Genomic DNA, 72,089 nt, shown 5'->3' with positions numbered 1-72,089 from the left:
GGTAATTATCAGTAGCGTGGGGTCCATAATACACGCTAGTGGTAAACTTCTATATATAAGCCTTTTCCTAGTAGTGTCCCGTGGCGACGCCTCCCGTTTCGGTGACCGCGGTGGAGTGGCGCACCAGTTCACGTCCACGGCGGTGGCCATCTCCGGTGTAGTGCAGGACCAGCCCCACCCCTGGCCCACCAGACCCGGATGGAACGCGGCCACCGGCTCCTCTATAGCCTCCTCCGCGGCCACCATCTCCAGCTCGGGGATGGCTACCTTGCCGGCGGCAGAGCGGGCCATCATCTCCTCCAGGCCCTCCCATTGCTGCTCATGGTGCGTGTACATGGAGTCCTCCATGAATACGCACCATGAGACGGGCCTCCTCCTCCTTTGTCATGTGAGGAGGTGGTGGTGGAGATGGCGAAGGAGACGACGATGGTGTGGGCGTGAGGCCGCGCACCAGCCTACGCCTGCGCTCCTGGGGAGCAGACGCTGCGCGCTCCCGACGTGGCCATCGCGGCCCAGACGTTGTGCCGGTGAAGAAGGAGGCACGCCACACGTCTTGCTCGTCCCTGAGCCAGGTATCCCAGAGGGAGGAGTCCGGGGCATACCTGTCATCATACTATAGGTCGTCGGGGAGGAGGAGGCGGCGGCTCTTGATCTCCTCACGGCGTGCACGGCCGCTCACCGGGACCGGTGGGATCGGCACACGGTCGGCAGACAGGTGCCAGTTGTTGGGGAGGTGGACGTCGCTCCTGGGGAGCGGCGTCCTCATCTCCCAATAACGGCGGCACTCCAACATGCGGATGTAGTGCCGGCCGCGCTCGCCGGTGGACGTGGGGGCGATGGAGAACACGGGCGGCATGGGGGCCCGGTGTGGTGGTGATGCGGCCTCCTTCTTCACTGAGCCGGCGCGGTGCCCCGACGAGGATCCGGCCTCGCGGTCGTGCTTCCCCTTGCGGTTCCAGAAGACCATGGCTTCGAGGTGGCCGACCGTTGAGCTCGAGGACAAGGAAGGGCTAGGGTTTGGCACTGTCCGGTTTCGAGGAGGCCGCGGGATGGAGTGGGGCAGTGTGGACGACGACCGGTCCACGGGTTCCTCATTTAAGAAGGACGGCGACCTTCCACTGAGCCGATGACAGATGGGGCCGGCCACCCATGCGCATTGATGTTGGCGGGTGGGAGGTAGGTGGCCGCCCCGCCACGCGGCCAGACGCGGACGAGCGGTGCGTTCGTTCGGTGTCCGCGGAGACCCAAACTCGGCGTAAGTTTGTGCTCGAAATGGGTCGGCCCGGAGACAAAATGGACTAGATGGGTCCGGACCGTCATGCACTGTGCCGCCTCGTTTGTCCGTTTTACTCCAAACGGACGGGGCCGGACAAAATGGGGTCGCGCAGTGGAGTTGGCCTCACACACCGCATCAGCTTTGCGCTCAAGATTCTTTCTTACATACTAATGTACTTCAGATTTGTAACACTGCCCGCACAGGGTTCCATACCCACCACTCTTGAAAATTTTCCAAAATAATCATCGCAAACATCAGTCATGTACATGATTCTTTGTCTGTAGTTTTTTCTCCAGCAATCACAGTGTTTGTCCCGTGGTCTTTGTTTCTGCTTGAGCAAGCAACAGCTAAATTGAAGATGGACTTCAGTTAATGTTGCTTAGCTCAGTTAGCTTATCTAAGATTTGTGTTATTCCTCTAAAAATAAGTTACTGGTTTGCTTTTCTTCCGAATCTATCAATTCATTTCAGTGGTCAGAGGTTTTTATGTCGTGATTCCCTTGGTTGTGATGTAACCCCTTTTGTGTGGGTCCCATCACATTTACATTAAAAAACAAGATGGGAAGGTGTGGTCAGATGACTTATAAGTCAGATGACAACCAAACAGACGTGACTTATAAGTCACTTGTTTTAGGTCAGCTGACTTATAATTGAGGTGACGTATTGAAAGTAAACAGACTCTAAAACGTCTTATTTTGTTAACAGAGGGAGTTCATGATTCTGTGCATGTACTTTATTTCCAGCAGTCACACTTTTTACTCTGTGCTCTCCAGTAGTTTAATGGGCACATCACTAACTGTCAGAATTTTTACCATGGCTGTGCTCTTTGGTTGTAGCTTAAGAGCATCTTCAATAGACGGTCCACATGTAAAAATACCTAACTTTTGAACCGTCTCGGGCAAAAAAAACGCTGCTCGAACAGACGGTCCATATGTAAAAAAAATTGGACCATCGCCTCCTCGTGATGTAAAATCCAACATCTCGTGATGCAAATATACATCACGAGATGCATCTGGTCCAAAACCAGCCGCCGCCCGGGAACGCCCAGCCGCCACTTCATTTCCGTTCCCGCCCGCGCCCGTCCGCCCGCCCGCGACCTGCCGGCCGGAATCCGCCGCCGTGACCACCCAAAACCTCGCCGTCGCCCACGTCACCACCCCACATCCCCGCCACCGCCCTCCACCGCCGTCGCCCCCCTCGCCTCCCCGCCGCTGCCCAGACAGCGCCGAATCAGGAGGCAGCCGACGCGGGATTCGGCCCCTCCGGCGGTCCGGCTCCTGCGGTAGGCCTCCGCAGGGTCTCAGGCTGCCGCTGACATGCTCCCGTCGGCCGTGAGCCTATCCACGGACGTTGCACCGGCCACACGACGACCGCCGCACCAATCCCTCCGCCCGGCTGCCGTATTTGTCTTCGCCGCCCGCCAAGCTCCTCTTGGCCGGCCTCCAACCTCTTTTGTTATCACCGCCGTCGTCCGGAGCCGTCCGCAGCCGTAAAGCAGCAGCCAATCCAACCGGCGGCCATCTTCCTCCACCGCGCGCACAAGGTGTTCGACGAAATTCCTCAAGGTAAAAAATTGACAAAACTTGATGATTTAACTCGGGATTGGATAGTATGTTTGACGGTGGTCGTGTGCATTGTAGATGGCGCACGAGATCCGCATAGATTCATCATTTGTTTGTTTAAAACTATGTTGTATTGTGCAAAACTATGTTGTATTTGTGTTGCATTTCATCTCCTGGATCTGAAGAACTATGTAATAATTTGATGTTGTGGACATGGAATATTTTTATGTTGTTTTAAAACATGTTTTATGCAATATGTGCGGCTGTACAATGGCTGGACAGCAGCCACGTGACTGCTGGCCGGTTTTGGACCATGAATTTGGACCATCTATTGGAGTTGCTCTTTTGGATCATGAATTTGGACCATCTGTTGGAGTTGACCTTTTTTCGGAGCTCCAAAACGCACTTTTTGGCGGTCCAAATTTTACATCTCCGGTTTTGGACCTTCAAAATTTGGACCATCTATTGGAGATGCTCTAAGGAAATGATGACGGTGGGAAACCCCCGGCTCCTACACGGTGCATGGTGATGCGACATGCCACATCAGCTTTGCGCACAAGTCTTCTTTACACTCAAGATTCTTACATACTTTAGCTATGTAGCCCTTTTCCACACCGGAACACTGCCCGCCCAAAGCACGAGACCCACCAGATTCTTGGAATATATTCAGACTAGTCATTGCACTTCATGTACCTGATTCTTTGTCTGTGGCTTATCTCCAGCAATCACAATGTTTACCATGTGCTCTTGATTGCATCTTGAGCAACCGACGTCTAAATTGGAATGGACTTAAGTTACTGTTGCTTAATTAGCTGTGTCAGCTTATCTAAATTTTGTGTTACTCTAAAAAAATGTGTTACTTCTTAATGTTGGTGATGGTTTCAGTTACTGTCACCTAGCTCAGTTGGAACATATCAGTTAGGTTGTCTCCACCAGTTTCCATTGTTGACGAGCAAGATGGCATTCACTGTTGGATTATGGATGGGCTTAGGCCCATATAAGACACTAATCCCTGGTTAACCTTGAGGCCCATGTATGAGATGGCAGGTGGTGAGAAGTTTAGTCCCACCTTGCTAGTTGAGGAGAGTTGAGACCCCTTTATAGGGGTTGCTCTACCACTTGGCATTGGGAGCTTGGGAAGAGGAGTGATACACGCGCGCTCCTCCTCCTCCGCCGCCCGCCTCGTCACGACGCGCGCGTGCAGCGGGTTGCGGGAATGAGCCGAGCAGAAGCTTATTTTTGCCGCTCAGGAATGAATTAATTAATCAGGGATTAATTAACGAGTCGCTAACATGTGGGCCACTGTCCAAGACGTTGGACTGTGGGCTGACTTGCGTTGCCGGGATTTGTCGACTCCCTTGCCGGGACACGCGTATTCGTTGACCCCCTTGCCGGGAGTGCGACCCTTGCCGGGAACAACGACTCACTTGCCGCGAGTGGGCCGACTTGGTCGTGGGCCTCGACAAGGCCCACGACTTTCTTCCTTACGGACTATATAAGAAGGCTCTGGCCAGTGAAGTAACCTAGTTCGGTTCACTCACTCCCTCTCGCGTGACCTAGCCATCATCTACTGTTCCTCACTCTTTGCTGCCTCCGGCGATCCCATCCCGACGACCGCGTGCACGGCTGGTCAGGAGAGCAGGTGCCTCCGGAACCCTGTCGTTCGAGATCCTGCTCGGGATAACGGCAATAAGTTTTTTAGGGAGCGTCTCGACGCGACTGCTCCCGATCCGTCCCTAACTTCGTCCGCCTCTGCTTCCACTACTTCCTCTGCATCGACACCATGGCGGACGCCACCGCCGCTAAGAAGAAGGCCACGGACGACGCCGAAGCTACTGCTGCAGCCGTCGCGTTGGCCTGGCCAACCAGAGGGTCTGATCTGTTCATCCCTCGTTAACTCATACTTATGCTAGCCATATATGTGCTGCTCATAGAAGGTTCAATTCTATGTTCTGCACGTGCTAGTATGCTTAGGTATCGCTATGAGATGCATACCTTTTATGCCATGCTTACTATTTACTCGTGGATAAGTCTAATCGGAAAAGTGCTAATATTTCCAACAATCCAAAAACCTTATTTTAGGCACTTTTTGATTCAAGGCTTTGCTGCTACTCTGAAACTGGAAAAGTTTACCGGGACGCATTTTAAGCGTTGGCATACTAGGACCACCTTGTGGCTCACAGCGATGAACGTGTTCTGGGTTGGTGGTGTGTCCCTCACAGAAACGATTGCTCCTGAACAGGAGAAGGTGTTTAGGGAGGCAACCACAATCTTTCTGGGAGCAGTTCTGAGTGTGATTGGAGACAAGTTGGTTGATGCCTATATTCATATGAGTGTTGCCAAAAACTTGTGGGGTGCGCTCGAAGTCAAATTCGGCGCAACTGATGCTGGCAGTGAGCTGTATGCCATGGAGCAGTTCCATGATTATAGGATGGTTGATAATCGTTCTGTATTGGACCAGGCTCATGAGATACAGTGCATTGCTAAGGAGCTAGAGCTCCTGAAGTGTGAGTTACCAGACAAGTTTGTCGCGGGTTGCATTATTGCAAAACTCCCTCCTAGTTGGAGGAACTTTGCTACTTCTCTTAAGCACTTGAGACGTGAATTCTCTGTTGTGGATGTCATTGGTCATCTCAGTGTTGAGCAAAACTCAAGAGCAAAGGACTCACACGTGAAATGGGCAGAGGGTTCTTCTAGCGCCAATGTGGTGTAGAAGAACTTCCACAAGTTCAAGGGAAAGAACTCTGTCCAGCAGAATACTACCTTTAAGAAGAAGGGTAAGAAGAAAGACAAAATAGAGATGGCTGCTTTACTTGTGGTTCAGATGAACATTGGGCGAACAAGTGCCCAAACAAGTATAAGAAGCCAGCACAGGACTCCAAGTCTGTGAATGTGACTCTGAGGAACAATGATACGACATCTGGATATGGTAATCTGTTTACCATACTTTCAGTCTGTCAGTCCACCGATTGGTGGATTGACACTGGGGCCAATATTCATGTGTGTGCTGATGTGTCTTTGTTTTCTTCTTACCAGGTCGCACGAGATTGTTCCGTCCTGATGGGGAATGGCTCGCATGCTTCTGTTCATGGTGTTGGCACGGTAGATCTGAAGTTTACTTCAGGAAAGATTGGGCAACTGAAGAACGTGCAGCATGTCCCCGCCATAAAGAAGAATCTCGTTAGTGGCTCCCTTCTATGTAAAAAAGGGTTTAAGTTAGTATTTGAGACTAACAAAGTAGTCGTATCTTGGTATGGACTATTTGTTGGAAAAGGATATGATTGTGGTGGTTTGTTCCGCCTTTCCCTGGAGGATTTCTGTGATAAAGTCATAAACCAAATTCATTCTAATGTGAACGAATCTGAGGTTTGGCATTCACGTCTTTGTCACATAAATTTCGGTTGTATGACGCGGCTAGCTAGGATGGATTTAATCCCGAGTTTCACTTTAGCCAAAGGCTCTAAGTGCCATGCGTGTGTGCAAGCTAAGCAACCTTGCAAGCCTCACAAGCTTGCGAAGGAGAGACACCTGGCACCTCTAGAGCTCATACATTCAGATCTCTGTGAGATGAATGGTGTGTTGACTAAAGGTGGAAAGAAATACTTCATGACTCTGATTGATGATTCCACTAGGTTTTGCTATGTGTATTTGTTAAATACTAAGGATGAGGCTCTACACTACTTTAAAGTCTATAAGGCTGAAGTTGAGAACCAACTTGAGAAGAAAATAAAACGAGTCCGGTCTGATCGTGGTGGAGAGTACTTTTCTAATGAGTTTGATTTATTCTATGCGGAACATGGTATTATTCATGAGAGGACGCCTCCCTACTCACCCCAGTCAAACGGGGTTGCCGAACGAAAAAACCGTACTCTAACCGATTTGGTTAACGCCATGTTAGATACATCGGGTTTATCCAAGGCATGGTGGGGGAGGCTGTATTGACATCTTGTCATCTCCTGAATAAAGTTCCCACAAAGGATAATGAGACTACTCCCTATGAGCAATGTGAAAAGAAAAGAACTACACTCTCTTACTTGCGCACTTGGGGCTGTTTGGCGAAAGTCAATGTGCCGATAATCAAAAAGCGCAAGTTGGGACCAAAGACCGTGGACTGTGTTTTTCTTGGCTATGCCAGGCATAGCGTTGGATATAGATTTCTAGTGGTGAAATCTGAGGCACCTGACCAGAAGGTCGGTACAATTATAGAGTCTAGGGATGCTACATTCTTTGAGGATATTTTCCCCATGAGAGATATGCAAAGCAATTCTAGACTGGAATCTGATGAGACTCCTGAACCTGCTATTCCGATTGAATATTATGAACATAAAAGTGATAAGAGTTCCATGGAGAATGACGAGGAAGCTCCTTTAGGAGCAAGAGACAGAGGACTGCAAAGTCCTTTGGTGATGATTTCCTCGTGTACCTCGTGGATGATGATACTCCCAGCTCCATTTCAGAAGTGTCAGGACCCCGATTCTAAGTCACACCAATCTAGCCTGTAACACCTCATATCACTTTGCGGCCTCACGCACGGTATTCCCATGGGTGTCCCCTTACCATGGCCTGGGACCGTTTGCGCCTTTTGGCTCACGTATATGATAGTGTCGCTAGCATCCATATGACAGAGAACCCGGGCCGACATGACTAGTCGTGAACCCAAAGTGGCACTAACTTACGGGGACAGGCATACATGAATCAACATCGAGCATGTCGGTCAGCAGCATGTGAATCCGGGCTGTAGCACTGGGCTAACAGGACTCCGGGAACCCGGGCTGTAGCAGGCTAGGCAGGACACCGGATGTCACCACGTGACATTTCCCCGAAGGGACAGACACAGGAACGAAGTGAATCAGACACCGGCCAGTCAAGTGCTCCGGAGCAGTAGTGCTGGGCTAGTAGGACTTCGGTGAACCGGGCTGTAGCGGACTACTATGGCTCATGGAAGAACAAGACTACATTTCCCCATAAGAGAGGCTACCAAGGATAAACTACTAGGTTGTCAGATCCCACAGATACCAAGCATTTCAATAATACACACAATATGCTCAATATGTGTAAATACAACATGGGACCACAACATAAATCTACGACTCAAGTATTTATTCATTAGGCTCCGAGGAGCGAGATATTACAAACATGGGTCTCATGACCCAACATTCAGAGCATACAAGTCAAAGCACATGCGGAAGCTTAACTTGTCTGAGTACAGACAACTAAAAATGAAGAAGGCTGAGGAGCCTGACTATCTACCAGACCCTCCCAAGGGTACAAGATCGTAGCTGAGGTAACAAGCTAAACGTCGAAGTCCACGTGGAACTACTAGCAAGACTGAAGTCTCTCTACAAAACATAAAATAAGCAAACGTGAGTACAAATGTACCCAGCAAGACTTACATCAGAACTAAGTACATATGCATCGGTATCAACAAAGGGGGTGGTGGAGTTTAATTGCAGCAAGCCAGCTTTGACTCAGTGGCTAACCTGAACTACGACTGCAAGTAACTCTTTTGAGGTGGCGCACACGAGTCCACAAATTCACCATACCAATACACCACTATGGATCCGCTCTCGTCTCCCTCCGAGAACGCCATCCGTAGCACTCACGCTTATCTTGCGAGTTTTAGAGTATCCACTTTCACTTGTCTATGAACTATGCAAGGGGTCCAAGTTTCCATATCCGAGGAATCCGGCTATTCGAATAGATAATGATAACCCTACAAGGGTGTACTTCTTCACACACGCTCTCGCCACTTATCGCCCTGTACACGTCATGTACCTCGGCAACCTTCAAGAGGAAGCCGGGTGAGGGTGTCGGCCACGACCTAACTAACCACACAAGTCTCTCGTCCAAGTTTATCGCCTATTCGGGTTCCATCCGCAAGGAGATCCGGCCGGGGTGTCGCTCACGGCCCCAAACGATGTGTGTAGGGTTCCCAAGCCCACCATCTGGGTGCCACTTGGTACACCGTGCCACTGTGCCTAGTCTGTCCCAAGCCCACCTGTACCGGGTGCCACTTGGTAGACTACTAACACTACCTACAAACACCAGAAACTAGTTGCAACTCCTGGACAGAGATCGAGTTGATTAATAAGCCGAGAGGGGCCGAGTTACCGGAACCCAATGTGTGGTAGTAACTGTTCATGGATCACAAACACAGAACTCAGTTCCCGAGAACGGCTGCAATGAGACAACCCACCATGTACTCCTACATGGCCTCTCACCACTACCTTTACCAAATCGTGTTCACACACTTAGCTCTCAACGGTAGGACAAGTTCACCATGTTCCAATTCATTCCCGATGAATCAGACCTGACTCAACTCTAAGCAGTAGCAGGCATGACAACAAGCATGAATGTGTAGGCACATCAGGGCTCAAACAATTCCTACTCATGTAGTGGGTTTCATCTATTTACTGTGGCAATGACAGGTCATGCAGAGGAAAGGGGTTCAGCTACCGCAGCATGTAATAGTTGAAACGTTGTTGTCCTAATGCAGTAAAACAGAGCAGAAGCGAGAGAGTGGGATTGTATCGGAATGACCAAGGGGGTTTTGCTTGCCTGGCACTTCTGAAGATAGTATAGTTCTTCATCAGTGCCATCGATCAAATCGTCGGAACACCGTCTGCTGAGAGGGGACAAACACCGGCAACAGAGAGGAAACACAATCAATGCAATGCAATAATATGATGCATGAATGTGACATGGCAATAATTTTATGATTTGCACTAATGCATCTAGCAACAATTTAAATGAAGTCCATATGGACCAAGGGTTCATATGCAAACTCCATATTTAGCATTTAAAATGCCATTGTCATGTTTTCACTTATACAGTGGGTATAAGTTGGTTTATCATGCATGAAAGTAGCGTAAATGGATAGATTGGATTTTTCTGATAATTTTTCATATATAAATTATTTCATTTGGAGTTACGGTTGATTTTCTATGATTTTTAGAAGTTTTAACTATTTTCTGGAATTTCTAAATCATTTCTGAATAAGAAAAACCAGAAAAGCATTTACTACGTTAGCATGACGTCGGTGTGACATCAGCAAGTCAACATGACCGTTCCTGGTCAAATTTGACCAGTGGGTCCCGCGTGTCACTGTCTAGGCTAATTAACAAAGTTAGTTAACACTAAACTAATCCTAAACCCAGGTTAATTACGGGCCTGGGCCCACACGTGGGTGACTCAGGGGAGTCAAACCCCGGGTCAAAGGTCAAACACGCCGGCGGCTTGACGCCGGCGATGGCAGGCGCAATGGAGTGCTGCGGAATCGCTGCTCCGGCCACGGTTTGATGCGCGGAGGGGTGCTATGCAGAGTTGGAACCCGTCCGCGTCGTTTGGTGCAGGTGGTGTCATCGTAGGTGACCTAGAACGACGGCGGCGTCCTCAAATGCGGCGGCCGGAGTTCGGGTGATGATGCAAACGTCGCTATGGTGCACGGCAGGAGCAACGAGTGGTTGCTCTGGGCCCGTGGAGCTGTGCTGAGCACGGTGACGCGCTCGGTTTTGAGCCTGAGTGGCTGCGGCGACGGCAGTGACATGGCCGGCGGGCAAAAGCTTTCGGCTCCGGTGAAGAGCACGGTCAGGGTTCGCGTTCGGCAGCGAGAAGAGAGGGGAAAGATGGCGGGCTCACTGGGGGTCGGAGGAGAAGGTCAGCGGGCTCGGGGGCGCGCCAGACATCGCGAATCGACGACGGTGATCGGTCGCGCCCGAGGTGGAAGAAGAGCTCGAAGGCATCACCACGGTGCTCTTGGGTTCGGGATCTTCTGCGTGGAGGAGTTGTGCGTCGTCACGGAGCTTTTGGACACGGGGAAGGGGCGAGAAGACCACGTGGTCACGGTGGCAGCGAACGGCGGCGACCGACCCGTTCGGGTGAGTGAGAGGGAGAGGTCTAGGGGAGGGGAGAGGCCACAGGTGAGGGAGAGGGGAGAGAGGCCTCTGGGCATCTCCGTGGCGCGTCCAGAAGAGCCGGTGTCGCGGTGGAAGCAGGAGCTGGCGCGCACGCAGCGACCACGCGCCCCTGCTCCTACTGGCAGGAGGTAGACGACACGGTGAGGAGGTGGGTTGGGCCCTTTACAGCGATGGGCCGCAGCTGGGCTGCTAGATGGCCTGCGTCAGGTAAGTCCTCTCTCTCTCTCTCTCTCTCTCTCTTTACTAATTTGTTCTGCTTTTCTATTTTTGTTATTTTGTTTTGATTTAGTTTATAACCCAAATCATTTTAATAAATCCTAAAAATAATTGTGGGCATTAAATGAATTATTACAGAGGCCCTCAACTATTTTCATAATTATTGGGGCATTTAAAAATATTAATAGTATTTAAATGCCCCAATTCAAATACAATATGGGTTATTCAAAAATCCAGAATGGCCTAAAAATTATGTGCATCATTTTTGGCAGAGGTTTTCACCTTTATCAAAAGAATGAACTTTTCTAAAGGGCATTCTGGGTTCATTGGAAATATTTATATTTTGATCCTAATTGCATTTCATTTAGTGCTAGGGTTTGTCATCCCTATTTCAAATTTCAAACAAATATAGACATGATGCATGGATGCTTATGAAACTAATTGCAATCAAATTCTAGGGCTGTGTCAAGAAGCTTATGCATCTCCGGATGCTGACTACTGGAAGGATGCGGTTCGTAGTGAGATGGATTCCATCTTGGCTAACGGGACATGGGAGATCACTGATCGTCCTTATGGTTGTCGGCCATTAGGATGTAAGTGGGTGTTCAAAAGAAAGCTTAAGCCCGATGGTACTGTTGGGAAGTACAAGGCTAGGCTTGTGGCCAAGGGTTATACCCAGAAAGAAGAAGAGGATTTCTTTGACACTTATTCACCTGTGGCTAGACTGACAACCATTCGAGTGTTACTCGCTTTGGCTGCCTCGCATGGTCTTCTCATTCATCAGATGGACGTTAAGACGGCTTTCCTTAACGAAGAGCTAGATGAGGAAATTTACATGCAACAGCCGAATGGCTTTGTAGTAAATGGCCAGGAAGGAAAGGTGTGTAAGCTAGTGAAATCTTTGTATGTCCTGAAACAAGCGCCTAAGAAATGGCATGAGAAGTTCAACACTACTCTGACATCTGCTGGCTTTGTTGTGAACGAAGCTGACAAATGTGTATACTATCGCTATGGTGGGGGCGAAGGAGTTATACTTTGTCTGTATGTCGATGACATACTGATATTTGGGATCCACCTCAAGGTCATTGAGGAGGTCAAGTCTTTTCTATCTCACAACTTTGAGATGAAAGACCTGGGTGTGGATGATGTTATCCTGAACATCAAGCTACTGAGAAATTCTGATGGTGGAATTACACTTTTGCAATCCCACTATGTTGAGAAAATTTTGAGCCGTTTTGGATATTCGGACTACAAACCTTCTGCAACACCATATGATCCTAGCGTGCGGATTCGAAAGTTCGAAGGCACGGCTGTAGATCAATTCAGATATTCTCAAGTGGTTGGTTCACTGATATACCTAGCATGTGCTACTCGTCCTGACATCTCATTTGCTGTGTGCAAAATGAGCCGGTTTGTTTCCAATCCAGGAGATGTGCATTGGCATGCTGTTGAGCGAGTGATGCGTTATTTGCAAGGTACTACGAACTATGGAATTCACTATTCTAGGTACCCGACGGTACTTGAGGGGTATAGTGATTCGAATTGGATATCTGATGCCGATGAGATGAAAGCCACAAGTGGACATGTCTTCACACTTGGTGGTGGTGTTGTTTCCTGGAAGTCTTGCAAGCAGACGATCTTAACCAGATCGACTATGGAAGCAAAACTCACAGCATTAGACACATCATGCGTCGATGCAGAATGGCTTCGAGAGCTTTTGATGGATTTGCCGGTGGTTGATAAACCAGTGCCGGCTGTCCTTATGAACTGTGACAATCAAAAAGTGATTGCCAAGGCTAAGAGTTCAAAGGACAACATGAAATCCACAAAGCACATAAGAAGAAGATTGAAATCTGTCAGAAAATCAAGAAACTCTGAAGTAATAGCGTTGGATTACATCCAGACGGCTAAGAATCTGGTAGACCCTTTTACAAAAGGGCTATCACGGATTGTGATAGAAAATGCATCGAGGGAGATGGGTATGAGACCCACGTAAGTTGCCATGGGGGTAACCCAACCTATGTGATCGCAGATCCCGTGAATTAGGACCTGGGAAAACAATCCAGCGGTCAACTGAGGAGAGTATCCTTAATTAACCCACTCCATTGGAGATGCACAATACTCTCAATTCTGTAAGGCAGGCTGACTTTTGTCTTAATGTGTTCCAAAGCTTTTGTAAGCAAGATGCTAAACTACAGAGCATTCTTTGGAGGAACACACCTATGTGAGCCCGACTGCTGGTCACAGTCTATGAGATTGGGTAATCTTTATTAAGCTCATGAGAAGGTACGGAGTATGACTAATAAGCTCCACCCGTGGGGTTTAGCTTTCGGCAACCACGTATCAGCTGACAATAGGCGAAACTTCTGCACGCCAAACTGACAATTCAAGGCATATTCCATTGTTCAGTTGTGAAGAAGTCTAATCATGTTGCTCTAGGTGGAAGTTCAACTTAACAGTCTGCACTGAAAATTCTGGTATATCAAATATTGTTTGGAATAGTTGACAAACTTATGTGCCTCGAGATCTGGTGGGGATTGTTGGATTATGGATGGGCTTAGGCCCATATAAGACACTAATCCCTGGTTAATCTTAAGGCCCATGTATGAGATGGCAGGTGGTGGGAAATTTAGTCCCACATTGCTAGTTGAGGAGAGTTGAGACCCCTTTATAAGGGATGCTCTACCACTTGCCATTGGGAGCTTGGGAAGAGGAGTGATACACGCGCGCTCCTCCTCCTTCGCCGCCCGCCTCGTCACGACGCGTGCGCGCCGCGGGTTGCAGGAATGAGCCTTGCCGAAGCTTATTTTTGCCGCTCAGGAATGAATTAATTAATCAGGGATTAATTAACGAGTCGCTAACATGTGGGCCACTGTCCAAGACGTTGGACTGTGGGCTGACTTGCGTTGCCGGGATTCGTCGACTCCCTTGTCGGGACGCGCGTATTCGTCGACTCCCTTGCTGGGAGTGCGACCCTTGCCGGGAACAACGACTCACTTGCCGGGAGTGGGCCGACTCGGTCGTGGGCCTCGACAAGGCCCATGACTTTCTTCCTTACGGACTATATAAGAAAGCTCTGGCCAATGAAGTAACCTAGTTCGGTTCACTCACTCCCTCTCGCGTGACCTAGCCGTCATCTACTGTTCCTCACTCTGTGCTGCCTCCGGCTGTCCCATCCCGACGACCGCATGCACGGCTGGTCGGGAGAGCAGGTGCCTCCGGAACCCTGTCGTTCGAGATCCTGCCCGGGAGAACGGCAATAAGGTTTTTGGGGAGCGTCTCGACGCGACTGCTCCCGATCCGTCCCCAACTTCGTCCGCCTCTGCTTCCACTACTTCCTCTGCATCGACACCATGGCAGACGATGCCGCCGCTAAGAAGAAGGCCACGGACGACGCCGAAGCTGCTGCTGCAGCCGCCACGTTGGCCTGGCCAACCGGAGGGTATGACTACTCGTACTTATGCTAGCCGTATATGTGCTGCTCATAGAAGGTTCGATTCTATGCTCTGCACGTGCTAGTATGCTTAGGTGTCGCTATGAGATGCATACATTTTATGCCATGCTTACTGTTTACTCGTGGATAAGTCTAACCGGAAAAGGGCTAATATTTCCAACATTCACACCAGTTTGCATGGAACGGTTCCATGCTCTACCGATGGCCTACCTATTGTTGGTGAGTTTCTTGTGTGTTTCCATTTTTCATGTTGTAGCATGCTCATATTTTTCCTTTCTATGTTGGTAATGCCTTTCTTGCCTAGAGCAACATTTGGAAACCCAGAAAATCGACAAGGGAAATTTGTAGCGTGGTTTATCAGGAACAAGCATAGATTACCCCCTTTAATAGGCCGACTTGTTGAGGTCTCCCTGTGGCATGACTTACGAGGTCACGGACTGACAGTCATAGTCTTCTACTTTACATCCCATCAAATATACCCCCACTGCCACATCCACATGGGCATGTACGAAGCATCTCCTTTCACATGCCAATAAAGCACACCACATCCACGCCAGCTGTAACCATTGATATATATGCATTAGGGAGGCAGTCATGAAAGTGGTACCTAGAAGAGAAGGAACCAGATCCTCTAACATCACGAAAGGATGTTAGGGAAGCCACAGTATCCTGACATCCCTTCTTCACATCCATATGATTAAGCCTAAAATGACTTGAATTAATTTGCAAATTACAAATCTACTATATACATTTACAAAAATTACATACAAACAAAATTATGGTGCAATAAAATTAATTTCGGATTTTATTTTCTATGAACAGTAATTGCGCACATTATATTTGCTACAGTGCCCGTGACATCCCTTCTTCGTTTTGCACTCGGATTGCACTGTAACTTCATGATATCCCTTCATGATATTAGAGGATCCGTTCCCAGAAGAGAAGCCACTGCGGCCTGACCTGAATGTCTGTAGTGCAAGGTGTAGTATAGAACTGTAGATCGATCATGGGCATCTTCCCGATGATGTTCTATCTGTTGGTAGTCGGGTCACTAGGACAGCCAACGGCTCTAGCATCTGGAGTTGTAACAAGCCAGCAGAGCCCTGAGGGGAACTAGGCGCAACCATCACGTACCGGTGGCACACTTGCTGGCTGCCCAACGAGCTGCGGCAACCTGAGCTTCGCCTATCCGTTCGGCATCGGATCCAGGTGCTCCCGAGGGCCTGACCTCAACCTCACTTGCGACGACACCACTCAGCCCCCGAGGCTCTTCTTGCACGACAGCATCACCGAGGTGATCGAATTCGACAATCTTCTTTCTGTTTATAACACTATCCATGCCTCCTTGCATACCATCCACATGAAATCTGGTGTCAGTGTCTACAACTATTCTTTGGAACCACCTGGGGGTCCTTCTCTCTTTCATCCTTTGTTCTAAACATTACCAGCTGTGACATGGGGGTATACTCTGTCGTAGACAATGCTACCATGTTGAAATGCTGCACTGCATGTCTGGATCCAAGAACCCCAGAGATGGTGGCTATGCACAACTGTAAAAATACATACGGATGTTGTCGTATTAAAGTCTATGGTAACATCAGTTTTCAGTTCAAACTAGCAGGGCCACCCGCGCATTTGCACGGCTAGAAGTTTTGAGTTTACAATTTCATATATTAGAAGCTATATATTTCTCTATAAATATTTTTTATATTTTATAATAAACATTGTATACTATCATACGCTTTTAAACTGTGCATTTAGCTAATTTAGGGCATTCATAATATGTGTTAAAACTAACAAAGGTTTTTTACTGATAATGAATAGTATAGAACAATCACATGTAAATATGTACATGTGAAAAGGTACATCTTTAGATCAAATGTATGCTCCAAGAATTCATATAGTTATGTATATGCATTGCTGACGCTTTGTCTGGCTACATTACCTAAGTATATAGTTGTTATTTTACTTGGAAGATTTTAATGCTATTTCAAAATTTTGTTTTATTCTTCCTTGAGAAACTTGAAATTTTTTATGAGGTCAACCGCGATGCGAAGTATGTAGCCATTCCAAATATAGTTTTGAATTGAATTTATCTCTCTCTCTCTCTCCCTCAATCTCTCTCCCTCTCCCTCTCCCTCTCCCCCCCCCCCCCCCCCCTCTCTCTCTCTCACACACACACATACACACATCCATTTGATTGAGCAGTTCTAAAATGGCCCCTTTGATTAGCCACCTTCAAAAATATCTCATGCGCAAGTACCATGGATTGGTGGCTCTCTATTTTAGCCTCCCGGCCAACTTTCTTTATTGGTCCAATGTCATCTCCATAAGTTACTACATTAAACCCCTAGGCTCCCCTGAATGTTGTATGCCCAGTTTTTGCTCCCCTGAATTTATTGTAAACATTCGTCCACATGAAAGGATATTGTCGCCTTTACCAAATTGATATTGTGAAACTAATACTTTAGATTACTGTAGAAAAATGTAAATAATGTTCATTAAAAATGGAAAACTTTGGTACACTAAATTTGATCGTATTTTAATTAAAGTTCATGTCACTTTCGGTTAAAAAATTCAAACAGATGGTTGTAGATAGTACCTTCTATCTTTTCTTAGATGACTTATTTTGCGGGGAATTTTTCCTAGGATGATAGGACTGTGTGTGTACAGGTGAAGCAATCAAGAATGTGTAGCTACCTGATTGTCACTGACAATAATTCATATATTTTCTTGGAGGTATGGGACAGGTCCGATACACATATGTCATTTGTGTCTGCCACCAGGTCCTAAATTTCATTGCTGGTATGGGACCTAAGTGCATGATGTACGTCGTAACACCTTTACACCTGGTTTGTGTGCATCATTTGGCACTGGCACGCCGTACTACATGGACTGACCAAGTAGCATCCCGTTCTGCCCAGTCTTGTCCGCTGTCACGGAGGCTGAGGAAGTGCCTGGTTGCAAGAGCAAAACTCCCTTGTGCATCTCGCGGAGACATGTTGCCAGTGCAATCTATACATGTGACGGCCGACAACCAAGTCAGGTCTTCATGCTTGCAATAAAAATCTTGGGTGGCAGCGCAATTGATTGCGCAGCCATGCCGGACAACCTGGCCGGCTCTTTGTGCGACCATGACATTGACGGCCTCCCGGATGGGTCGCGTCATCACTAAATTTCCTATCGTCCTGCCATCCCAGATCTCCGTAGTGCCTAATTTCTCAACAAAGGAGCACGCTGCTGAGCACTCTCCACGTCATCGACCTAGCATCGTGTGTGTGTACACACATGTGCAATGTGAGATTTATTTTTTGAAAGACAACTGGACTTTCTTCATGGACAGAGAGGAGGCTAGACTTTACTTTATATTTCTTGTATATTTACTGGATTATGCGTGTTTGCTTTTCCCCACGGAAAGACCAGCCTGTATGTTTCCTTTTCCATCATGCGTACATGACATTGCACGTACGTGCAATGTGATTTTTTTTGAGGGAGAGCTAGCGTGCTTTTTTCTTGCACATACGTGCAACGTGAGACTTTTGTTTTTGAGGGAGAGCTAGCGAGCCTTTCTTTTCTTAGGTAGACGTGACATGATCTACGTGACCTAGACTTTCGTTTTTATTTCCTTGTAGGTTTAGGTGACATGATCTACATGTGATTGTTTTTTAAGTTAACGTGTGATTGTTTTGGACAACTTTTTTTAATAGAGTAGGCTTAGAGACATGTACGTGACATGCTAAACTGTTTGACATGACTTTATTTTTACGTAATGTTACATCTTTTAAATCTTAACCGTTGATATCTAAAATTGATGGTCGAGATAATATAATCTATGTAGGCGAATGTGATGGCTTGTTTGCCTTTTGTCTACAATTTTTTTTAATAGAGTAGGCTTAGAGACATGTACGTGACATGCCAAACTGTTTGACATGACTTTATTTTTACGTAACGTTACATCTTTTAAATCTTAACCGTTGATATCTAAAATTGATGGTGGAGATAATATAATCTATGTGGGCGAATCGTGATGGCTTGTTTGCCTCTTGTCTTAATTATATGATAGATAGATAGATAAATTTGGCTCAAACCACGGCCAAAGCAACATTGATGCACGCTCTAACCAGACCTCTCAACTGTGGGATAGAATCAGCATAACTAGTGATGGGCTGAGTGGCTTTCAGCTATCGTGGCAGCTAGTTGACAAATCCAACTGTGTTGCTGCCAAGCAAAACAGGACAGACTACGCCTGTATCAACGAATATACCGTGTGCACTGATAGCACAACCGATTTCTGCATCAAAGATGCCGAGTGCAGTGGCCCAAGCGATGGCTACACCTGCAAGTGCAGAACTGGCTATACAGTTAACCCCTACATTCATCGCTACACCTGCAAGTGCAGAACTGGCTATACAGGTAACGCCTACATTAAAGATGGTTGCTCAAATGATAGAAGTGAATTCTCTTTTCCTAATCCAGACCAAACATACAGGTGTTGTCGGATTTCGGGTTCCGGTAAAACCCTTAAGGTTCGAACACTGGGGTGCGCACAAAGATCTCTTCCCCTCTCTAGCTCGCACACTCTATGATCTCACGGCCTACCTCGACGAACCCAAAAAACACGATACATAAGATTTATACTGGTTCAGGCCACCGTTGTGGTGTAATACCCTACTCCAGTGTGGTGTGGTGGATTGCCTCTTGGGCTTAGGATGAACAATTACAAGGAAAAAACAGCCTCACGAGGAGAGGTGTTCTTGTGCTTGGTGAACTTGAGTGGTTGAGGGATGATCTGGATCCGATCAGGATGCCTCCCTATGGTGGTGGCTAGTCCTATTTATAGAGGCCCCGGTCCTCTTTCCAAATATTGAGCAGGAAGGGATCCCACAATGGTCAAATTCGAAGGGGGGCAACTAGTACAAACTATCCTAACAAAAATAGTCTTCGCCTGCCAAAAGCTCTGGTGATGACGTCGTCTTGGGCTCCACGGTGACCTCCGTCCTGCCGTCCTGCTGGTGTTGGTCTTGTTGCACCGATATGGAAACCTTTGCCTAATGTCTCGGGACTCCTCGTCTGCGCTAGCCCCTTTAGCACCAAAAAGGAAACGAGGACACTGTGCGCACTGGCGCCCGCCTGGCTCCAGTCGTCATGGTTTGCGTCACAGAAACCTCACGAGGTGTCCCTTGCCTTGATCTCTCCGCCCCTCGCGAGCCAGCCTGGTGAGGCCGCCCCTGAGAAGGTCTTGCATCGTCCGCCTTGCGAGGCTTGGCCCCTCGCGAGGGTCTTGAGTGTTTGCTGGTGAAGATGGGCCGTACAGGGTCGCCGGTGGAGCCACGCAGCGGGCCGCAGGAAGGCAAGTCTAGGGACCCCCGTTCCCAGAACCCCGACAGTAGCCCCCGGGCCCAAGACGCGCTCGGGCTTGGCTTCGAGGCGAAGCCAAAGGGCAAGTGCGGAGCGCCGCGTGCCCCAACAGCCTGCGGCCCAGCTTGACATGTGGCGATCGATTGGACGTGGGTTGTCCCGCTTCCCCATGCAGCCTTGATATCCGCCTGACTAGGCGGCCACGGCGTCCCACACAGTTATTTCCTCCTTGCTGGCAACGCACCCCCCAACTCCTCCGCTTCCTCTCCCAATCCAACCTGAGCTCAGTCCTCCCCATCGTCATGGCGCCGAACCGGACGAATAAAGCAAAGAAGCCCCTGTCCTCAGCCAACCCGCCTCCTGTCGTCGAGCCCGCCGTCGGCCGATCGCGGGTGCTCAATGAGGAAGCCATGGACAAGGTCCGCCTTGCGCTCGCCACCAGCTTCAACGAATGGGGAGGGTCGGCGGCCTGGCCGGCGTCCCAAACTTCTGTCGATAGAGCAGTCACCGAGGTCCAGTTCTTCGTCAACGCCCTGTGCGCCGGTCTGATCCCCCGCTACTCCGCCTTCTTCAACGCCGTGCTTTCCCATTACCATTTTCATCTGCTGCACTTGGATCCCCAATCTGTCGCTCTTCTTGCCGTCTTCACCTTTATCTGCGAGGCCATGCTGGGCATCGCCCCCTCCGTGGCCCTTCTGCGCCATTTCTTCTCGTTGCACCTGACCGACCCCCAGCAATGCTCGGGGTGCCTGAGCTTCCAGGCCATGGCGATGACGACCGACTCGGGGATCGACTTCGAGCTCCCGCCATCTACGAGTGGGTTGCAGACGCGGTGGGTGTATGTGGATGTTGGAGTGCTCAGCCCTTTGCTCTCGCCTCCGTTCCCAGCTCCGGCTGGGCTCACGAGAAGCTTATGAGCCCCCGCCTTGCCTTCGTCTGGCTCCGGCTGAGGAGGTTGAAAGACCTTGGCTTGACCGCACCCATGGTGATGAAGGAGTTCCTCCGATGCCGCGTCGCCCCACTCCAGCGCCATTCCCAGCCGATGTGGGCCCTATCTATCGTCCCGGATCGCATGATGCTCCAGGAGTCAGAGCTTCCGCTTGAGGCACGAAGAACGGTGCTCGAGATCCTGGCGGGCTACCCCTCGTCAGCCGATATGCCACCGGTGGGTTGTCTCTTGTACTGTTGCTTGAACAAGGTGGAGTTCGCGGGGCAGATGCCCCCTTTTGACGAATAGGGGTTGCGTCCAGTTGGCCTTAAGGGTCCCGCGAGAACGCTGTCACCGTGGTTCCCCTCCTTGTCGTCGGCACCGAACTTGCCCCAAGAGTGGATGCAGGGGGCAAGCACCACCGGAGGCTGGAGGCGCGGGCGCCAAGGTGTCGAAGCTGCCCGCAGTCCCTGAGGCGTCATCTTCGGGAGGCTACAACACTCACGCTGAGGTGGCGGCTGAGGGGGCGACGCTACCCACTGCTCCCGAGGCCTCTGGAGGCCGTCACAAGGCGGTGCTTGATGGCTCTCCCCAGCTTTGCGCTCATGAGTTCACCTCCTTGGGCGCTTCACCAGCCGCGCCCTGCGCTGGTCGGCACGCCCAACGCTTCGGCCGGCTCCGTGTAGACTTCAATGCGCTCCGCAAAAGGAAGGGGTCCCCAAGCTGCAGCAGCGGCGCTTTCCGGCCGTTGAAACAGAGGAAGTACATCGCCATAGATGAGTAAGTACCTTATCTTTGTAATTCCTTGAGTGCTGCTTCCCTTATCTTCAGGATCCCCTCTGCTAAGGCCACGAAGCCCCTCGCGAAGCAACCTCCTCCTGCCTCGGATCTCCCGCCGGCCATGGGCATCCCAGGCCAGCATGCTGCCCCCGTCGCGAGGTCGGCTGGAGAGGCAGACGCACTAGCTTGGCGCCTTGAGCCCGCGCTCCTACCGTCTCTTCTTCGTGGCCTCGTCGGGGGAGTGACGAGCATGCCAAGGGCTCCTCCTATGGTTATGGACGGCGGCCGGAGGGCTTAGGTCTTGGTTCCTCCTTTGAGCAGCGAGACTCAACCCAACTGGGCTCCTGCCGAAGCCCAGTCGGCGACCGGAGGGGCGCTAGCCCCCAGCCCCCTGTAGGAAGGGGGAGCGCCGCTTCAGATCCCGTCGACGGCCCCTGCTGTGAAGGACGGAGTTGTCCGCGCGCTCAAGGTTGCGCACGAACGAAGCTTCGTCCGCCACGAGCTCTTCCGGGAGGCGATGTGTGTCGGTGTCAAAACCGGCGGATCTCGGGTAGGGGGTCCCGATCTGTGCGTCTAAGGTCGATGGTAACAGGAGACAGGGGATACAATGTTTTACCCAGGTCCGGGCCCTCTCTATGGAGGTAATACCCTACGTCCTGCTTGATTGATCTTGATGAATATGAGTATTACAAGAGTTGATCTACCATGAGATCGTACTGGCTAAACCCTAGAGGCCTAGCTTGTATGGTTATGATAATCAGTATCCTTCGGACTAAGTCCTCCAGTTTATATAGACACCGGGAGGATCTAGGGTTACACAAGGTCGGTTACAAAGAAAGGAATCTACATATTTGATTGCCAAGCTTGCCTTCCACACCAAGGAGAGTCCTGTCCGGACACGGGTGCAGTCTTCTGTCTTCATATCTTCACAGCCCATCAGTCCGGCCCATGGCTAACAGGCCGGATGCCCGAGGACCCCTTAGTCCAGGACTCCCTCAGTAGGCCCCGAACCAGGCTTCAATGACGAGGTGTTCGGCGCGCAGATTGTCTTCGGCATTGCAAGGCGGGTTCCTCCTCCGACGTCTTCCAAGTTATGTATTCGGCTTTCAATTCAATGCCGCACCCCTCGGCTTCTATGCATCGATGACTTCAGCTTCCACGTGTCGGGCGAATGCGGACGGTCAGGGTATTTTTTTTGTAAATAACACCCCGACCATGCAAGGAAGAGCGTATATTTAAAGAGATTGGGTCTCAGATCCATTCGGCACCACGCGGAGAAAATCCTCGGAGATTTCCAGGAAAGACCATTCCAACATGGCTAGCATTCCCAGCTTCTCCTCCCGTTCCGACCCAGAGAAAGGTGAGTGGGAGAGGTGCTCTGTGTCCCATAGTCAATTAGCGAAGTTGCAAACACAAGGATTTCTCCCCCTGCGGATCTGATCCCTATTCGAGCAGGGTTGGCTTCCTTCAACGGCAAAACCCAGGTGGAAGATTTCCCCAATCCATCTACGAGGGAACAAGTGTGCTTCTCCCCTATCTGCTAAGGGGCATGGGATTTCCAATTCACCCATTCCTCCAAGGTCTTCTGGAGTATTACGGCCTCTAGCTACACAATTTTACCCCAGCCTCCATCCTGCACATTGCGGGTTATGTAGCTTTATGCGAACTATTCCTAGGTTGTGAGGCCCATTTCGATCTATGGAGAAGGTTGTTTTGTCTTGTCCCGCACAACCACGAGGGATCGATATTTGAAGTGGGTGGGGCCGAAATATGGCGCATTGCTGAGACCAGATACCTATCCGGCACACCGAAGAAAGCTTCTGAAGAGTGGACCTCTGAATGGTTTTATATTGACGACGTCGCTCTTCCCGACCCAGTCCGGATGGGCCTCCCTTAATTTTCAAGTGCTCCGTTGAAGAAACGCCATAGCTGGAGTCCTCGGAGCCTTGAGGAAGAGGATAGCACAGAGATCAGTCTGTTGCTGGGTAAGATTATGATGCTCGCCCAGTCCGGATTGTCAATAGTCGAGGTAATGGCGGTCTCCATAGCGCGGGGGGGGGGGGGGTCCAACCACTCCAATATAGAGGGATACCCATGTGGCATTACAATGGGGAAGATGACGCCTCCCGAAGCGGTCGGAAGGGCCCGAAGACTCCCGCCGCTCTGGCCAAAATATTGGCCGAACTGTATAAAGGGGAGCAGGAGGAGTTCACCCATCTCCAAATTGAGACGGGTTTTCCATGTACAATTCTCCTAGCTGGATAAGCTCTAACTCCACTATTCGACTCCACTCCCTGAATTATTTTTGAAGGGTGGTATCTTATTCATTCATGACAGGAATGGCGAAAGGCTGTCGAGGGGATCCATGACCCTGCCCCTCAGCCGGAGAATCACAATCAGGATCTTGACCCCGGATATGAGGAAGATCCGGACATATTCGTGGAGCTCAAAGATGGAGTTTTCTATCAGACAAGCTATGACGGCATGGATGTACCCATCATCGCCGACTACCCCGGTCTTCTCCCTGCTTCTCATGTAAGTAATCAGGAGACACTTTGTCCGAGAGGGTTTTCTCATTCTTCCTCACTCACCGCACCATCCTGTGCTCAGAAGGGGAGGCGTTTGGCGCGTCGTGCTGCCCCGGGGACATCTTCAGAGAGAGAGAGGCTCCCGCGTCAGGCAGGCCTTCGAAGAGGAAGGCAAACAGAGATACGGTCGGTCCTTCCCTGAAGAGGTATGGGTTTGCAACTATGCTCTTTTTAGCAGTCGCGTCCAACTGTGACTCATATGTTCATTTTGTATCAGGGAAAACGTTCGACGGACTGTGTCCGGAGACCTGACCAGTCGTACTCCTGATAACCAAGAGTCGGTCCCAGCTGAAGAGACGGGGCCCGATATGGGAGTGGCGTCGGACTGTCCTTCTGCCAAGGGTTCGGAAAATATGTCCGTCACCAATTCGGAAGTGGAGAGCGCCAGGAATCACCGGCGCCGGAGGGCCATTTTACGAAATCTTTGCTTCTCAAAAGAGGCGTTCGGTGCCTTCAGCTTGGCTGATGCATACATCTGAGCTGCTCGAGATGGGCTTAACAGAGCCACCAAGCAACATTTGAAAGATGTGTAGGTAAGTTTACCTTGTCCGAATTTGATAACCATGTGCCTGTAGCCCCCGAGACTTGAAGCAGTTGGGACAAATGTTTTAAGGATCGTTGTATAACCAGGCTCTTACGAAGAAGAACGACCTGCTAGCCCAAGAGCTGGAGCAGTGCCAGACACAGCTAACTGCTGCTACCGCCGAACTAGAAAAGTTCAAGAAGGCGTCCTCTAGTAATATTTCCCTCCATCGATAAACAAAAAATTATATGCCAGCTGCATTGCAACTGTTGCTTGTCTCATAACAGGGTCATTGGACCAACTGGGAGAGGAACTGAAGGCCCTCAAACGAGCGAAAAAGAGGCGAAGAGACAACATGCGGCAGGCGAGCGCGTTCTGACCCGAGTGAGAGAGGAGAAAAACAAACTCCAGGATTCAAACACCAAACTGGGCGAAGAACTGAAAGATGTGCGAGCCCAGCTAGCCGACTCCGTGAAGGAGAACAAAAAGCTGCGAGGCGGCATATTCGGTATGTGGCCGAATTTATCTTATAACAGTTTGGGGGTAAACTTAGCTGATATAGCTGAGATTACAGGTATGTTGACGGGCCGTCCCGAAGAGGAGGTGTCCGGATCATCAACTGATCTTCTGCAAGGGCTGTCGCAGTTACACGAGCAAGGTTGGCAGGCAATGCGGAGTGTAGCCAAGGCCTTATGGCCATCTGCCTCCCCTCCAGGGAGTATGGAGAAGCTTGTAGAGCTGTTCAAGGGAGCGCGGCAGCGTATCTGACTATGGAAGATATCGGCCTACCGAGAGGGTGCGCGAGAGGCCTGGGCCATGGTAAAAACGCGGTATACCAAGCTGGATCCGAATCACATGGCCCGGGTTGGACCGCTAGGGTCAAATGGGGAAGAAATTCCTGTTAGTTTAGTATATGACCAAGTAGAGGTGGCCGCGAGATATTCCCAATAGGATTGTAAGTTAGACCACCTGTTGGACGGTATAGAGGAGGAAGTCTTTAAGTCCTAAGTGACTATGTACTTTCCTTCTAGCTGGATTGTAAAAACAATTGTCATGGCCGACCTTTTCGCTTCGACCTCTGGACCCGAAGGTGCGAGTGTTTCTAAATACCCTAGCGGTAGAATATACCGGGGTATGCATGGGAACCAGGCGTAGGGGTCATAATTGCTTGAACAGAAAATGTGTATCCGGCTAGTTATGTTATATTACATTATGTAAGAAACATCTTCCATAGAGAAAAGTTCCGTTAAGGGTTCCTTTCCCTGGGTGTGCATGCGTTCAATGTGCATGTCCGAACTGTGATTGAAAAAATCATAGAGTAAGTAACTTCTAGGGTTTCACAATGGAGTGAATGCGGAAACATCTTTAATTCAACGACCGAATATTCCCTTGAGAATGCTAGCTTTTGGCTTCACCCAGTTTGAGGTACACATCCGGATGACCCGGCAGTAACAATCGCAGAGGTGCTCCCTTTATGACCTAGACGAACTAACGAGAACGTAGGGCATAAGCACAGGAGCCAGTCAACCCAGCTTGGCCAAAACTTAAGTCATATCGATACATATAATGGCGAAGAAAAGGTACATATGGGAAGAACGCATATGTGGTGAGCATGATGCTCGAAGAATAATAGCAAGCTTCTGTACAAGAAGCCCCCAGGTATAATGGACGTACATATTTGGAGATGTACACATTAGGGGAGAACAGTCTAGCCGTACTAAAGCCGTAGGGCTAAAGAGCAAAACGAAAAGAGAGAAAAACGAAAAGAGAGAAAAAAATAATGCTAATAACAGGAGGAAGGAGACGAACACAGAGTTCGGCGCTAGGCATAGAATCGTCGGAGTCTGGCCGCATTCTAGGCGTTCGGCTGTTAGGGAACGTAGTTATTTCAAAAAAAATCCTACGCACACACAGGATCATAGTGATGCATTGCAGCGAGAGGGGAGAGTGTTTCCACGTACCCTCCTAGACCGATAGCGGAAGCATGAGCACAACACGGTTGATCTAGTCATACGTCTTCACGATCCGACCGATCCAAGTACCGAATGCATGGCATCTCCGAGTTCAGCATATGTTCAGCTCGATGATGTCCCACGAAATCCGATCCAGCAGAGCTTCACGGGAGAGTTTCGTCAGCACGAAGGCGTGATGACGGTGATGATGATGCTACCGACGAAGGGCTTCGCCTAAGCACCGCTATGATATAATCGAGGTGGATTATGGTGGAGGGGGGCACCGCACACGGCTGGAATAGATCAATAGATCAACTTGTGTGTCTAGAGGTGCCCCCTGCCCCGTATATAAAGGAGCAAGGGGGGAGGCCAGCCGGCCCTAGAGGGCGCGCCAGGAGGAGGAATCCTCCTCCTAGTAGGAGTAGGATTACCCTCTTTCCAGTCCTACTAGGAGGGGGAGAGGAAGGGGGAGAGGAAGAAGGAAAGGGGGCGCCACCCCCCTCTCCTAGTCCAATTTGGACCAGAGGGGGAGGGGCGCGCGGCCTACCCTACGCCAGCCATCTCTCTCCACTAAGGCCCATAAGGCCCACTATTTCTCCCCGGGGGGGGGGGGGTTCCGGTAACCCTCCGGCACTCCGGTTTTCTCCGAAACCACCCGGAACACTTCCGGTGTCCGAATATAGTCGTCCAATATATCGATCTTTACGTATCGATCATTTCGAGACTCCTCGTCATGTCCATGATCATATCCGGGACTCCGAACTACCTTTGGTACATCAAAACACAAAAACTCATAATACCGATCGTCACCAAACTTTAAGCGTGTGGACCCTACGGGTTCGAAAACTATGAAGACATGACTGAGACACGTCTTCGGTCAATAACCTATAGCGGAACATGGATGTTCATATTGGCTCCCACATATTCTACGAAGATCTTTATCGGTCAAACCGCATAACAACATACGTTGTTCCCTTTGTCATCGGTATGTTACTTGCCCGAGATTTGATCCTAGGTATCTCAATACCTAGTTCAATCTCGTTACCGGCAAGTCTCTTTACTCGTTCCGTAATACATCATCCCGCAACTAACTCATTAGTTACAATGCTTGCAAGGCTTATAGTGATGTGCATTACTAAGTGGGCCCAGAGTTACCTCTTTGACAATCGGAGTGACAAATCCTAATCTTGATTTATGCCAACTCAACAAGTACCATCGGAGACACCTGTAGAGCACCTTTATAATCACCCAGTTACGTTGTGACGATTGGTAGCACACAATGTTCCTCCGGTAATCGGGAGTTGCATAATCTCATAGTCATAGGAACATGTATAAGTCATGAAGAAAGCAATAGCAGAAAACTAAATGATCAAGTGCTAAGCTAACGGAATGGGTCAAGTCAATCACATCATTATCCTAATGATGTGACCCCATTAATCAAATGACAACCCATGTCTATGGTTAGGAAACATAACCATCTTTAATTAACGAGCTAGTCAAGTAGAGGCATACTAGTGACATCCGGTTAATACAATTCTAGCATGAATAATAAACATTTATCATGATATGAGGAAATAAATAATAACTTTATTATTGTCTCTAGGGCATATTTCCTTCAGTCTCCCACTTGCACTAGAGTCAATAATCTAGATTACACAGTAATGATTCTAACATCCATGGAGTCTTGGTGCTGATCATGTTTTTGTCGTGGAAGAGGCTTAGTCAACGGGTCTGCAACGTTCAGATCCGTATGTATCTTGCAAATCTCTATGTCTCCCACCTGGACTTGATCCCGGATGGAGTTGAAGCGTCTCTTTATGTGCTTGGTTCTCTTGTGAAATCTGGATTCCTTTGCCAAGGCAATTGCACCAGTATTGTCACAAAAGATTTTCATTGGACCCGATGCACTAGGTATGACACCAAGATTTTCAATGGACCAGAATTGAACTCCTTCATCCAGACTCCTTCATTTGGTGCTTCCGAAGCAGCTATGTACTCTGCTTCACACGTAGATCCCACCACGACGCTTTGTTTAGAACTGCTCCAACAGGCAGCTCCACCGTTCAATATAAACACGTATCCGGTTTGCGATTTAAATCGTCCGGATCAGTGTCAAATCTTGCATCAACGTAACCATTTACGATGAGCTCATTGTCACCTCCATAAACGAGAAACATATCCTGAGTCCTTTTCAGGTATTTCAGGATTTTCTTGACTGCTGTCCAGTGATCCACTCCTAGATTACTTTGGTACCTCTCTGCTAAACTAATAGCAAGGCACACATCAGGTCTGGTACACATCATTGCATACATGATAGAGCCTATGGCTGAAGCATAGGTAACATCTTTCATTTTCTCTCTATCTTTTGAAGTGGTCGGGCATTGAGGCTTACTCAACTTCACACCTTGTAACACAGGTAAGAAACCTTTCTTTGCCTGATCCATTTTGAACTTTTTCAAAACTTTGTCAAGGTGTGTGCTTTGTGAAAGTCCAATTAAGTGTCTTGATCTATCTCTATAGATCTTGATGCCCAATATGTAAGCAGCTACACCGAGGTCTTTCATTGAAAAACTCTTATTCAAATATCCTTTTATGCTGTCCAGAAATTCTATATCATTTCCAATCAGCAATATGTCATCCACATATAATATTAGGAATGCTATAGAGCTCCCACTCACTTTCTTGTAAATACAAGCTTCTCCAAAAGTCTGTATAAAACCATATGCTTTGATCACACTATCAAAACGTTTATTCCAACTCCGAGAGGCTTGCACCAGTCCATAAATGGATCGCTGGAGCTTGCACACTTTGTTAGCACCCTTTGGATCGATAAAACCTTCAGGTTGCATCATATACAATTCTTCTTCCAGAAATCCATTCAGGAATACAGTCTTTACATCCATTTGCCAAATTTCATAATCATAAAATGTCGCAATAGCTAACATGATTCAGACGGACCTAAGCATCGCTACGGGTGAGAAGGTCTCATCGTAGTCAACTCCTTGAACTTGTCGAAAACTTTTCGCAACAAGTCAAGCTTTGTAGACAGTAACATTACCATCAGCGCATGTCTTCTTCTTGAAGATCCATTTATTCTTGATGGCTTGTCGATCATCGGGCAAGTCAACCAAAGTCCATACTTTGTTCTCATACATCGATCCCATCTCAGATTTCATGGCCTCAAGCCATTTTTCCGGAATCTGGGCTCATCATCGCTTCCTCATAGTTCGTAGGTTCGTCATGGTCTAGTAACATGACCTCTAGAACAGGATTACCGTACCACTCTGGTGTGGATCTTACTCTGGTTGACCTACGAGGTTCGGTAGTAACTTGATCTGAAGTTTCATGATCATTATCATTAGCTTCCTCACTAATTGCTGTAGGTGTCACAGGAACCGGTTTCTGTGATGAACTACTTTCTAATAAGGGAGCATGTACCGTTACCTCATCAAGTTCTACTTTCCTTCCACTCACTTCTTTCGAGAGAAACTCCTTCTCTAGAAAGGATCCATTTTACCAACAAAAGTCTTGCCTTCGGATCTGTGATAGAAGGTGTACCCAACTGTTTATTTTGGGTATCCTATGAAGACACATTTCTCCGATTTGGGTTCGAGCTTATCGGGTTGAAGCTTTTTCACAGAAGCATCGCAGCCCCAAACTTTAAGAAATGACAACTTTGGTTTCTTTCCAAACCACAGTTCATAAGGAGTCATCTCAATGGATTTAGATGGTGCCCTATTTAACGTGAATGCAGCCGTCTCTAAAGCATAACCCCAAAATGATAGCGGTAAATCATTAAGAGACATCATAGATCACACCATATCTGGTAAAGTACGATTATGACGTTCGGACACACCATTACGCTATGGTGTTCCGGGTGGCGTTAGTTGCGAAACTATTCCGCATTGTTTAAAATGAATACTAAACTCGTAACTCGAATATTCTCCTCCACGATCAGATCGTAGAAACTTTATTTTCTTGTTACGATGATTTTCCACTTCACTCTGAAATTCCTCGAACTTTTCAAATGTTTCAGACTTACGTTTCATCAAGTAGATATACCCATATATGCTCAAATCATCCATGAAGGTGAGAAAATAACGATATCCGCCGCGAGTCTCAATATTCATCGGGCCACATACATCAGTTTGTATGATTTCCAACAATTCTGTTGCCCGCTCCATAGTTTCGGAGAACGGCATTTTAGTCATATTGCCCATGAGGCACGGTTCGCAAGTACCAAGTGATTCATAATCAAGTGATTCCAAAAGTCCATCAGAATGGAGTTTCTTCATGCGCTTTATACCAATATGACCTAAACGGCAGTGCCACAAATAAGTTGCACTATCATTATCAACTCTGCTTCTTTTAGCCTCAATACTATGAGTATGTGTATCTCCACTATCGAGAAAAAAAGAATAGACCACTTTTTAAGGGTGCATGACCATAAAAGATATTACTCATATAAATAGAACAACCATTATTATCTGATTTAAATGAATAACCGTCTCGCATCAAACAACATCCAGATATAATGTTCATGCTCAACGCTGGCACCAAATAACAATTATTCAGGTCTAATACTGATCCTGAAGGTAGATGTAGAGGTAGCGTACCGACCGCGATCACATCGACTTGGGAACCATTTCCCACGCGCATCGTCACCTTGTCCTTTGCCAATCTTCGCTTAATCTGTAGTCCCTGTTTCGAGTTGCAAATATTAGCAATAGAACCAGCATCAAATACCCAGGCACTACTGCGAGAATTAGTAAGCTACACATCAATAACATGTATATCACATATACCTTTGTTCACCTTGCCATCCTTCTTATCCGCCAAATACTTGGGGCAGTTCCGCTTCCAGTGACTAGTCTGTTTGCAGTAGAAGCACTCAATCTCAGGCTTAGGTGCAGACTTGGGTTTCTTCTCTTGTGCAGCAACTTGTTTGCCGTTCTTCTTGAAGTTCCCTTTCTTCTTCCCTTTACCCTTTTTCTTGAAACCGGTGGTCTTGTTAATCATCAACACTTGATGCTCCTTCTTGATTTCTACCTCCACAGCCTTTAGCATTGCGAAGAGCTCGGGAATTGTCTTACCCATCCCTTGCATGTTATAGTTCATCAAGAAGCTCTTGTAGCTTGGTGGCAGTGATTGAAGAACTCTGTCAATGGCACTATCAATAGGAAGATTAACTCCCAGTTGAGTCAAGTGGTTATGGTACCCAAACATTCTGAGTATAAGTTCACTGACAGAACTATTCTCCTCCATCTTGTAGCTATAGAACTTATTGGAGACTCCATATCTCTCAATTCGGGCATTTGCTTGAAATATTAACTTCAACTCCTGGAACATCTCATATGCTCCATGATGTTCAAAACGTTGTTGAAGTCTCGGTTCTAAGCCATAAAGCATGGCACACTGAACTATCGAGTAGTCATCAGCTTTGCTCTGCCAGACGTTCATAACATCTGGTGTTGCTCCTGCAGCAGGTTTGGTACCTAGCGGTGCTTCCAGGACGTAATTCTTTTGTGCAGCAATGAGGATAATCCTTAAGTTACGGACCCAGTCCGTGTAATTCCTACCATCATCTTTCAACTTTGCTTTCTCAAGGAACGCATTAAAATTCAATGGAACAACAACACGGGCCATCTATCTACAATAACATAAACATGCAAAATACTATCAGGTACTAAGTTCATGATAAATTAAAGTTCAGTTAAACAAATTATTAAAGAACGCCCACTTAGATAGACATCCCTCTAATCATCTAAGTGATCACGTGATCCATATCAACTAAACCATGTCCGATCATCACGTGAGATGGAGTAGTTTTCAATGGTGAACATCACTATGTTGATCATATCTTCTATATGATTCACGCTCGACCTTTCGGTCTCTAGTGTTTCGAGGCCATATCTGCATATGCTAGGCTCGTCAAGTTTAACCCGAGTATTCTGCATGTGCAAAACTGGCTTGCACCTGTTGTATCTGAACGTAGAGCTTATCACACCCGATCATCACATGGTGTCTCGGCACGACGAACTTTCGCAACGGTGCATACTCAGGGAGAACACTTGTACCTTGAAATTTAGTGAGAGATCATCTTATAATGCTACCGTCGATCTAAGCAAAATAAGATGCATAAAAGATAAACATCACATGCAATCAATATAAGTGATATGATATGGCCATCATCATCTTGTGCTTGTGATCTCCATCTCCGAAGCACCGTCATGATCACCATTGTCACCAGCGCGACACCTTGATCTCCATCATAGCATCATTGTCGTCTCACCAACTATTGTTTCTAAGACTATCGCTACCGCTTAGTGATAAAGTAAATCAATTACAGGGTGATTGCATTGCATACAATAAAGAGACAACCATATGGCTCCTGCCAGTTGCCGATAATTCGGTTACAAAACATGATCATCTCACACAACAAACTATAGCATCATGTCTTGACCATATCACATCACAACATGCCATGCAAAAACAAGTTAGACGTCCTCTACTTTGTTGTTGCAAGTTTTACGTGGCTGCTACGGGCTGAGCAAGAACCGTTCTTACCTACGCATCAAAATCACAATGATAGTTTGTCAAGTTAGTGTTGTTTTAACCTTCTCAAGGACCGGGCGTAGACATACTTGGTTCAACTAAAGTTGGAGAAACTGACACTCGCCAGCCACCTGTGTGCAAAGCACGTCGGTAGAACCAGTCTCGCGTAAGCGTACGCGTAATGTCGGTCTGGGCCGCTTCATCCAATAATAGAGCCGAACCAAAGTGTGACATGCTGGTAAGCAGTATGACTTGTATCATCCACAACTCACTTGTGTTCTACTCGTGCATATAACATCTACGCATAAACCTGGCTCGGATGCCACTGTTAGGGAACGTAGTAATTTTAAAAAAAATCCTACGCACACACAGGATCATGGTGATGGATAGCAGCGAGAGGGGAGAGTGTGTCCACGTACCCTCATAGACCGAAAGCGAAAGCGTTAGCACAACGCGGTTGATGTAGTCATATGTCTTCACGATCCAACCGATCCAAGTACCGAACGCATGGCACCTCCGAGTTCAGCACACGTGTAGCTCGATGTCGTCCCACGAACTCCGATCCAGCAGAGCTTCACGGGAGAGTTTCATCAGCACGACGGCATGATGACGGTGATGATGATGCTACCGATGCAGGGCTTCGCCTAAGCACCGCTATGATATAATCGAGGTGGATTATGGTGGATGGGGGCACCGCACACGGCTGGAATAGATCAATAGATCAACTTGTATGTCTAGAGGTGCCCCCTGCCCCCGTATATAAAGGAGTAGGGGGAGGCCGGCCGGCCCTAGAGGGCGCGCCAGGAGGAGGAATCCTCCTCCTAGTAGGAGTAGGATTCCCCTCTTTCCTACTCCTACTAGGAGGGGGAAAGGATGGGGGAGAGGGAGAAGGAAAGGGGGGTGCCGCCCCCCTCTCCTAGTCCAATTTGGACCAAAGGGGGAGGGGCACGCGGCCTGCCCTAGGCCATCCCTCTCTCTCTCCACTAAGGCCCATAAGGCCCACTATTTCTCCCGGGGGGTTCCGGTAACCGTCCGGCACTCCGATTTTCTCCGAAACCACCCGGAACACTTCCGGTGTCCGAATATAGTCGTCCAATATATCGATCTTTACGTCTCGACCATTTCGAGACTCCTCGTCATGTCCATTATCATATACGGGACTCCGAACTACCTTCGGTACATCAAAACACAAAAACTCATAGTACCAATCGTCACCAAACTTTGAGCGTGCGGACCCTACGGGTTCGAGAACTATGTAGACATGAACGAGACACGTCTCTGGTCAATAACCAATAGTGGAACCTGGATGTTCATATTGGCTCCCACATATTCTACGAAGATCTTTATCGGTCAAACCGAATAACAACATACGTTGTTCCCTTTGTCATCGGTATGTTACTTGCCCGAGATTCGATCGTCGGTATCTCAATACCTAGTTCAATCTCGTTACCGGCAAGTATCTTTACTCGTTCCGTAATACATCATTCCGCAACTAACTCATTTGTTACAATGCTTGCAAGGCTTATAGTGATGTGCATTACCGAGTGGGCCCAGAGTTACCTCTCCGACAATCAGAGTGACAAATCCTACTCTTGATTTATGCCAACTCAACAAGTACCATCGGAGACACCTGCAGAGAACCTTTATAATCACCCAGTTACATTGTGACGTTTGGTAGCACACAAAGTGTTCCTCTGGTAATCGTGAGTTGCATAATCTCATAGTCATAGGAACATGTATAAATCATGAAGAAAGCAATAGCAGAAAACTAAACAATCAAGTGGTAAGCTAACAGAATGGGTCAAGTCAATCACATCATTTTCCTAATGATGTGATCCCATTAATCAAATGACAACTCACGTCTATGGTTAGGAAACATAACCATCTTTGATTAACGAGCTAGTCATGTAGAGGCATACTAGTGACACTCTGTTTGTCTATGTATTCACACACGTACTAAGTTTCCGGTTAATACAATTCTAGCATGAATAATAAACATTTATCATGATATGAGGAAATAAATAATAACTTTATTATCGCCTCTAGGGCATATTTCCTTCATCGGCTCCAAGTGATTGTCTGACGCATCACGCATGTGGTACGCTCCTCCGGTGAGAACTTCGTCAATAATGAAGGGACCCTCTCACTTGGGCTTGAGTTTGTCCTTTTTCTTCTCTGGCACGCGTAGAACAAGTTCACCAACGTTGTAAGTCTTGGCCCGCACTTCTCTGCTTTGATATCTGCTAGCCTGCTGTTGATAAAATGCGGAACGGGCTTTTGTGACGTCGTGCTCCTCCTCCAGGGCATCTAAGCTGTCCTGCCGATCAAGCTCGGCCTCTCTCTCTTCGTACATGCGCACTCGAGGTGAGTCATGAATAATGTCGCAGGGTAACACTGCTTCCGCACCGTACACCATGAAGAAAGGTGTATATCCAGTAGTGCGATTGGGCATGGTCCGCAGCCCCCAGAGTACGGAGTCAAGTTCCTCCACCCAGTGCTTGTCTGATTCTTTCAAAGACCGCACTAGTCTAGGTTTGATGCCGCTCATAATAATACCATTAGCCCGTTCGACTTCACCATTTGTCTGCAGGTGATAGACAAAGGCGTAATCAAGCTTAATGCCCAAATTAGCACACCAAGTTTTCACTTCATCGGCTGTGAAATTAGAGCCATTATCGGTGATGATGTTGTATGGAACACCATAACGATGTACCATGCCGGATATGAAATCTATTACCGGCCCCGCCTCTGCCGTTTTGACTGTTTTGGCCTCTATGCACTTAGTGAATTTATCCACCATGACCAGTGGATACTTTCTCTTATGGCTTCCTCCTTTAAGGGGTCCGACCATATCGAGTCCCCAGACTGCAAAAGGCCAAGTGATGGGGATTGTTTGTAAGGCAGTGGGGGCATATGGCTTTGGTTGGCGAAGAGTTGGCATCCGACGCAACGTTGGACAAGGTCCTGTGCATCCGCTTAGGCCGTCGGCCAATAAAACCCTGTACGGAAGGCCTTGCTAACAAGGGCCCGAGCTGCGGCGTGGTGACCGCCGAGTCCGGCGTGAATTTCAGGCAAAAGATGCCACCCCTCTTCCTCGGAGATACATCTTTGAAGAACTCCGGTAGCGCTTTTCTTATAGATCTCTCCGTCATGAACCTTGTAGGCCTTCGAACGCCGGACAATGCAGCGGGCCTCATTCTGGTCCTCGGGAAGCTCCTCCTTATTAAGGTAGGCCAAGAAGGGTTCATTCCATTGGGCAATGACTTCCATAATGAGATGGGCCGACGGTGTTATTTTTGTGGTTGACCCTCCGACGATATCGGTGTGTTCGGAATCTGGGGTTGTGTTCGGATCCGGACTAGTGTTGCCGCCCTCCCCCTACCACACCACGGATGGCTTAAAAAGCCTTTACAGAAAAAATTTAGGTGGGACGGGGTCGCGCTTAGCGCCTATGCGAGCAAGAACGTCCGCCGCTTGATTACTTTCTCGAGCCACATGATGGAACCCGAGTCCCTCGAACCGAGCCGACATTTTTAGGACGGCATTACGATAAGCTGCCATCTTCGGGTCTTTGGCATCAAAGTCTCCATTTATTTGAGATATTGCGAGGTTTGAGTCCTCATGCACTTCCAAGCGCTGTATGCCCATGGAGACAGCCATCCGGAGACCATGCAATAAGGCCTCGTATTCGGCTGCATTATTGGAGTCTGTGTATAGTATTTGGAGTACGTACTGAACGACGTCTCCAGTAAGGGACGTTAAAACGACGCCCACTCCTAGTCCTGCCAGCATTTTGGAGCCATCGAAATATAGAACCCAATTGGAATATGTGTCGTACTCTTTAGGGAGTTCGACCTCTGTCTATTTCGGTGACGACGTCAGCCAGTACATGGGATTTAATAGCTCGACGTGGTTTATATGTAATGTCAAATGGGAGGAGCTCAATGGCCCATTTGGCAATCCGGCTCATGGCATCGCGGTTGTTTATTATGTCGTTGAGTGGTACTTCGGAAGCCACCGTGATCGAACACTCCTGGAAGTAGTGTCGTAGCTTTCGGGATGCCATGAAGACTGCGTATGCTATCTTTTGATAATGGGGGTACCGGGATTTGTATGGTGTAAGGACAATGGATACGTAGTACACTGGCTTCTGAACTGGGAATTTGTGTCTGTCCTGTTCTCATTCAACGACAAGTACGACGCTCACCACTTGATGTGTTTCCGATATGTATAGCAACATGGGTTCACCGACGTTTGGTGCAGCCCGGATTGGGTTGCTCGCTAGAAGGGTTTTTATTTCTTCCAGTCCGGCTGTTGCCGCGTCCGTCCACTCAAAGTGATCGGTTTGTCGTAGAAGACGATAGAGTGGCAGTGCCTTTTCTCCCAATCTGGAGATAAAGCGGCTTAGAGCTTCCACGCAACCCGCGAGTTTTTGGACTTGTTTAAGGTCTGTTGGCGTAGCCAATTGTGACAGAGCTCGGATTTTGGCTGGATTTGCTTCAATTCCTCTATTGGAAACGATGAAGCCCATCAGCTTTCCTGCAGGGACGCCAAAAACACACTTTTCCGGATTGAGCTTAATGTCATATGCGTGGAGGTTGTCAAATTTGAGGCGTAGGTTGTCTATTAGTGTTTCGACGTGCCTTGTCTTGATTACGACGTCATCCACGTAGGCTTCAACTGTCTTTCCGATCTATTTCTCCAGGCATGTTTGGATCATGCGTTGATAAGTGACGCCGGCGTTCTTGAGTCCAAAGGGCATGGTGTTGAAGCAGAATGGCCCATATGGGGTGATGAATGTTGTTGCAGCTTGATCGGACTCCTTCATTTTAATTTGATGGTATCCGGAATATGCCTCAAGGAAGAATAATGAGTCGTGTCCTGCGGTAGCATCAATGATCTGGTCAATGCGAGGGAGGGGGAAGGGATCTTTAGGGCAAGCCTTGTTGAGGTCTTTGAAATTGACGCACAGGCGCCAGGACTTGTCCTTCTTTGGAACCATCACCAGGTTTGCCAACCAGTCCGGATGTTTTATTTCTCTGATGAATCCTGCCTCGATTAGCTTGGCTAGCTCCTCCCCCATAGCTTGATGTTTGGGTTCGGAAAAGCACCGCAATGTTTGCTTAACCGGTTTATATCCCTTCAATATATTGAGGCTGTGTTCAGCCAACTCGCGTGGGATTCCTGGCATATTAGAAGTGAAGGAAATATGCCCTAGAGGCAATAATAAAGATATTATTTATTTCCTTATATCATGATAAATGTTTATTATTCATGCTAGAATTGTATTAACCAGAAACATAATACATGTGTGAATACATAGACAAACAAAGTGTCACTAGTATGCCTCTACTTGACTAGCTCGTTAATCAAAGATGGTTATGTTTCCTAACCATGGACAAAGAGTTGTCATTTGATTAACAGGGATCACATCATTAGTTGAATGATTTGATTGACATGACCCATTCCATTAGCTTAGCACCCGATCGTTTAGTATGTTGCTATTGCTTTCTTCATGACTTATACATGTTCCTATGACTATGAGATTATGTAACTCCCGTGTGCCGGAGGAACACTTTGTGTGCTACCAAACGTCACAACGTAACTGGGTGATTATAAAGGTGCTCTACAGGTGTCTCCAAAGGTACATGTTGGGTTGACGTATTTCGAGATTAGGATTTGTCACTCCGATCGTCGGAGAGGTATCTCTGGGCCCTCTCGGTAATGCACATCACTTAAGCCTTGCAAGCATTGTGACTAATGAGTTAGTTGCGGGATGATGTATTATGGAACGAGTAAAGAGACTTGCCGGTAATGAGATTGAACTAGGTATTGGATACCGACGATCGAATCTCGGGCAAGTAACATACCGATGACAAAGGGAACAACGTATGTTGTTATGCGGTCTGACCGATAAAGATCTTCGTAGAATATGTAGGAGCCAATATGGGCATCCAGGTCCCGCTGTTGGTTATTGACCGGAGACGTGTCTCGGTCATGTCTACATTGTTCTCGAACCGTAGGGTCCGCACGCTTAAAGTTACGATGACAGTTTCATTATGAGTTTATGTATTTTGATGTACCGAAGGTTGTTCGAAGTCCCGGATGTGATCACGGACATGACGAGGAGTCTCGAAATGGTCGAGACATAAAGATTGATATATTGGACGGCTATATTCGGACATCGGAAGTGTTTCGGGGAAGTTTCGGATAAAACCGGAGAACCGGGGGGTTACCGGAACGCCCCCGGGGGGTTAATGGGCCTCATGGGCCTAAAGTGGAGAAGAGGAAAGGCAGCCAGGGCAGGCCGCGTGCCCCCTCTCCCCCTAGTCCGAATTGTACAAGGAGGGAGGGGCGGCGCCCCCCCCCCCTTCCTTCCTCTCCTCTCTCCCTTCCTTCCCCATCTCCTACTTGGACAAGGAAAGGGAGGGGATTCCTACTCCCGGTAGGAGTAGGACTCCTGCGCGCCTCCTATTAGGGCCGGCCGCACCCCCCTTGGCTCCTTTATATACGGGGGCAAGGGAGCACCCTAGGACACACAAGTTGATCTTCGTGATCGTTCCTTAGCCATGTGCGGGGCCCCCCTCCATGATATTACACCTCGATCATATTGTAGCGGTGCTTAGGCGAAGCCCTGCGACGGTTAAACATCAAGATCGTCACCACGCCGTCGTGCTGACGAAACTCCTCCCCGAAGCTTTGCTGGATCGGAGCCCGGGGTGCGTCATCGAGCTGTACGTGTGTCATGAACTCGGAGGTGCCGGAGTAACGGTGCTTGGATCGGTTGGACCGGGAAGACGTACGACTACTTCCTCTACGTTGCGTCAGCGCTTCCGCTTCGGTCTACGAGGGTACGTAGACAACACTCTCCCCCCTCGTTGCTATGCATCACCATGATCTTGCGTGTGCGTAGCAATTTTTTTGAAATTACTACGTTCCCCAACAGTGGTATCAGAGCCAGGTTTTATGGTTTGATGTTATATGCACAAGTAGAACACAAGTGAGTTGTGGGCGATATAAGTCATACTCCCTACCAGCATGTTATACTTTGGTTCGGCGGTATTGTTGGATGAAGCGGCCCGGACCGACATTACGCGTACGCTTACGCGAGACTGGTTCTACCGCCGTGCTTTGCACACAGGTGGCTGGCGGGTGTCAGTTTCTCCAACTTTAGTTGAACCGAGTGTGGCTACGCCCGGTCCTTGCGAAGGTTAAAACGGCATCAACTTGACAAACTATCGTTGTGGTTTTGATGCGTAGGTAAGATTGGTTCTTGCTTAAGCCCGTAGCAGCCACGTAAAACTTGCAACAAACAAAGTAGAGGACGTCTAACTTGTTTTTGCAGGGCATGTTGTGATGTGATATGGTCAAGACATGATGCTAAATTTTATTGTATGAGATGATCATGTTCTGTAACTGAGTTATCGGCAACTGGCAGGAGCCATATGGTTGTCGCTTTATTGTATGCAATGCAATCGCCCTGTAATGCTTTACTTTATCACTAAGCAGTAGCGATAGTCGTAGAAGCATAAGATTGGCGAGACGACAACGATGCTACGATGGAGATCAAGGTGTCACGCCGGTGACGATGGTGATCATGTTGGGGAACGTAGCATAAATTCAAATTTTTCCTACGTGTCACCAAGATCTATCTATGGAGTCATCTAGCAACGAGGGAGGAGTGGATCTACTTACCCTTGTAGATCGCGCGCGGAAGCGTTCAAGAGAACGGGGTTGATGGAGTCGTACTCGTCGTGATCCAAATCACCGATGATCCTAGCGCCGAACGGACGGCACCTCCGCATTCAACACACGTACGGAGCAGTGACGTCTCCTCCTTCTTGATCCAGCAAGGGGGAGGAGAGGTTGATGGAGATCCAGCAGCACGATGGCGTGGTGGTGGAAGTAGCGGGATTCCAACAGGGCTTCGCCAAGCGCTGCGGGAGGAGGAAGATGTGTCATGGGAGGGAGAGGGAGGCGCCAGGGCTTAGGTATTGCTGCCCTCCCTTTCCCCCACTATATATAGGGCCAAGGGAGAGGGGGGCGCAGCCTTTGGCCCTTCCTCCAAGGAAGGGTGCGGCCAGGGAGGAGTCCCTCCTCCCCAAGGCACCTAGGAGGTGCCTTCCCCCTTTAGGACTCTTCCTTTCCCTCTTCTCTTGGCGCATGGGCCTCTTGGGGCTGGTGCCCTTGGCCCATATAGGCCAAGGCGCACCCCCTACAACCCATGTGGCCCCCGGGGCTGGTGGACCCCCTTGGTGGACCCCCGGGACCCTCCCGGTGGTCCCGCTACGTTACCGATAAAACCCGAAACTTTTCCGGTGACCAAAATAGGACTTCCCATATATAAATCTTTACCTCCGGACCATTCCGGAACTCCTCGTGACATCCGGGATCTCATCCAGAACTCTGAAAAACTTTCGGGTTACCGCATACTAATATCTCTATAACCCTAGCGTCACCGAACCTTAAGTGTGTAGACCCTACGGGTTCGGGAGACATGCAGACATGATCGAGATGACTCTCCGATCAATAACCAACAGCGGGATCTGGATACCCATGTTGGCTCCCACATGTTCCACGATGATCTCATCGGATGAACCACGATGTCAAGGACTTAATCAATCCCGTATACAATTCCCTTTGTCTAGCGGTACGATACTTGCCCGAGATTCGGTCGTCGGTATCCCGATACCTTGTTCAATCTCGTTACCGGCAAGTCTCTTTACTCGTTTTGTAACACATCATCCCGCGATCAACTCCTTGATCACATTGTGCACATTATGATGATGTCCTACCGAGTGGGCCCAGAGATACCTCTCCATTTACACGGAGTGACAAATCCCAGTCTCGATTCGTGCCAACCCAACAGACACTTTCGGCGATACATGTAGTGTACCTTTATAGCCACCCAGTTACGTTGTGACGTTTGGCACACCCAAAGCACTCCTACGGTATCCGGGAGTTGCACAATCTCATGGTCTAAGGAAATGATACTTGACATTAGAAAAGCTTTAGCATACGAACTACATGATCTTGTGCTAGGCTTAGGATTGGGTCTTTTTCCATCACATCATTCTCCTAATGATGTGATCCCGTTATCAATGACATCCAATGTCCATGGTCAGGAAAACGTAACCATGTATTGATCAATGAGCTAGTCAACTAGAGGCTTACTAGGGACATGGTGTTGTCTATGTATCCACACATGTATCTGAGTTTCCTATCAATACAATTCTAGCATGGATAACAAAAGATTATCATGAACAAGGAAATATAATAATAACTAATTTATTATTGCCTCTAGGGCATATTTCCAACAGATCATGACGGTGCTTCGGAGATGGAGATCACAAGCACAAGATGATGATGGCCATATCATATCACTTATATTGATTGCATGTGATGTTTATCTTTTATGCATCTTATCTTGATTTGATTGACGGTAGCATTATAAGATGATCTCTCACTAAATTATCAAGAAGTGTTCTCCCTGAGTATGCACCGTTGCCAAAGTTCGTCGTGCCCAGACACCACGTGATGATCGGGTGTGATAAGCTCTACGTCCATCTACAACGGGTGCAAGCCAGTTTTGCACACGCAGAATACTCAGGTTAAACTTGACGACCCTAGCATATGCAGATATGGCCTCGGAACACAGAGACCGAAAGGTCGAGCGTGAATCATATAGTAGATATGATCAACATAATGATGTTCACCATTGAAAACTAATCCATTTCACGTGATGATCGGTTATGGTTTAGTTGATTTGGATCGCGTGATCACTTAGAGGATTAGAGAGATGTCTATCTAAGTGGGAGTTCTTAAGTAATATGATATATTGAACTTAAATTTATCATGAACTTAGTACCTGATAGTATCTTGCTTATGTATGTCTGATTGTAGATAGATGGCCCGTGCTGTTGTTCCGTTGAATTTTAATGCGTTCCTTGAGAAAGCAAAGTTGAAAGATGATGGTAGCAATTACTCGGACTGGGTCCGTAACTTGAGGCTTATCTTCATTGCTGCCGAGAAGAATTATGTCCTGGAAGAACCGCTGGGTGCCAGGCCTGTTGCTGGAGCAACACCAGATGTTATGAACGTCTGGCAGAGCAAAGCTGATGACTACTCGATAGTTCAGTGTGCCATGCTTTACGGCTTAAAATCGGGACTTCAACGACGTTTTGAACGTCATGGAGCATATGAGATGTTCCAGGAGTTGAAGTTAATATTTCAAGCAAATGCCCGGATTGAGAGATATGAAGTCTCCAATAAGTTCTATAGCTGCAAGATGGAGGAGAACAGTTCTGTCAGTGAGCATATACTCAAAATGTCTGGGTATAATAATCACTTGATTCATATGGGAGTTAATCTTCCAGATGATTGCGTCATTGACAGAATTCTCCAATCACTGCCACCAAGCTACAAGAGCTTCGTGATGAACTATAATATGCAAGGGATGAATAAGACTATTCCCGAGCTCTTCGCAATGCTGAAAGCTGCGGAGGTAGAAATCAAAAAGGAGCATCAAGTGTTGATGGTCAACAAGACCACTAGTTTCAAGAAAAAGGGCAAAGGGAAGAAGAAGGGGAACTTCAAGAAGAACAGCAAGCAAGTTGCTGCTCAAGAGAAGAAACCCAAGTCTGGACCTAAGCCTGAAACTGAGTGCTTCTACTGCAAGCAGACTGGTCACTGGAAGCGGAACTGCCCCAAGTATTTGGCGGATAAGAAGGATGGCAAGGTGAACAAAGGTATATGTGATATACATGTTATTGATGTGTACCTTACTAGAGCTCGTAGTAGCACCTGGGTATTTGATACTGGTTCCGTTGCTAATATTTGCAACTCGAAACAGGGACTACAGATTAAGCGAACACTGGCAAAGGACGAGGTGACGATGCACGTGGGAAATGGTTCCAAAGTCGATGTGATCGCGGTCGGCACATCTACCTTCGGGATTAGTATTAGACCTAAATAATTGTTATTTGGTGCCAGCGTTGAGCATGAACATTATATCTGGATCTTGTTTGATGCGAGACGGTTATTCATTTAAATTAGAGAATAATGGTTGTTCTATTTATATGAGTAATATCTTTTATGGTCATGCACCCTTGAAGAGTGGTCTATTTTTGATGAATCTTGATAGTAGTGATACACATATTCATAATGTTGAAACCAAAAGATGCAGAATTGATAATGATAGTGCAACTTATTTGTGGCACTGCCGGTTAGGTCATATCGGTGTAAAGCACATGAAGAAACACCATTCTGATGGACTTTTGGAACCACTTGATTATGAATCACTTGGTACTTGCGAACCATGCCTCATGGGCAAGATGACTAAAACACCGTTCTCCGGTACTATGGAGAGAGCAATAGATTTGTTGGAAATCATACATACAGATGTATGTGGTCCGATGAATATTGAGGCTCGTGGCGGATATCGTTATTTTCTCACCTTCACAGATGACTTAAGCAGATATGGGTATATCTACTTAATGAAACATAAGTCTGAAACATTTGAAAAGTTCAAAGAATTTCAGAGTGAAGTTGAAAAACATCGTAACAAGAAAATAAAGTTTCTACGATCTGATCATGGAGGAGAATATTTGAGTTACGATTTTGGTGTACATTTGAAGCAATGCGGAATAGTTTCGCAACTCACGCCACCCGGAACACCATAGCGTAATGGTGTGTCCGAACGTCCTAATCGTACTTTACTAGATATGGTGGGATCCATGATGTCTCTTACTAATTTGCCGCTATCATTTTGGGGTTATGCTTTAGAGACGGCCGCATTCACGTTAAATAGGACACTATCAAAATCCGTTGAGACGACACCTTATGAACTATGGTTTGGCAAGAAACCAAAGTTGTCATTTCTTAAAGTTTGGGGCTGCGATGCATATGTGAAAAAGCTTCAACCTGATAAGCTCGAACCCAAATCGGAGAAATGTGTCTTTATAGGATACCCAAAGGAGACTGTTGGGTACACCTTCTATCACAGATCCGAAGGCAAGATATTCGTTGCTAAGAATGGATCCTTTCTAGAGAAGGAGTTTCTCTCGAAAGAAGTGAGTGGGAGGAAAGTAGAACTTGATGAGGTAACTGTACCTGCTCCCTTATTGGAAAGTAGTTCATCACAGAAATCGGTTTCTGCGACACCTACACCAATTGGTGAGGAATTTAATGATGATGATCATGAAATTTCAGATCAAGTTACTACTGAGCCTCGTAGATCAACCAGAGTAAGATCCGCACCAGTGTGGTACGGTAATCCTGTTCTGGAAATCATGCTACTAGATCATGATGAACCTACGAACTATGAAGAAGCGATGGTGAGCCCAGATTCCGCAAAATGGCTTGAAGCCATGAAATCTGAGATGGGATCCATGTATGAGAACAAAGTATGGACTTTGGTTGACTTGCCCGATGATCGGCAAGCAATTGAGAATAAATGGATCTTCAAGAAGAAGACTGGCGCTGACGGTAATATTACTGTCTACAAAGCTCGACTTGTCGCAAAAGGTTTTCGACAAGTTCAAGGGGTTGACTACGATGAGACCTTCTCACCAGCGATGCTTAAGTCTGTCCGAATCATGTTAGCAATTGCCGCATTTTATGATTATGAAATTTGGCAGATGGATGTCAAAACTGCATTCCTAAATGGATTTCTGGAAGAAGAGTTGTATATGATGCAACCGGAAGGTTTTGTCGAACCAAAGGGAGCTAACAAAGTGTGCAATCTCCAGCGATCCATTTATGGACTGGTGCAAGCCTCTCGGAGTTGGAATAAACGCTTTGATAGTGTGATCAAAGCATTTGGTTTTATACAGACTTTCGGAGAAGCCCGTATTTACAAGAAAGTGAGTGGGAGCTCTGTAGCATTTCTGATATTGTATGTGGATGACATATTACTGATTGGAAATGATATAGAATTTCTGGATAGCATAAAGGGATACTTGAATAAGAGTTTTTCAATGAAAGACCTCGGTGAAGCTGCTTACATATTAGGAATAAAGATCTATAGAGATAGATCAAGACGCTTAATTGGACTTTCACAAAGCACATACCTTGACAAGATTTTGAAGAAGTTCAAAATGGATCAAGCAAAGAAAGGGTTCTTGCATGTGTTACAAGTTGTGAAGTTGAGTCAGACTCAATGCCCGACCACTGCAGAAGATAGAGAGAAAATGAAAGATGTTCCCTATGCTTCAGCCATAGGCTCTGTCATGTATGTAATGTTGTGTACCAGACCTGATGTGTGCCTTGCTATAAGTTTAGCAGGGAGGTACCAAAGTAATCCAGGAGTGGATCACTGGACAGCGGTCAAGAACATCCTGAAGTACCTAAAAAGGACTAAGGATATGTTTCTCGTATATGGAGGTGACAAAGAGCTCATCATAAACGGCTACGTTGATGCAAGCTTTGATACTGATCCGGACGATTCTAAATCGCAAACCGGATACGTGTTTACATTAAACGGTGGAGCTGTCAGTTGGTGCAGTTCTAAACAAAGAGTCGTGGCGGGATCTACATGTGAAGCGGAGAAGGAGTTCATATCCGATCTAGGTGTCATTCCTAGTGCATCGGGTCCAATGAAAATCTTTTGTGACAATACTGGTGCAATTGCCTTGGCAAAGGAATCCAGATTTCACAAAAGAACCAAGCACATCAAGAGACGCTTCAATTCCATCGGGGATCTAGTCCAGGTGGGAGACATAGAGATTTGCAAGATACATACGGATCTGAATGTAGCAGACCCGTTGACTAAGCCTCTTCCACGAGCAAAACATGATCAGCACCAAGGCTCCATGGGTGTTAGAATCATTACTGTGTAATCTAGATTATTGACTCTAGTGCAAGTGGGAGACTGAAGGAAATATGCCCTAGAGGCAATAATAAAGATATTATTTATTTCCTTATATCATGATAAATGTTTATTATTCATGCTAGAATTGTATTAACCGGAAACATAATACATGTGTGAATACATAGACAAACAAAGTGTCACTAGTATGCCTCTACTTGACTAGCTCGTTAATCAAAGATGGTTATGTTTCCTAACCATGGACAAAGAGTTGTCATTTGATTAACATGGATCACATCATTAGTTGAATGATCTGATTGACATGACCCATTCCATTAGCTTAGCACCCGATCGTTTAGTATGTTGCTATTGCTTTCTTCATGACTAATACATGTTCCTATAACTATAAGATTATGTAACTCCCGTGTGCCAGAGGAACACTTTGTGTGCTACCAAACGTCACAACGTAACTGGGTGATTATAAAGGTGCTCTACAGGTGTCTCCAAAGGTACATGTTGGGTTGACGTATTTCGAGATTAGGATTTGTCACTCCGATCGTCGGAGAGGTATCTCTGGGCCCTCTCGGTAATGCACATCACTTAAGCCTTGCAAGCATTGCGACTATTGAGTTAGTTGCGGGATGATGTATTACGGAACGAGTAAAGAGACTTGCCGGTAACGAGATTGAACTAGGTATTGGATACCGACGATCGAATCTCGGGCAAATAACATACCGATGACAAAGGGAACAACGTATGTTGTTATGCGGTCTGACCGATAAAGATCTTCGTAGAATATGTAGGAGCCAATATGGGCATCCAGGTCCCGCTGTTGGTTATTGACCGGAGACGTGTCTCGGTCATGTCTACATTGTTCTCGAACCGTAGGGTCCACACGCTTAAAGTTACGATGACAGTTTCATTATGAGTTTATGTATTTTGATGTACGGAAGGTTGTTCGGAGTCCCGGATGTGATCACGGACATAACGAGGAGTCTCGAAATGGTCGAGACATAAAGATTGATATATTTTGGACGGCTATATTCGGACAGCGGAAGTGTTCCGGGGAAGTTTCGGATAAAACCGGAGAACCGGGGGGTTACCGGAACCCCCCGGGGGGTTAATGGGCCTCATGGGCCTAAAGTGGAGAAGAGGAAAGGCAGCCAGGGCAGGCCGGGCGCCCCCTCTCCCCCTAGTCCGAATTGGACAAGGAGGGAGGGGCGGCGCCCCCCTTTCCTTCCTCTCCTCTCTCCCTTCCTCCCCCCTCTACTACTTGGACAAGGAAAGGGAGGGGAGTCCTACTCCCGGTAGGAGTAGGACTCCTCCTGCGCGCCTCCTACTAGGGCCGGCCGCACCCCCTTGGCTCCTTTATATACGGGGGCAAGGGGGCACCCTAGGACACACAAGTTGATCTTCGTGATCGTTCCTTAGCCGTGTGCGGTGCCCCCCTCCACGATATTACACCTCGATCATATTGTAGCGGTGCTTAGGCGAAGCCCTGCGACGGTTAAACATCAAGATCGTCACCACGCCGTTGTGCTGACGAAACTCCTCCCCGAAGCTTTGCTGGATCGGAGCCCGGGGTGCGTCATCGAGCTGTACGTGTGTCAAGAACTCGGAGGTGCCGGAGTAACGGTGCTTGGATCGGTTGGATCGGGAAGACATACGACTACTTCCTCTACGTTGCGTCAACGCTTCCGCTTCGATCTACGAGGGTACGTAGACAACACTCTCCCCTCTCGTTGCTATGCATCACCATGATCTTGCATGTGCGTAGGAATTTTTTTGAAATTACTACGTTCCCCAACAAGAAGGGTGCCAGGCGAATATATCCCAATTCTTGCACAAGAACTCTCGTAGCGCGGCGTCAACCGTTGGGTCTATTTGTGCTCCAATGGATGCTGTCTTCTTGGGGTCCATTGGATGGACTTGGAATTTGACTATTTCTTCTGCTGGTTTGAAGGAGGTGGGTTTTGGTCGTTTGTCTAGGACCACATCATCCCAGTCCACCGTGGAGCGCAGCGCGGTTAATTCTTCAGCCGCGAGGGCTTCAGATAATGCCTCGAGGGCCAAGGATGGGGTTTTATTCTCGACACGGAGTGCTATGTCCGGATCACTAGCTAGAGTGATTATGCCATTGGGCCCAGGCATCTTAAGCTTCATGTATCCATAATGGGGTATCGCTTGGAAGCGCGTAAATGCATCTCGCCCTAAGAGGGCGTGATATCCGCTGTTGAAAGGGCCACTTGGAAGGTTATTTCTTCGGACCGATAGTCCTCCGGTGTGCCGAATACCAAGTCGCGTGTGATTTTTCCCACACACCGTGCATCCCGACTGGACATGATTCCTCGGAAGGTCATGTTGCTTTGCTCGATGCGGCTCCTGTCTATTTCCATTTTTGTATTGTATCCTCATAGATGAGGTTTAGTCCACTGCCGCCGTCCATGAGAACCTTGGTGAGCCGAAAGCCGTCCACAATTGGGCTGAGGACCAAGGCAGCTGGTGCTCGGACTGTCCTGTATTTTGGCTCATCGCCATCATTAAAGGTTATCGCCCTGTTGTTCCAAGGGTTTATTGTTGCAATCTGGCAGACTTCGACGAGTTCGTGGAGTGCCCTTTTGCGCCTATTGTTTGAGGCGAATGTCATGAAGACCGTCAATACTTTGAGGTCGTCGTCTTCTCGGCGGTGTTGCTCTAGGGTATTCCTCGTGAGGATATCTTCACCGCTCTTGGCCACCTGCCGGAGTATCCAACATGCTCTAAGGCTGTGGGTTGGTATGCTATCCGGTGTTGTGTGTATTTTGCATGGCCCGTCGAGCCATCCTTCCAGAACGGTTCCGCGCCCCATAACAAGCTTGTGTTTATTTGCCATTTGTCCCGGCGTGCCATGAGGGTGTGCCCTTTTCGTCTGAACGAGGGGTTGAGTGGGGACTGCTGGTCCCCACCGTGCTGCCTGAGTTTTCCAGGCAGTTTTCCATTGCGATGTACTTCTGCCTGATAGTTGCTAGGTCACCAAAGTGTAATATGTGACGGTGGTTGATGGCGTTGAGGATTCCCTCGTTCGTGCAATTGTTGCGAAACACTGAGATCGCGTCTTCGTCGCGGCAATCTTTGATCTTATTTTTGACAAGGAGGAATCTGGCCCAAAAGTGGTGGACCGTTTCCTGAGATTGCTTATGCGTGCTCAAGAGAGCGCTTATGTCTGGGTGGGTGGGTGGAATTAAATCCGAACCCTGACCCAATTTTGGGTCCGGAGTCCGAAGATCTTCCGGACTTAGTGGTTCGAGTTCCGCGATATCAACTGATTTTGAAGCTTATTGTCTGATTCTATGTTCGGAGGACAAGGTGTGTCTTTTTCCGGTAGGTGTCCGGCTTCTCGAGGTCGGAGATCCGAACATAGTTCGTCCTCAATATAGAGGAAGAGTTATCTTGCTCCTCGACTACCGCTATCTGGTGGGTGATCGGTGGATTTTTAATTTCTCTCTGGTCGGGTTTAAGCCCAATCTGATCGTAGTCTGTAGAGACCCCCAAGGAGGCAATGAGATCTAGGAGTTCGTTTAAAGACGATAACTCCGTCGGATCCATCCGTTTGGCATATTCGGAATCAACGCAGAGGCGATTTTCGATGACTCGAGAGGTCATCATCGTCGGCTCAAGGGCCGAACAGGCGGTGATGATGAAACCACCCAGCCAAGGGTTTGGCCTGAGGCCAGAGCACTTCCGGAGGTGATAGTTTCCTTGATGATAAGTCGATCCATCAACCCTTTCGACGACAGCACAGTGGAACTCTCAATGAAAGCACTTATGTTGGTGTCAAAACTGGCGGATCTCGGGTAGGGGGTCCCGATCTGTGCGTCTAAGGTCGATGGTAACAGGAGACAGGGGACACAATGTTTTACCCAGGTTCGGGTCCTCTCTATGGAGGTAATACCCTACGTCCTGTTTGATTGATCTTGATGAATATGAGTATTACAAGAGTTGATCTACCACGAGATCGTAATGATCCTAAACCCTAGAGGCCTAGCTTGTATGGTTATGATAATCAGTATCCTCCGGACTAACTCCTTCGGTTTATATAGACATCAGGAGGATCTAGGGTTACACAAGGTTGGTTACAAAGAAAGGAATCTACATATTTGGTCACCAAGCTTGCCTTCCACGCCAAGGAGAGTCCTGTCTGGACACAGGTGCAGTCTTCGGTCTATATAGCCCATCAGTCCGGCCCATGGCTAACAGGTTGGATGCCCGAGGACCCCTTAATCCAGGACTCCCTCAATGGGCGCGATCACTGCTAGGGAAAACCCTAGCAGTGCCACGAGTATTTTGCCTATCAATAGCGCGGGACGATGGGCTACTGATAAGGCACGACAGCTAACATGTAGCAGTAGCGTCTGTCGTCCCATGCTACTGCTATACATGTCTAGCAGTAGCGTTCTTTAGTTCAGAGCGCTGCTGCTAATATCTGCCGCACTTTTTAGCTGGAAGTGCTACTGGTAAGGGAGCGCTACTGCTAACTTTGTTCCCCTCGCTACTGCTAGTTTTATTAGTTTCTGTTTTTTTTTGCATATTTTTTTGTATTTGAATAAGCTTTATACAATAATCTCTAGCATATCATACACATACAAATGTAATCATAGCATATACATACAAATAGTCTCATCAAATCATGTCATCATCATAATCATCATCCAACACAAAGTGGTCTCTCGTCATCATCTCAAAAATAGCGATACAAGTCTCGATTACTTGCAACTACATCGTCATCCATCTAAACAGTGATATACGCGAGAAGAGCTATCACTTTGAGTGAGAGCGGAACTATGCAGTACATAAGTTCATATCCCTCTCTCGCATTAGCATGAACCTAAACTAACTACTGGTTGTCGCTCAGAAACCGGAAACGGGTACACCTAGGCCTGACATTCCGGCAACTCGCCGTATACTCCTGGCATAGCACTTCTTCGCCATCGATGATCTATATACCTGCATCGTCACATGATTCGATAATATGCAACATATATAGTTGAGCTACAGAAAGAGACAGACTTGGCAAAAATAGAAGCAACATATCATAAGCATAAATAACAAAGTTCATCGTATCCAAAATGCCCTAACTAGAGTGATCTTCGCTAGTCGAGGAGGACGGTTTAATTACATCACAAATAAAGTTTCATCGTGCATAACTCAAAGTTTCGTCATACAGATAGTATGGACTAAACGGACACATTGTCATATATCGACAATCACTCCAACATGTCGTGCCATCCATCCAAGTCAAGGAAATAGTCCCCGAGCCTAGTGAAAGGCTTTAGGTCAAGACGCTGAGCGGCTACGCGTGTTCGGACGTCTTCCCGCGACATTTGTCCTTCTTCGTAGAACATCCGTGTTTTTCCGACGACCTCCTTCATGATGATTTGGGCAAGTTCGCGCTGGATGTGATAGAACTTAGCTCGAAGTTGATGATCCTCGATATCTCCTAAGTTCTTTGCCCATTGCAGAATATGGGCATCGCCGGATCTAGGTGACATGCAAAGGTTCTGGTGATCCCTTCTGTACTCCAACATGTGGTGTAGGACATAGAATCCATCATTAAGAGAATCACTCGGTTGCTGGATGTAGCAGAAGTCGGTCTTATGGCCGAAGGCGGGCCTGCCGTCCATTTTCTTCTTGTCCTTGACCTGTCCACCCCATGCGCCGTAGTAAAACATAGCACTGTCAAGAACAGACTTGATGTGGGTGTAATCCTTTTTGTTAATGTTCTTCGATGAGTCCAAGTAAAAATGCGTGGGAGTATCGGGAGTAGAGGATGATGAGGACGGCGCGCCCGCCGCTGTGCAAAATAAGTACACCGCAAATTAATTAGCCTCCACCGTGCAAATGAATGGTTGAAATCAAAGGAAGGATATCTGCGCGGATGACTTACAGGGGATGATAAGGCACGAGAATCGCCTCCTTGTCCTTATTGGCGAGCATGAAATTGGCGATGTATTCCCTCGTGTATTCACGGTGCTCTCCGCACACTCCCAAGACACCCTCATGCATGAAGTACGGGTCAGCGACACAGATATGAGGTATCTACGCAACCCCGATGAGGTAGTTCATGTGCAAGGCATTAAGGCGGACAAACATAAAATCCAGCTTCTTCAAGTGAAACATGTCAAAGATTGTCTACTACACAACCTTCTTCTTGTAGACGTTGTTGGGCCTCCAAGTGCAGAGGTTTGTAGGACAATAGAAAATTTCCCTCTAGTGGATGACCTAAGGTTTATCAATCCGTAGGAGGTGTAGGATGAAGATGGTCTCTCTCAAGCAACCCTGCAACCAAATAACAAAGAGTCTCTTGTGTCCCCAACACACCCAATAAAATGGTAAATTGTATAGGTGCACTAGTTCGGCGAAGAGATGGTGATACAAGTGCAATATGGATAGTAGATAATGGTTTTTGTAATCTGAAAATATAAAAACAGCAAGGTAACTAATGATAAAAGTGAGCGTAAACGGTATTGCAATGATAGGAAACAAGGCCTAGGGTTCATACTTTCACTAGTGCAAGTTCCCTCAACAATAATAACATAATTGGACCATATAACTATCCCTCAACACGCAACAAAGAGTCACTCCAAAGTCACTAATAACGGAGAACGAACGAAGAGATTATGGTAGGGTACGAAACCACCTCAAAGTTATTCTTTCCAATCAATCCGTTGGGCTATTCCTATAAGTGTCACAAACAGCCCTAGAGTTCGTACTAGAATAACACCTTAAGACACAAATCATCCAAACCCTAATGTCACCTAGATACTCCAATGTCACCTCAAGTATCCGTGGGTTGATTATACGATATGCATCACACAATCTCAGATTCATCTATTCAACCAACACATAGAACCTCAAAGAGTGCCCCAAAGTTTCTACTGGAGAATCACGATGAAAACGTGTGCCAACCCCTATGCATAGGTTCATGGGCGGAACCCGCAAGTTGATCACCAAAACATACATCAAGTGAATCACGTGGTATCCCATTGTCACCACAGATACGCACAACAAGACATACATCAAGTGTTCTCAAATCTTTAAAGACTCAATCCGATAAGATAACTTCAAAGGGAAAACTCAATCCATTACAAGAGAGTAGAAGGGGGAGAAAACATCATAAGATTGAACTATAATAGCAAAGCTCGCGATACATCAAGATCGTATCACCTCAAGAACATGAGAGAGAGTGAGAGAGAGATCAAACACATAGCTACTGGTACATACCCTCAGCCCTGAGGGAGAAATACTCCCTCCTCGTCATGGAGAGCACCGGGATGATGAAGATGGCCATCGGAGAGGGATTCCCCCTCCGGCAGGGTGCCGGAACGGGTCTAGATTGGCTTTCGGTGGCTACGGAGGCTTCTGGCGACGGAACTCCTGATCTATTGTGCTCCCTGATCGTTTTAGGGCATATGGAGATATATAGGTGGAATAAGTACGTCAGGGGAGCCACGAGGGGCCCACGAGGGTGGAGGGCGCGCCCAGGGGGGTGGGCGCGCCCCCCTACTTCGTGGCTTCCTTGTTGCTTCCCTTACATGGACTCCAAGTCTCTCGGGTTGCTTTCCTTCCAAAAAATAAGTTCCGTGAAGTTTCAGGTCAATTGGACTCTGTTTGATTTTCCTTTTCTGCGATACTCTAAAACAAGGAAAAAACAAAAACTGGCACTGGGCTCTAGGTTAATAGGTTAGTCCCAAAAATGATATAAAAGTGTATAATAAAGCCCATAAACATCCAAAACGGAAGATAATATAGCATAGAGCAATCAAAAATTATAGATACGTTGGAGACGTATCAAAGATGTAATCGAATCGAAGGAAGAACTTCTCCGCGGGGAATGTGTCAACGTGTGACAATTGCCGCGGCACGTTAACCACGTAGAGTGGGTATCCTGGATTTTTTGAGGCGATGAGGCCTTTCTCTATCCGCAGCACATCATCATGAAGTCTCCTTAAATCGCCGAATCTGGCCCCTAGCGCTGCTTTAGGTAGGATTGGTTGACCAGGGATATGCCATTTTGCCGCACTAGGGATATCTATACGGTCTTGAACCCGAGGCCGCTGAGGCAGCTAGATCATAGAGCAGCTTTTTTGCCTTTCCTCGGTCTCTTCCTAGACTTCTTTACTGCCGGAAGGTTGTCCAAATACGTTCAGACTCCGGAGGCGGCAATTCAGGCACCGACTCATGACGCTCAAACCCTAAGTAGGCGCCAGTATTGACATACTGTTGAGTGCCATCATCATCCTCATCCTCATCTATGGCGACGTCACCAGCGACTAATGGAGCCTCTTCCTCACCCCCTCCACTATCACCCAGCATGACAGCCGATGCTAATTGGGTAGGTGAGGTGTTGATGTTCCTACCTAACTGCGTGCTGATGGGTGTGCACCCGGCCGCCTCCAGACGAAGCAGACTCTTTGGCCACAATAGGACCCACCCATTGCAACAATCACCAAACTGCAGCGGGGTCTCGTCGTCATCCCCCACTAGTACCAGAGGAGCCAAATTATCGTGGCCTGATTTGACACTGGCCACGAAAACCTTGAAGACGTCCGGGGGGATCGGCCAGCTGTGGAACAATGGTTCCTTTGGCTCCATATCGTCGCCTTCCCCACGTCCACCTTCTGGTCGCCGATGGTGTACAATATGGTGCACGGGGTTTCGTCGGCCTGCAAAGAAAAGTCTGCGACGTGAGACATCAGAAAGGCAACGAAAATGGGAGATTATACATTTATTGAAGGGGGGCGGTGTGACAGATACCGTGAGCCATCAAGATCAGCCAAAGACGAAGCACCGCCAAGCACGACCGGTTCATATGAACACCTAGTGTTCACATGAACATCAACACAGCATCAACATATATATGAATTTCCCTAGCAGAGAGAGAGAGAGAGAGAGAGGAGGGTAGGGGAGAGGAGAGGCAGAGCCTTACGGTCGGCGGCGAGGGCAGGCCCTGGCTCGGGCGGCGGAGGTCCTGGGCGGGCTCGGGCGGCGGCGATGAGGTCGAGGGCGGCGGCGGTGAGCTCAAGGAAGGCGACAATGAGGACGACGATGGCGTTGGGCGGCTGCGAGGTCGAGGGTGGCCTCTGTCGGCGGCGGTGTGGTGAAGGCGGCCTCGGGCGGCGGCGGTGTGGTAGAAGGCGGCAGGGCGACGGCGGCGATGGAGCAGTTGGGGGAGAGGGGGGAGTGGAGGGGGAAGGACTTAGCGAAATTTTGAGCCCAGTCGGCAAGGGGTTAAGTCAAACTAGTAGTAGCGCTTTTTGCCAAAACGTGCTATAGCTAAGTTAGCTATAGCGTTTTCGAGCGAAACGCGCTACAACTATTCCTTTCTGTTTTATTTTTATTTTTCTTTTATTTTCTTTACATTTTTTTTTTCATTTTTCATTTTTCTATTTCTTTTCTTTTCTTTCATTTTCATTCACTTTTGTACTTATTTTTCTATTTATTTTCTTTTTCATAGCAGTAGCGCTCTACAGCATAAATGCGCTGCTACAAAGTTTTTAGCAGTAGCGTGCTTCCTGAAGAATTGCTACTACTATTCCTAGCCTACCGGCACCAGTGAGGGAATTATAGTAGTAGCGCTTTTCCGCGCAGATGCGCTACTGCTACAACAATGGTTGTAGTGTGCTTTTGTAACAAGCGCTACTAATAAGTAGCAATAGCGTCGTGTTTTGACCAGCGCTACTCCTATACCTCTATGTATAAGGTTTTCCCTAGTAGTGGATGAGCCAACTTGGCGGGGAGCTCGCGGATGTAGACGCGCGCCTCAAGGCCGAGGGTCTTCGGCTGGTGAAAGAGTGGCATAAACTGAAGGTGGCCATCAACCTCGGGCGCCACCAACGCGAGCTTGATAATTCGAAGGCCGAGGCGTCTCTTGCGACCTCGCGCGAAGCTTGCGCCCGAGCCTTGGAAGAAGCCCGGGAGGCTGATCGACACCGTGAGATCGAGGAGAAACGCACGTGGGAGCTCCAAGCCTGAAGTGCCTCCCTGGAGCAGCAAGTGGAGGCGCGCAAGGCCGCCCTAGCGTCGATGAAGGGGACGCCTGCCGAGGAGGAAGAGATCCTGAGGCGTGAGGAAGCGCTGGCGCTGGAAGCCGCGGAGCACAGCCTTGAGCTTGAGCGGTTGGAGACGAGGGAGCGCCAGGTTGCCCAAGCTGAGGATGCTGTCGGCGCACGCAAGGCCAAGGCCTAGGAGGAAGTCGACCGCTGGGTGGACGAGGCTCGCGCGGATCTTGTGGGCAGGTACGACCTGAAGTTGAAGCTTGTGGAAGCCGAGGCTGTGGGCAGGACTAATGCCCTCAGGTCAGGGTTGGACGAGGCGGAACATTGCGAGAAAGCCGCCGCAGCCGCCCTGTCCTCAGTGCAATCTGAGCTGGCTTCCGTTCGTGCCGACCTGTCTTCCCTCCGGTAGCGGGTCGCCGACGCCGAATCCTCCGCACAGCGGGGCAGGGAGGAAGCGCTCCGGCGGCGGACGCTGGAGCGCGAGCACGCCCCCATGCTCCAAAACCTCAGGGTCAGAGCCAACGCGGCACTGGGCGCCGTCTGTGACGAAAATGCACCAGATCCCCACTCGAACAACTATGCCAGCCACCTCATTTTCTTCACCGACATGGTGACACGCCTGGAGAATCGATCTGAGAGGGCTCGTGTGCTTGTAGAGGAGAGGAGCCGCGGCCTTCTCAAGTGCGCGTTCTCCCGTGTCTTCATCCACCTCCAGAACACCTACCCCAACTTTGACTTCGACATCGCCATTGCCCCTATGCCCGAAGCCATCCGGGACGACCTGACGCGCTGGGTAGAGGACAATGTGGATACTCTAGTCAGAGCCTTCACCTCCGAGGATGACGTGGTGGTGGTCGCTGCGGATGAAGGTGACGTGGTCGACGAAGGTGCGGGCGACGCCGGCAATGGTGACGGTGATGCCGGTGACGAGGATGGTGGCGCCAGCGATGGTGACGATGATGCCAGCGACGCGTCTGAGGGCGTCCCGAAGGACACAGCGAGTGATATCTCCGATTGAGCCCGTGCTTCCTCGTTGCTGACCCTGTAAGTGAACACTTGGGCACAACCCTGAAAGTTGTAAGAGCATTTTGGGAGGGGGATCCCCTCATGTAAACAGATTACTGCCTCTATTCCTTAGGCCAAGCTGAAGATCTGTTTTTATGGGCCTGCGAGTCATGTCGCGAGCTTACCGCTGAAATTTACCTTAGTCAGGACCGGTTCCCGGCTAGTTCGTCAGGTCGTGAGCTCCTAAAGGGCCTGCTGATCCGCCCGAGAGGGCTTCGCAAGGAGCAAGCGCCAGCCATGGAAGGGCGTGCGTGCAGCGCGCGCGTGCCGCGCCCAGCCCCCGCTCTCGAGGGGCTCGCGAGGAGGGTAGCAGGTGCGAACTCCCAGTCGGGGCAATGAACCAGACGACAAGAAATCGAACAAACGAGGAAAGTCACCCCTCGCGCATAGCAATGAAAATTCAATTTCAACTTAAATCCAAAGCCAGAAACAGGGCTACAGAAAAGAGATTAAGAGCAAAAGTTTATGTCCGGCACCTAGTCTAGTCTTCTTGTCTTCTCACAAGCGCGAAGCTAAGTGCTGCCACTAGGCGTGGGAGGGAGCCCCCGAGGACCGAGAGCGGCGCTCCTGAGACTCCGGGGCGTGTACAGCCCCACTCATTATTACGTGAGAGTGTCACGAGCAGAGATCTTCACTGAAGGAAATATGCCCTAGAGGCAATAATAAAGATATTATTTCCTTATATCATGGTAAATGTTTATTATTCATGCTAGAATTGTATTAACCGGAAACATAGTACATGTGTGAATATATAGACAAACAGAGTGTCACTAGTATGCCTCTACTTGACTAGCTCGTTAATCAAAGATGGTTATGTTTCCTAACCATGGACAAAGAGTTGTCATTTGATTAACGGTATCACATCATTAGTTGAATGATCTGATTGACATGACCCATTCCATTAGCTTAGCACCCGATCGTTTAGTATGTTGCTATTACTTTCTTCATGACTTATACATGTTCCTATGACTATGAGATTATGTAACTCCCGTGTGCCGGAGGAACACTTTGTGTGCTACCAAATGTCACAACGTAACTAGGTAATTATAAAGGTGCTCTACAGGTGTCTCCAAAAGGTACATGTTGGGTTGACGTATTTCGAGATTAGGATTTGTCACTCCGATCGTCGAAGAGGTATCTCTGGGCCCTCTCGATAATGCACATCACTTAAGCCTTGCAAGCAATGTAACTAATGAGTTAGTTGCGAGATGATGTATTACAGAACGAGTAAAGAGACTTGCCAGTAACGAGATTGAACTAGGTATTGGATACCGACGATCGAATCTCGGGCAAGTAACATACCGATGACAAAAGGAACAACGTATGTTGTTATGCGGTCTGACCGATAAAGATCTTCGTAGAATATGTAGGAGCCAATATGGGCATCCAGGTCCCGCTATTGGTTATTGACCGGAGACGTGTCTCGGTCATGTCTACATTGTTCTCGAACTGTAGGGTCCGCATGCTTAAAGTTACAATGACAGTTTCATTATGAGTTTATGTATTTTGATGTACCGAAGGTTGTTCGGAGTCCGGATGTGATCACAGACATGACGAGGAGTCTCGAAATGGTCGAGACATAAAGATTGATATATTGGACGGCTATATTCAGAAACTGGAAGTGTTCCGGGGAAGTTTCGGATAAAATCGGAGAACCGGGGGGTTACCGGAACCCCCCGGGGGGTTAATGGGCCTCATGGGCCTAAAGTGGAGAAGAGGAAAGGGAGCCAGGGCAGGCCGCGCGCCCCCTCTCCCCCTAGTCCGAATTGGACAAGGAGGGAGGGGCGGCGCCCCCCCTTTCCTTCCTCTCCTCTCTCCCTTCCTTCCCCCGCTCCTACTTGGACAAGGAAAGGGAGGGGAGTCCTACTCCCGGTAGGAGTAGGACTCCTCCTGCGCGCCTCCTACTAGGGCCGGCCGCACCCCCCCCCCCTGGCTCCTTTATATACGGGGGCAGGGGGCACCCTAGGACACACAAGTTGATCTTCGTGATCGTTCCTTAGCCGTGTGCGGTGCCCCCCTCCACGATATTACACCTCGATCATATTGTAGTGGTGCTTAGGCGAAGCCCTGCGACGGTTAAACATCAAGATCGTCACCACGCCGTCGTGCTGACGAAACTCCTCTCCGAAGCTTTGCTGGATCGGAGCCCGGGGTGCGTCATCGAGCTGTACGTGTGTCAAGAACTCGGAGGTGCCGGAGTAACGGTGCTTGGATCGGTTGGACCGGGAAGACGTACGACTACTTCGTCTACGTTGCGTCAACGCTTCCGCTTCGGTCTACGAGGGTACCTAGACAACACTCTCCCCTCTCGTTGTTATGCATCGCCATGATCTTGCGTGTGCGTAGGAAATTTTTTGAAATTACTACGTTCCCCAACATTCACATGCGTGAGCCTTACTTTATATCGCCAGACGAGGGCCCCGCCTTGCGCCGCCCTCGACCACCGTTGGTTCGACCGGAAACCAGGACGAAGCCAAGGGACAAAGGGGACGCCAGCAGCGCCCTCGGCGACCACGGGTCCTCTACCGGGGGAAGGCTCACCATCACCTCCCCGACAGAGGGCCTACCTTCGGGGGGCGCCTTGCTCCACGCGATGCGGGGAGGGACCTGGCTCCCGACCTCTCCCCTGCAGCCCATCGAAGGTGGCGCAGGCGCGAGTGGGCATCCAGTGCTTCTGGTCGCGCCGGTGTCGATGAAGCCTCCTGGCGCAACTGGGGGTGCACGGGTGCGGCGTGGCCCGCCATGCGATCCGGCCGTGGCCTGAGGCGTAAGCAGGGAGCAGAAGGGTGGTGCTCCCGAGGCCGCAGCGTCCAGTAGCTCGGCGACGCGCTGCAGCAATGCATCCCAGCCGCTCTCCATCAGCCGGCACCGCAGCAGCTCACGAGCCACCATGAGTGCGGCCCTCATGTTTGCTTGTTCCCGTCGGGTGTGCGGCGCCTTGGCGGCATCGTGGCTTGAGGCCCTTGCGGCCGCCCGCACTTGTCGTGGAGTGAGGGTGGACGGCATTTGACTGCGCCGCCCGCGCCTCGCGGTGCGCGCGCTGCCTAGGACGCTGGGTTGATGTCTTCTTGGGCGGACGGCGCCACCCTGGCCGGCCAAGCTGCCAAGCGGTCGGCGTTGGTCCTTGGGTCGCCGGACATCGGAACCACACGGCGTCGGTGGATCAACCGGGGGAAGAGAAGCTCCGGCGCACCCCTACCTGGCGCGCCAAATGTCGGATTTCGGGTTCTGGCAAAACCCTTGAGGTTCAAACACTAGGATGCGCACAAAGATCTCTCCCCCTCTCTAGCTCGCACACTCTATGATCTCACGGCCTAGCTCGACGAATCCAAATAACACGAGACACAAGATTTATACTGGTTCGGGCCACCGTTGTGGTGTAATAACCTACTCCAATGTGGTGTGGTGGATTGCCTCTTGGGCTAAGGATGAACAGTTACAAGGGAAGAACAGACTTGCGAGGAGAGGTGTTCTTGTGCTTGGTGAACTTGAGTGGTTGGGGGATGATCTGGATCCGATCAGGATGCCTTCCTACGATGGTGGCTAGTCCTATTTATTGAGGCTCTGGTCCTCTTTCCAAATATTGAGCGGGAAGGGATCCCACAACGGCCAAATTCGAAGAATGACAACTAGTACAAGCTATCCTGACAAAAGTAGTCTTCGTCTGCCAAAGGCTCTGGTGGTGACGCCGTCTTGGGCTCCACGGTGACCTCCTTCCTGCCGTCCTGTTGGTATTGGTCTTGTTGCACCGATATGAAAACCTTTGCCTGATGCCTCGGGACTCCTCGTCTGCGCTTGCCCCTTTAGCACCAAAGAGGAAACGAGGACACTGGGCGCGCTGGCGCCCGCCTGGCTCCAGTCGTCATGGCTTGCGTCACAGAAACCTCGCAAGGTGTCCCTTGCCTTGATCTCTCCGCCCCTCGCGAGCTAGCCTAGTGAGGCCTCTCCTGAGAAGGTCTTGCGTCGTCCGCCTCGCAAGGCTTGGCCCCTCGCGAGGGTCTTGAGTGTTTGCTGGTGAAGATGGGTCGTACAGGGTCGCTGGTGGAGCCATGCTGCGGGCCGCAGGCAGACAAGTCTAGAGACCCCGTTCGCAGGTGTTGTTATGTATTTCCGGTATTGATAGATGCTAACCTTTACTGATCAAACAAGGATATAATCCAATTCCAAGCAAGGCTAATTGTACACGTTCCTGTGGTAACATTAGTGTGCAATTCCCGTTTGGCTTCGAAGAGGGTTGCTTTGCCCGGGAAGAGTTTCACCTCAACTGCACAAATACGACATCATTAGATGCCCTGGTCATTTTGGACTTGTGGGAGAAACATGTCATTGACATAAATGTTGACGAAGGAACCATTAAGAGAGTGGATTTTTTGGTCCCGGGTGCTGTGCTCCCCACTATCTAGTCCATCCACTTCAAATGTTCTGTGATGGGATATGTGCCCCGTACTGCGAAAGCGTTTGGATTAGCAGGCCTATGTAAACAGTAAGGGGAGGCTGAAATGATTTGAAAATATGGACCTGAGCCTATTCCGTCAGGAACAAGATTCGGCAGACATGTCCCATTCCAGTCGATGTGGACAGGTGTGCCGACCCATGACTCGCAACTTGAAACCGAATCTTGAAAATACGGAAGCTCTTGCTCTAACGCCTCACTGCTCCTCACTTTTTTTCTTTTCTCGCTCTTACCAGCATACACGTCGCTCTCTCTCATGGTGAACAATTCTTTTTTTTCTCTTTCACATATCTCTCGCTACCTAAAAAACAACCCCTCTCTCTCCTTCCTGCCAACTCGTCTTCCTTCTCACGGCCTTAGAAGAGGCTCTCTCTCCTCACATTTATCCTCTCTCTCTCCACTCAGACAGCTGCGTGGTTTTCAACTCGAAAAAAGGCCTGTACACTGGTGGGTTGAACAGTGACCGATATGTCACTCTTGTCAGGCCTGTACACTGGCTGCTGCCTACACCGGGACCTGCAACCTACCCCTAGGACCTATCCACCGCTGTTTGTTCGGTCAAACGCACTGGTTAAGCATGCTGCTGCTGCAAACCGTCTGGGGCTCTAGTGCCTACTGTACGAATCTTTGCGTGAAGTGGATGGGGCGATAATGGGGCAGAATACTCCCGGGACCAGCCACAGCTTTCCGAACCATTAATGTCACCATTTCTGACCAACAACAAGGGACCTCCCTGTCTTTTTTATTAGTTCCTGGAAACCTTTTTTCTGCACATGGATTATTTTTCTCTATGAAATGAGTCGCTGCTAATCTGAGTTGCGCAGAGGCCCAACAGAATAGATCTGGATATGCTTGTGTGAGTACGAACAGCAAGTGTATGAAAGTAATATCTGAAGGGGTCTATGCTGGTTACCCGTTGCAAATGCTCAGATGTCTTCCAAGGAAATCCATACATCAAAACCGGTTGTCAAGGTACCCCCCCCCTCCCTCTTCTTTCTCTCTCTCTCTCTCTCTGGGCTGACAAATGTAATCCCCCTCACTTTACACTTGAAATGCTCAAAACTTTGTACTATACCGTCTACCTTAACTGCCTATGCCGCTGGAAAAAAAGTATGATATATAAAATCATGTATGCTAATTTAAAAAGTTGCCAGCTGCTAAAAAATGATGTACAATCTTCCGATTTCTGTGTCACAGATTTTGTCAAGACATCTTATCAAGATTTTGTTAATTTCAGATATTAATGAATGCCTTCGACCGAACAACTGTAACGGGACATGCCATAATACTAGAGGAAGCTTTAGTTGTACTGAATGTCCTCGCAAGACTGAGTATAATCCATTAAAAATGCAGTGTACTAAGAGGCAACAACCTCTGCTCTTAGGTAACACTACTATCGTTACATTTTTGATAGACAAGATAGAACGGAAACTTAAAAGAGCTTAATGCCTACAGGTATAATTATTGGGTTGTCTTGTGGTTTCGGCATTATATTTCTGAGCTTCAGTGCAACACTTCTCATTCGTAGATGGAAACGAAATGTTCAAAAGCAACTGCGGAATAACTATTTCCGGAAGAACCAAGGTCTTCTACTAGAAACGGTGATATCATCGGATGAAATTGCAAATGAGAATACTAAGATTTTCCCGCTAGAAGAGCTGGAGAAGGCAACAACTACTTTGATCCTACACGTATCATCGGACGTGGGGGCCATGGCATGGTTTACAAAGGCATATTGTCTAATCAGCGTGTCGTTGCAATAAAAAAGTCTAAGATCATTAAGCAGTGTGAGATCAGTCAATTCATCAATGAGGTCGCAGTCCTGTCTCAGATAAATCATAGAAATATTGTCAAGCTATTTGGATGTTGCCTCGAAACCGAGGTTCCACTGCTAGTATATGAGTATGTATCCAATGGCTCACTATCTCATGTTCTTCATGCTGATTCAAATAAAGGTTTTTCTTTGTCCTGGGCTGATCACTTAAGGATTGCGCAGGAAACAGCAGGAGCTCTATCTTATCTCCACTCTTCAGCTTCAATATCAATCTTCCATCATGATGTGAACTCCTCAAATATACTCTTGGATGGGAACTACACGGCTAAAGTTTCAGATTTTGGTGCGTCTAGGTTGGTTCCGATTGATCAAACACACATTGTCACTAATGTGCAAGGTACATTTGGGTACTTAGATCCAGAGTATTTCCATACCAGGCAGCTCAACGGGAAGAATCACAGGTATTGCAAATTCCCAGGTGCTCGAGGAAGCAACCGAGGAAGAGATCAGTACTGTCGCTTCTTTGGCAGAGCGTTGCTTGAGGCTACACGGCGAAGAAAGACCAACCATGAAACAGGTGGAGACGGAACTGCAGACTCTACGGACAAAACGGATGAACTCAACTCAGCCTGATCCGAGTTATGGAGAACAGATGCAAGCAAGGCCGTTGACACGAAGGAGTCGATCTTCTCGGCAATCGTCCGTACGGCCAGGAGGTAGCCAACGACGCTATAGCTTGGAGGCAGAGTTCTTGTCATCTGCTAGCCTACCACGTTAGATGAGGCTATTGAGCTAATAATAAAGGATAATTTGCTTCCCTCTTGTATGAACTGTTGCTAGGACTTGTATTACAGGCTAGTTAGGTTGGTACTGTAATAAGCCATGATTTCAGGCATCGTGATTGTATCGGTTTCTCGGTTGGAATTATGCTTGCTGATATATGTAGACTGAATTTTGTTATTCTGAGATGATTAGAAGAGATGTAGTGGATTATATTAGCAATGATTTTGGCACTCATGCTGTCTTGTCGTTGCCACCGTTAGTACATTTCTGTTTTTTCTCGACCCTTCTTTTAACACAAATATATGGTTCAAATTTTTCCTCTCGGCGCAAATATGGCAGGCATCCGGATACATGTTCGGGAAACAGAAGAAGAATGCACTATATATCCAGCTCTAAAATTCATTGGGGTCCATCACACCGCTGCTGTCCTTCTCCAACTTGTACCTCCAGTGTCTGACAGCAAAGGCGTCTAAAGAATTGAATGCGTATTTTGTAGAGAAGGGAACATATTACATCCCAAACTACTATCAAAGTCTAATATACACCCTGAACTCCAAAACCGTTCAATTTACAACCTCAAACTTTTAAAACCGGACAAAAATCAACCCAAGGCCGGTTTGACCATGTGTTGACTGGTTTTGACTACTGAAAGCGTCCAGTCAGTTGTCATGTCACCATCTACCAAAACTAGAAGAACGCCCGTGCGTTGCAACGGGTAACATTTCCGTAACTTTAAGAGTTTAATATTAATCATGTTAATATTACATTTAATATTCTCATACATATCAAGTGACATTGGCGACCTTTTTTACCATCAAATCCTCACACACACACTCTTGACGTCCCTCTTCTTCACTGTCTCTCCCCCTCTCCCCCCCCCCCTCTCTCTCTCTAACACACGCACATATCCATCTTATTGGGTATGAGACCATAATTCATCTATCTCACACACACGCTAGTGCATAACAATATGGATTAGGTGTATTATATTTGCCACCACAACTAAGGAAATTAATTTCATGTAAATTGGCCAGTCACAGCTCCGTGACAAACAATGCATCTAAATTCTCATCGTTATTTTTATGTAATATGCTCTCTCTCTCTCTGATATTATAGGACCAAAAACTTTTACCAATTACCATACTGTAGAACACCACACTCCTCACTGCATCGATGGGTGGTGGGTGGTGTCTCTCCTCTACCGCCGTGGACCTGTGCTGGCTTGAGTCCATGTCCGCCGTTGGCCGCTGCTCGCATTCGTCCCACCCATCGCCCAAGCCGGCGTTAGGAGCAAACTCAATAGCCTTGCCCACCGTCATGGCTCCATTCCACGAGATCGAATCAAGCATCATAGAGTTCGGGGAGGAGTAGCATTTCCACCGTCAGCTCCTCGCTGATGTATCAGCGTAGAGTGCGGGGAGGACACGAAACGTAAATACCTGGGGTTTAGCGCTGGTGGTGGGAACGACCGACACGGCCTCCTTGCGCCGCTCCTCACTGCCCGCCCTGCTTTGGGGATCCTAGCGCCCTGCCCTAGGGTTCCGCACTGGCGGCGGCGGTGGCGGCGTTTCCCTCAAGAAAAAAAGCACGTCTCATGTCCGGCTTGTGCAGGAATCCATCACCAAGTAGGATCAGTAGTTCCGTCCCGAATCGGTTATGTTGCAAGTCCTAGCTATAGCTGTATATACGTATTACCCTGCACCCCTATAAACAGTACACCCAGAGACCAATAGAAAGATCAGCGGGCATGAGGCATGCCCGTGTGTATCAATTGATTGCGCGTATCCGTGTTGCTTCTAGTAGATCGATACTACATCAACCGTGGTTAGCCAGCTACGTCCAATCTATACAAGTGTTTTCGTCTGCGTACGTGTTTTTCTGGTATATACTTCAGAATTTAGTCAGTCGGGGGCGGGATGTCTAAGCAAAGAAGGCAGGGCGAGGAGGATGAGCCCAACTACTACCACGACCGCAGCGGCAACAAGGAGAAGAGCCTCTATCTGGTTCTAGACGACTGGCACAAGGGCTTCACCATCCGCAAGATCGATGCCGACAGTCCCGACCTCAGCGCCCCCCCTGTCCTCCGGCTAGTGTCACCTGAGCATGGCCGTGCCATGTAGTTCGCAGCCCTGGGCAGCAACATCATCGCCACGAGCAACATACACGCCGGAACCCTCTTCTACGACACTAACACCGCCGGACTGCCCGTCGGCCCTCCCGTTCGAGACGCACTGCTTTGTGGCTCCAACACCTTCCTGACCTCCGGCGCCGGCAACGCGCTGTGCGCGTTCGCCTTCCACTTCATGGAGCGGCCTGTGTCCTTTGAGGCGATGGCGAAGCCACCGACGACGGAAGACGACGACCTGCTGCCCACCTACTGGTCCTGGAAAAGCATGCCGACGCCCTTCACCAAGGACGAGATGATCTTCTCCTACGCGTTGCACCCGGACGGGCGCACCATATTCGTGTCCTCGTGGTGCAAGGCGGTCTGCGGCACGTACTCCGTCGACACCAGGAGCTGCAAGTGGAGGCGCCATGGGGAGTGGATGCTGCCTTTCAGAGGCCGAGGCTACTTGGCCGCCGAGCTAGACACATGGGTCGGGCTGCACGAGGACGGCTACGTCTACCCCTGCCAGGTTGCCTCCCGCAGCAGCGGCACCATGCAGCAGCCGGAGTGGAAGATGGCCGACGAGCGTAGGATGTGGATCCCGTGGCATCAGCTGGAGTTTCGCCTGCGTCGCATGTGATGGCGCGGGTGGAGTACCGAGGAGTCGCCGGCGTCGGCCAGGGCCTGGGGCACAGAGGAGTCCTACTAGTCAAGGAGATCGGAGAGAAGAAGATGATGGCGGCGTGAGGACACATGAGGGTAGACGTCGAGAGGATCGGCCGTCCAGGCTCGTGAGAAGGGCAGCGGTGGGAGGATCGAGTTAATGGTACCGTGTACAAAAATCCCATCAAAACAAGTAAAATATACCAGCAATGCTTGATTGATTCTGATTTAATTTTTATAGGCATTTTCGGATTTGTAGGGCATGTGCCCACGATACTCGCACGCTGTACCTTTTTTTGACGTGTATGATTCATGATAAGAAATGAAAATCACATCAATGTAAGGAAATATCCCATCAATGCTTGATTGATTGTGATTAATTCTTTTATGTGCTAACTAATCCGATGGGTTTATGTGGGCAGTGAAGCGAAAAGGTATTTGGGAGGGGGGACGAAAAATAACCGGTCAGAAAAAAATGAATTAATTGTTGCCTTGTATGTTTGGTTTTGATATTTGAAGATTGATTACCATCCGTTAGTTGGGTTACCAAAGAAGAAATCAATCACCATATGTGAATTCATTGTGTTACCAAATAAACGTTGGGTTTGTCCGGCCAGTGGGAGGGGGCGAATAAAAAACCGACGATAAAAACCGACAAAATTGGGAGGTGGGAGTAGGTCCCAAATAAAACCATGGTAGGTGGGACGAAAATAAACCGTACGAGGCTACCAACTGCTTCATAAGGAGTAGAGATTGGTTGGTTCGATTATTTTTGCGTGGAGGGAACTACCTGAAAGGTGGGAGGGAGTACGAAAATAAACCGTCTCAGCTGAGCGGGAGGTGGGAGCAAGTACCAAAGAAGTACCAAAAAAGACCGGGTGAGGTGGGACGAAAATAAAACTCGAAACGCAACCTACCGACCGAGACATTAGGAGTAGAGATTATTCACACAATGCGGCAAGCAAGGCACACCACAACGGTCAGGCACACAGCCAGATGGAGTAAAATGCATTCTTGGTCCTTAAACTTAGTGGCAGTGTTCAAAACGGTCCTGGAAGTTGCGAAGTGCCTCAATACGGTCCTGAAAGTTGCCAATACTGCTACTATACGGTCCCTGAACTTGTCAGGCCGGTCCTGGGCTATGTATGTGCATACACAACACCTACGCCACAGCGTACCACAGTCGCCACGTCAGCTAAGGGGCCCATTTACACCCCCGGAGATCCTCGCTGTCAGCTCCAACCACCTCGATGGCCGATGCCTGGCGCCGGAGGCCGGGTCGGACAATCGCCGCGACAATCAGGTGACCACGAGAGCAGTGAGCAGGACGGCTGTGGAGACGCAAGGGGCACGCTGCGCCGTGCGCTCGCTGTCACTGGTGTTGCCGGGGCACCGGGAGAGGCAGAGCACTGGGTTGCCCTCATTGTCCCTCATGGGCAGCTTCGCGAAGAACGCTGTCTCCGGCGCACGCCCGGAGACGTTGAGCGCGACGAGGTTCTCGAGAGCGGACATCAACTAGAGGTCGCCGGATAGCTTGTTGTGCGAGACGTCGAGCACACCAAGCCGCGTGAGCCCGGCGAACTCCTTCGACATCGCACCTGAGTCGCGCCAGGTCAAAATCAATGTGAGCTGGAATCTTTACCGTTGCTCACCGGTATCACGCTGGCCAGTGAGTTATCACCGACTCACCGAGCTCCAGTCCGCGCACGAGCCGATCTCCGGAAGTATCTGACCGGAGAGCCGGTTGTGCCAAGAACGAGCTTGGCGAGCGCACTGAGCATGCCGACCGCCCAGGCGTACGTACAGTCTTACACATACCCAAGTGTCCGGCGAGCTGCACTTACGTGTGCTAGACAAAATCGATCAAGCTGCTAGTTTTGTTTGAGCTAGCTTTGCCCCGTACCGTACGTGTTGCTTCTGGGTTCGGATATAGCGTTCTAAAACCAACAGCCGGCCGGGATGTGGCCAGTGATGCCATTCATGGACAGGTCGACGACGTCGAATCCCGTGCACTTGCCCAGCTCCACCGGGATGACGCCCACGAGATTGTCATGCCACGCGCCGGGATGAAGCCCGACAGCAACTTTAAAAGAAAATTCTTTGTCCCCGAAAGTACAGGAGGAAAGGCACCACCACCTACACGGCTACACCCACACAACTACAGCCGGTGTTACACCCACATATCCGAAGAAAGCTCTTTGGACATTTGACCCGGTGAAGGTAAAAGGAGTGGGCGACAGTGTCTAGTAAGTACCGATGAACCGGCAGAATTTGTGAGCGCAAATACGGAGTGTTGGTATCAAGCTATGGAAGAAGAGTTGGGGTCGATCCATGACAATAATAGATGAGATCTTATGGATCTTCCTGACAATGAAAAAGCCATGGATCTCAAGTGGGATTTTAAGATCAAGAAAGATACCGGAGGGTTTGTGAAGCACAAAGCAAGGCTAGTAGCCAAAGAGTACATGCAAGAGGAAGGCGTGAACTTCGAATAAGTGTTCAATCCTGCTGCAAAGATGAAATCAGTGAGATTACTCATCACTCTCGCGGCTCAGGAATCATGGAGAACACATCACATGGATGTAAAATCCTTGTTTTTGAACGGCGAGATAGAAGAAGATGTGTATGTGAATCAACCACCGGGATTCATCAAAGAGGGAGAAGAACACAAGGTACTGAAGATACACAAAGTCTTGTACGGGCAACAACAAGACCCTCGGGCATGGAGCATCAATCTTGACTCGGGCGATGATTTCTCTTGGATTTGAGAAAACCCCACTAGAGTATACATTGTACAAGTGAGGAGAAGGAAGGGGTCTTCTACTAGTTCGAATCTACCACGACGACCTATTAATTATCTGAGCAGATGAAGAGATGATTGCAAAGTTCAAGCTATAGATGAAAAGGCTTTTCAATATGGATGATCTAGGTCTTTTAAGCTACTACCCCGAGATAGAGGTACAACAAAAGACGGAGGGATCACATTATGCCAGGAGGCATACACAAGGAAGTTACTTGAAGGCTGTGGCATGAAAGATTGCAATCTATTTGACGCTCCAATTGAACCTCGTCTTGAACTGAGCAAGAAGAGTAAAGCAACCGCGGTGTGTCAAGGTGTGTGGCGAGGTGGCTACATGGTGATCTCATGAATCATGATTTGAAACAAGTGGTGCTCAACGTTGACAGTGAGTATAATTTTTCTATGTGAGGATCCAGTGTGACGTAATAGGAGCAAGCACATTGATACGATGTATCACTACATGAAGGACGGCGTGGAAGAAGGTAAGACAAGGTCAACTACAATTGCATCAATGATCAGTTGGCAAATATCCTAACCAAAGCTTTGGATCGAGAGAAGTTCTTGGGGAGGTGAAAATGGATCAGCGTCAGAGTTGTAACGTAACGACGTTGTATTTAGGGAGGGGGGGGGGGGGGGGGGGGGGGGGGAGGAGGGGGTGTGATTGTTAGGATTAAACACGTCGGTATTCTGTCCGTGTAGGACTAGTATTGCTAGGTGTAGCCTAGTATATATATGAATCTACCGTACCCTTTGTAACAACCGTGAGATCAATAAAGCAAAGCAAATCCTTTGGCAATAAGCCAAGTTGTGTACGTGCGTTCCTGGAGCCAGCCGGCTAGTAGATCAATCGATCGGCCGAGCTTTTGCTATACTCCCCTGTCCGCGAATAAGTGTATATCTATCTTTTGTTTTAAATAAAAATTTTAAAATTTTAACCAACTTTATAAAAAAATAGTAGTAACATACTTGACATCAAATTGATATATTATCAAAGTACAATTCAAAATGAATCTAGTGATATTAATTTAATGCCATAAATACTTTTATTTTTTTCTAGAAAGTTGGTCAAAGTCTTGAAACTTTAACTTAAAACAAAAAGCTAGATGTACACTTATCTGTGGCGGACAGAGAGAGTATGTGCGTATTCCCGCCGCGTAGCATATCAATTAACTAGCTTAAGGTTAGCTTGCTACGTTGCTGTGTACAGTGAGCCAAGCCAGCTTGGGGCAGAACCAAGTTCGAATAAAGTTGCTTCGTCGTCGCGTGTCACCTCGCCGGAAAGTACTCGGCGTGGAGACCTCCTCCAACCCCTTCGGGCCGGCCACCCTCAACGCCACGAATATCATCCTTCCTCGACCGATCCGCAGAAGTAACACAAGCGGCTCGTGCCTTCCAGTTTAGCACCAGCCAACCCTAGAGCACAACCTTGGAGCTGGCTTGATTCGTCGAGCCGTCGCCCTAGCTCTCCTGGCATTGATCAATTTCTCTACTTTGTG

The 72,089-nt window shown here is 48.4% G+C and overlaps 1 pseudogene; it reads left to right on the top strand.

The window, feature by feature from the left end:
- Positions 1 to 15,429: 15,429 nt before the first annotated feature.
- On the top strand, positions 15,430 to 65,018 carry LOC123059634 (wall-associated receptor kinase 3-like; annotated as a pseudogene).
- The last annotated feature ends 7,071 nt before the right edge of the window (positions 65,019 to 72,089 follow it).

This window comes from Triticum aestivum, chromosome 3A (assembly GCF_018294505.1).
Source record: "Triticum aestivum cultivar Chinese Spring chromosome 3A, IWGSC CS RefSeq v2.1, whole genome shotgun sequence".
Classification (NCBI taxonomy): domain Eukaryota; kingdom Viridiplantae; phylum Streptophyta; class Magnoliopsida; order Poales; family Poaceae; genus Triticum; species Triticum aestivum.
Note: the sequence above shows the minus strand (reverse complement) of the source record. Positions and strands in the feature narration are given on the sequence as shown.